This window comes from Miscanthus floridulus, chromosome 3 (assembly GCF_019320115.1).
Source record: "Miscanthus floridulus cultivar M001 chromosome 3, ASM1932011v1, whole genome shotgun sequence".
NCBI lineage: Eukaryota > Viridiplantae > Streptophyta > Magnoliopsida > Poales > Poaceae > Miscanthus > Miscanthus floridulus.
This window is the reverse complement of record NC_089582.1, coordinates 149492308-149562508: the sequence shown is the minus strand read 5'-3', so window position 1 is coordinate 149562508 and position 70201 is coordinate 149492308. Positions and strand designations below refer to the sequence as shown.

General features: G+C 45.7%; 5 protein-coding genes and 1 pseudogene across 6 annotated transcripts in view; 4 read left to right on the top strand and 2 right to left on the bottom strand.

Moving 5' to 3' along the window:
* Window positions 1-735, top strand: part of LOC136547510 (protein ETHYLENE-INSENSITIVE 3-like 2) — a 2365-nt gene extending 1630 nt beyond the window's left edge. The window contains exon 1 of the mRNA XM_066539451.1: window positions 1-735. This exon is cut by the window's left edge and continues 1630 nt beyond it. Coding sequence (XP_066395548.1) covers window positions 1-400 — 400 coding nt within the window. The 3' untranslated portion in view covers window positions 401-735.
* Window positions 736-11130: 10395 nt separating this feature from the next.
* Window positions 11131-12817, bottom strand: LOC136544692 (probable lysophospholipase BODYGUARD 4; annotated as a pseudogene).
* A 6377-nt stretch (window positions 12818-19194) lies between these two features.
* LOC136542810 (nuclear pore complex protein NUP214-like) lies at window positions 19195-32548 on the top strand. The gene is made up of 18 exons (XM_066535419.1): window positions 19195-19583; window positions 19671-19888; window positions 20276-20444; window positions 21231-21380; window positions 22176-22300; window positions 22865-22977; window positions 23910-24049; window positions 24150-24312; window positions 24441-24616; window positions 24725-25491; window positions 25685-25837; window positions 25942-25999; window positions 27458-27591; window positions 27679-27803; window positions 28269-28584; window positions 28891-29098; window positions 29213-31162; window positions 31946-32548. Exons 1-18 carry the CDS (start codon window positions 19373-19375, stop codon window positions 32053-32055), a joined length of 5286 nt encoding a protein of 1761 aa, XP_066391516.1. The 5' UTR covers window positions 19195-19372; the 3' UTR covers window positions 32056-32548.
* Window positions 32549-34075: 1527 nt separating this feature from the next.
* LOC136542809 (myb-related protein 1-like) lies at window positions 34076-38333 on the top strand. Its single transcript, XM_066535418.1, has 7 exons — window positions 34076-35521; window positions 35624-35822; window positions 35938-36014; window positions 36112-36169; window positions 36258-36345; window positions 36426-36492; window positions 37530-38333. The coding sequence occupies exons 2-7, from the start codon at window positions 35624-35626 to the stop codon at window positions 38091-38093; spliced, it is 1053 nt and encodes a 350-aa protein (XP_066391515.1). The 5' UTR covers window positions 34076-35521; the 3' UTR covers window positions 38094-38333.
* An 18809-nt stretch (window positions 38334-57142) lies between these two features.
* Window positions 57143-60680, top strand: LOC136542808 (cyclic dof factor 1-like). Its single transcript, XM_066535417.1, has 2 exons — window positions 57143-57306; window positions 59028-60680. The coding sequence occupies exons 1-2, from the start codon at window positions 57220-57222 to the stop codon at window positions 60387-60389; spliced, it is 1449 nt and encodes a 482-aa protein (XP_066391514.1). The 5' UTR covers window positions 57143-57219; the 3' UTR covers window positions 60390-60680.
* Window positions 60681-64704: 4024 nt separating this feature from the next.
* On the bottom strand, window positions 64705-67405 carry LOC136547509 (WUSCHEL-related homeobox 11-like). Of its 2 annotated transcripts, XM_066539450.1 has the most exons (3): window positions 66575-67405; window positions 65524-65699; window positions 64705-65206 (listed from the first exon to the last, which is right to left on the bottom strand). In XM_066539450.1, exons 1-3 carry the CDS (start codon window positions 67167-67169, stop codon window positions 65192-65194), a joined length of 786 nt encoding a protein of 261 aa, XP_066395547.1. In that variant the 5' UTR covers window positions 67170-67405; the 3' UTR covers window positions 64705-65191. The 2 variants fall into 2 exon arrangements, with proteins under 2 accessions (XP_066395547.1, XP_066395546.1); XM_066539449.1 differs by having other exon boundaries at window positions 64705-65699.
* Between the last annotated feature and the right edge of the window lie 2796 nt (window positions 67406-70201).

The window sequence follows — 70201 nt, the reverse complement described above, 5'->3', positions numbered from 1 at the left end:
GGCGGCGGCGCTGGGCGGCCTGGATTTCGACCTGCCCGTGGACGGCCAGAGGTCGCTCGCGGAGCTGATGGACATGTACGAGGCCAACGTGGGCGGCGCGCCCAGGAGCCTGGTGAGCAACGTGGACACGGCCGCCCCCGGCGTGCAGGTGTCCGGCCCGTTTCCGACGCCGTGCCTATTTGGCGACACCATCAGCAACGTGATACAGCAGAGCGCGGCGTCGTTCTACGTCCGTGACGGCACGCCGTTCGGAGGCGAGATCAACGCCGCGTCGCCGGAGCTGAGGTTCGGCTCAGGCCTGAACGTGGCAGGAGGCGCCGCGCACTACGGCGGCGCGTTGCAGTTGCAACAGCCGCACCCGCACAAGTCCACGGGATCCAACGCCAATTGGTTCTACTGACTGCCGGCAGAATCATGGATGGAATGGAGCTTATTGGTTTAATCTTCAATCTTAGGGCATTAGAATTCACGAGCAGACGACCTCGTGAGTTTTCTTCAGTCTTGTATTTAAGTATTGTATAAGCCTGAAAATGGACAATGGCTCATGCCGCCGTCCAGCCATAAACCAGTTCGGATGTTATCGGATTCACCTCAATGCAAGTGTGCTGAGTGGATTGAGGTGAAATTTACTTCAAGTTTTACTCTAATCCATTCCAACATATGTGGATTAATGTGAATCCGACTACATCCAAATAATATCTTAATGGGAACTTCCATCCTACTCAACCTATTTAGCTTAATCAAATCCTGTCCAGCAGTTTCACTTGAGTATTACGTATGACTGTTGAATGGATATTCCCCATTGGAAATGAGATGGAATGAGCTCAGAAAGCCGAGACATATTTATCAACCGGACCAGTCGAGCTAACTACCCCTTAGTGGATATTCCAACAATTTTAGGACCAAATAAAAAGTCATACAAAATACTAAATTTTTATTACTAATTAGTTAATTCATCGGTTATCAACTAACTTGTTCTTAATAGCCAAAGGCTTTGTGTTAGGTGTTTAACGCACCGCATGCACCCAACCAGCCATGCCCCACCCTTTCTCCTCCCATGTGCGTGCAGTTGTCGTCTTCATCCGACCTCCTTCTTCCTTGCCTCTCACACCCTCAAACCCATGGCGACCAAGGATCCACCAGCGACCCCGAGCCCTCCGACGATGATGAATCGAGCGGATCCAATGCCCCGTGCCAGGTTAGTGGTTAGGGTTTGAGGATTAGAGATTTCGTGTGTTCTCTAGCAGTAAAAGGGGGCTTCGGGAGGCCGACAACTTGCGGCGGTGGCGATCAATGTGCGGGTAGTGGGAGAGGCTGGTTGGGCAGTGCCAACGACGTGGGAATTGACCAGTGCACAAGAAAGATGAGGAGGAGGATATAGTTGTCCAAACGGGCCGCCCAGGCATGGCACAGCACTGGCACGGTGAAGCACGGCACGACGAGACATGGCACGGTCAGGCACGGCGGCGTTGCCGTGCCGTGCCTGATAGTGCCACTGTGCTGACACCTCGGCCCAGGCACGACCATACAGTCGGTTAGCCGTGCCGTGCCGTGCTGTAGGCACGGCAACCCATCATGCCTGTGCCGGCCCAGGAACCACAGCTCGCCACAACGAGCGTCCTTGCCATCGCCATTGTCGCGCCATCGGTATCCGCGCCGCTGCTGTCCGAGCGCCCCCGCATTGCCACTGTCATTGCCCTCCACTGCGCCATGGCTTAGGGAGGCGGCACGCGCCGCCATCTCTTCATACTAGAGAGGGCGAGTGTGAGAGAGAGAGGGAGGGAGGAGTCGAGGAGCAAGGGAGAGGGACCGAACTCCGGACTCCGGAGGAGCGAACGAGCGAGAGGGAGTCGAGGACGCGTTCGAACGCCAGAGGAGCGAGAGGGAGGGAGCCACGGAGAGAGAGACAGTCGCGGTCGGGGCACAGTGAGAGGGAGCGGTGGCCGGCTAGGAGGGAGAGCGCAGAGGGAGAACTGCTTTTATATCTAGGTTTTGCTCACCAAGCTTATCCAACGGCTGGGAAAAGATAGGAGGCATCCAACGGCTAGAACATTAATCGTGTCGTGCCCGTGCCAGCACTGCGGGCCGAACCTGCGGCCCAGACACTGCCCTAGATCGCGCCCGTGCCAGCACTGGCACTGTGGGCTCTGTGTCCGTGCCGTGCTAGTGTCGTGCTTTTTTGGGCTGGGCCCGTGCCAGCCCATCGTGCCTGGCCCAGCTGGACATCTATATAGGAGGAGGGCATTGGTATTAGCGAGGGCGAGGGCGAAGGTGGCGTGGCACCGCCGAAGCCGGACGGGGAGAGGTAGCGACGGGGGAGCGCGAGAACTTGAAGATGCAAGAAAAAAAAGAATCTGTATGTGACGTTCTGCAAGTCTAAGGGGCCGTTTGGTACAGCTCCCTGGGCAGCTCTCGGAGCTATTTTTGCGCTTCTTCAACCAAACGGGGGCAACGCAAACGGCTTCGCGCTCGGAGTCACGGATATTCCGTTGAGAGAAGAGGAGAGAGAGGGTGGGAGCTAGAAAATCGTAGCTTCCACCGGCTCCGCTTGCTCCCGTCGGCCCAGCGAAGGGCGACGGGCGGATTTGCCCTCGCTGGGACGTTCGGGCGTCGCCAAACGTGGAGACGCCGGGGCCGCTGGAGTCGCCGAGGGGCGAGCCCGCGGGGGCAGGAGCCGCGCCGCTAAGCGCAGGGATGCCATGTGGGGCCGCTGGGGTCGCCGTTGTGCGAGCGCTCGTTGGGGGCGCAGGGACGCCGCGTGGAGCCGCCGGGCGCATGCCACCGAGGCCGTCGGGCGTGAGAATGCGGATGCAGGCGGCCGTCTGGCGTCGGTGGTTGAAGAGATGCGGATGGATGGATGCAGATAAGGTCGTGGGGTTGCAGATGGTTGGATGTGTCGGTGGTTTGAACGATGAGATAAGGTTGGGAAAAGAAACGGAAAGGAAAAAGAAAAAAGAAAAGAGAGAGAAAAAAAGAAAAGGGGTATTACGGACATTTCAACCTTTTGAACTACTAGAAGAAGTTATTTTGCCAAACGGTTATAAAAAACTGCTCCAGCTCTCTGATTGAATCTGCTCTACAGGTGCTCCACAGGTGAAGCAATAACTGAAGCTGTTTTGACCGGAGCCGGAGCTCTACCAAACAGGCCCTGGGTCTTTATGCATAGTTTAAAAAGCAGGCCACCTGTGGATGGGTTGTAATCTAGAATACTTTATAATTTGAAGTAGTTTTAAATTTTGTATACTTTATATTAGTATTTTAGGTCTAATGGAGTAGCTAAGGTTCGGGGTTTGGACGATTCAGAAAATCCTTTGGCAATGGCTTAAGTGCCCGGAGCCAAGAGTTGTTTTTAAAAGTATAATTTCTTGACCAGCTTCGAAAGAGACTGAAATAGCGTTATCTTTTTCATTTGTCGTCCTTGTGATTTGTTAAAGGAGAGCCCGGTGCCTTTTCCTGATGTACAAAAGCAAGGCCGCCCTTTCACGAGCACAAAAGGGTTCCCTTGCTATGCTTGGTGCCGGGCCGCGGTGCAGGTGCTCGACGAGACCGATCGGCCGTGTTGGACGCTCGCCGTGTGGCCCCCCTGGCACGGTCGCCGGGGCTAGGAGGACTAGGCGACTAGCCGCCGCCGCCGCCGCCTCGCTTCGCCTCCCCACTATCATGGAACAGCAACAGCATAGCCAGAGGGATGGGCCGATGGGGACGGTGACGAGGAGGACGCTTCACCTGACCTGACTGACACGACACGACAGGCCACCAAACAGTACAGTGCGCCGCAACATGGGATACCTAACTAGTAGATGCTGCTAAGCTTGGGAGGCCTGCTCTGCCGGTCATCCTCGGCGGCTTGGCTGCACTGCACGATCCAGCCACACAACGTCAATCGTCAACACCTGATTGAGTTAGGTCCAGTTTGGCCGAGCTCCCGCGTGTTCCGGCTCCTGCACTGTAGTGACACTGTAGCCACAGCCACGAGGGCCACAAAAACGAGCTTCTCCGGCTCCGTTGGTGTCAGTGAGAGAGGAAAGAAGGAGAGAGAAAAACGGTTTTGATGAATAGTGCAGCTACAGTGATTCGCAGCCGGAGCTGCCAGGAGTTCGGAGACTTCAAGGGAGTTAGGATTAGTTAGAGGTAAAAGCAAAAAAAAAAACAAGAATTGGTACATGGTCGTATTATAGCTTTTCAAAGAAAGCATCAAAAGCTCAAGCCTAGGTTGTTAGGGGTACTTATTACTTGGGCCCGTTCGGCTGACAGAATTTTGACTAAAACTGGCTGAAAAACACTGTGTTTTGCTGAATTGTTGTGAGAGAAAAACACTGTTACGGCTGAAAAAAGAAGTCGAACAAGTCGAATATGGGGTAAGCCAAACGGGGCCCGGTTGATCATAGTATATACTAAAGACCAATTGGTAGGGCTCTGGCTCATTCTAAAAGGGTTCTGACTATTCATGCATAGTAGCTTTTCTGGTAGAGCTAAAGTTGTTTTATAATATGTTTGGCAAAACAACTTTAGTGATAATTTTATAATAATTTATATTAGGTTTATGAGGAAGAGACGAGAGAAGCCACGTTTTCGTGGCTCCAACTCCTCTATGCATAAATGGCTCCGGCTCCTCTGACTTTCTTGCAGTGAGCCATTTTTCATATGGTTGTTTGGCAGGGCTCCTTGCAAGGAGTAGGAGCTGAAGCCCCACCAAACAAGGTCTAAGAAGAAAGGCAGCTACAGAATCCCTGTTTGATGAAATAAAGCAGTTACAAATTCTAACACCCAATCACATCCTCTTCAAATACATGATGATGATGTTGATGATGATGATGATGATGATGATGATGATGATGATGATTACAATGTGCATAGAAAACTCGTGACAAACAGAGCAGCAAAACACTGCATATCTCCTCTACTAGATGCACACTAATAGCAGCTTGACACAGACGATTGCAAATTTGCAATGACCATTAACACGGGCAAACAAAATCCCAAGGAATTAAGGGTGCAACTAGCTGCTTCCTTGCACGAGAATTCTCCTAACACTTAGCTTTCCCCTACCTCTTCCATCTCCCGCGAGATTGGGTTAGGAACTTTGGGCTTTTCAGCGGGTTGAGGTTGGAGATTTGAGATTGAGAATTTAAAGTCTTATAAGGCTTGTTCGGCTATTCGCCTTCCTAAGTTTATTCGGTTGATCTCAGGGGATGAAAAAAAATTAACTTGTAAGGGATCTAATCATCAATCTTTTTCCATCTTTTCCAAACCTAATAAACCCTAAGACCATTGGAGGGGATGAGAGGGATTTTGATTTGGTACTTAGGACAGGTTTGGTTCTACTATAAGCCCTAGTAGACCAAGGAAGTTAGCACTAAGAAATTGTCTGTTATTTGGTTGTAGATCAAAATTTATTGGGCCAAAGAAAATTTGACTAAGAGCCAACAATAGTGAATAGAGGAAGTTAGCACTTGTGTGAGTGGAAGATTTTGTTGCCGCAGCTTGGCATGGCTAACAAGCCACTCCAAGGATGAAGTGTCGTGCCACCGTTAGGTGCATGTGGAGCGAGATCTATGATGAAACTTTAAATGCTAAGAGGTACGTACCTAATTAACAATTTGTTTTTACTATGGTATTTATCTACAAAACAAGATCCGACGTGACTATGTCTTGATGAAGAAAAAATGGCATATGATCCCACACGTCATACTCACTGTTGTGCCAAATTTTTATATTTTTCATTCAAACAACATTTTTCCTGCCTATGTTAGCATGACTATTAACCAAACAAGTTCTTTTGTTGCCATGTTTAACATTGTCCCAGTCTGGTTATGACCAATATTTGGCTTGGTTCCTATAGATCACAAACCAAACATTTTTCATTCCTCTTTGATCTTATCTAGTTCCTTTTAATCCCTCTCTAATCCGCACTACACTGGACAGAACCTTAACGAAAAAAAAATACTCCAAAGAAAAATTGGCACCCATGGTGATAAAGGAAAATGGTGGGTGGGTGGCACGGTGCCCCCACCTCAAGGGATAGTGCCCCCACCTCATATGAAAGCAAGGACGCAGATTCCTAGACAAAAGCTTTTGAAACGAGGCCTCAAAAGTTGAAGAAATGGGTTGATTGGTTGACTGAGTTGCTTAAGTCATAGTGAACTCTGTCAAATCATGTGGTTCCCAACCTTTGTTTCAAAGAAGACTATAGCAACTCAACTTTGTTTTCATGGTTAGAGAAACTATCTCCATGCTCATTTTGGAGGGATGAATTTGTATTTCTCCTCTACTTTATGGTTGCATGAGCATGCAAGAATTTTGTTCCTGCCTCTTCCTCTTTGATCCATTTTATTTTTTCTCATTGCTTCCAATAGAGCCTTTGTTGTTTTAGGAGAAGAATTCACTTGTCACATAGCATGTTCCTAAGATTCCATTCCTTAATAGAGAGGTTCCTAAGTAGTTCCAATGTTTCATGGAATGTTAGTGTTTGTTAGAGGTAAAAGTGAAAAAAAAGAATTGGTACATAGTCATATGTAAAGTTATAAACGAAAAAGCAACTCTAGATGAAAGCTTTTCAAAGGAAGTATCGAAAGCTCAAGTGTAGGGTCCTGGAGACACTTGATTACTTGGTTGATCATACTCCCTCCGTCCACAAACGGGTGCAACTATGGGATTTGTGCCAGCCAAACTAGCTTAATGTTGACCAAGCTTTTAGTTAATAGTATTAACATTTATGTCTCCAACTAGGTTTTCTATGAAAATATATTTTGTAATTAATTTAATGATACTTATTTTATATCATAAATGTTAGTATTTTTATATAACTTTGGTTAAACTTCAAATCGTTTGACTCCTTGATGGATAGAGAGAGTATATAAGAAAGTAAAGGCGGCTACGAAAGTCCTTTTGATGAAACAAGGTAGCTACAAATTCTAAAACTCAAACACATCCTCTTCAAACACATGATGATGATAATTACAGTTGCATGTGCATAGAAAACTCATAACAAATAGAGCGACAAAATACGCAGACGATTGCCAAATTTGCAATAACCATTCACTCATGCACAGAAACTTAAGGAATTTAAGGTGCAGCTAGCTACTTCCACGCACAAGAATTCCTTCTTAACTCATATTGGGTTAGGAACTTTGGGATTTCATCAGGTGGGGGTATGTGATTTTAGATTGAGAATTTAAAGCTTTAAGACTTGTTCGGTTAGCCTCCTTCTTAAGTTTATTTGGTTAAGCTCAGGGGACAAAACAAATTTAACTTGTAAGAGATCACCGAATAAACCATAAGACGATTGGAGGGGACGAGAGGGATTTTGACTTGGGATTTAAGACACGTTTGGTTCTACTATAAGCCCCAGTAGACCAAGAAAATGTTGGTTATCCCTGAACATTTGTCTGATATTTAGTTATAGGCCAAAATTAATCAAGCCAAGCAAAAAAAAATTGACTAAGAACCAACAATAATGTACAGAGAAAGTTAGCGCTTGCATGGGCGAGAGATTTGGCTTGGCATGGCTGGCAAGCCACTCCAAGGATGATGTGTCATGCCACCATTAGGTGCACATGGATCAAGATTCTAAGATGATAAAACTTCAAATGCTAATGGCTACTGAACCGTGTATCTAATTTGCAATTCGTTTTTAGCATGGATTACTTATGATTTTATCTACAAAATAAGATCCCTTGTGACTATATTTTAAAGAAGAAATAATAATGACATGTGAGCCCCACACGTTTTACTCACAGTTATGCCAAATTTTGGCATGTTTTTCATCACAAGCAACAATTTGCCCATCTATGTTAATATTCTGGCAACTTATTTTTTTTTTTGTCATGTTTTGACATTGCACCATTTTGTTTTTGACCAATATCTGGCATGGTTCCTGCAAAGCACAAACCGAACTTCTCCTTAATCCTCTATGATGATCAATTTCAGTCTCTCCTACTCCCTTCGTTCTAAATTATAAGATGTCTTGACTTTTTTAGATTCACAACTTTTGCTACGCATCTAGATATATATTATGTCTAGATTCACAGTAAAAGCTATGAATCTAGAAATGCTAAAATGTTTTATAATTTGGGACGAATGGAGTTTCTATTTTCAATCCCCATCAAACTACCTAGAACCTCAATGAAAGAAGTCTTCAAAGAAACATTGACACCCATAATAACAAAGGAAAATGGTGGGTGCGCGGCGTGTCCCCCCCCCCCCCCCCCCCCCCCCCCACCCACCCCCCCCCCCCCCCACCCACACACCTCAAAGGATAGCACACCCCAGACCGAATCATTACCCCCCCTAATCAAGTCGACGACTCTCTTTACCACGGCATGTTCCTGTTCCTGTTGTCAATGATGAAATGGACCTGGGATAAAACGAAAAGCATTTGGTACAATATGGTCACATGAAAACATAAGGCCGCAGATTCCTGGACTGGACGAAAGCCTTTGAAACGAGGCCTCAAAAGCTGAAGAAAGGGGCCGATGGGTCGGCTATAAGAGGAACAATAGAAAAGCAGAAGCAAAATTCCTCTCGACGACGACGAAACAAAGTGCCTACAAAAGTACACAGTTCTTCCTTTCAATCGATGAGATGAGATGATGAAACACTGTTGAATTAAATTTATCAGCTAAAATCTATAATATCTTTCTCTCACACTAAAACAGTTTCAACCGGCTTTAATACGACTAAGAATCCCAACGCCCAATCACATCGTCCATAATTTACATGACGACCGCTACGTGCTGAAGGGTGAAGGCGCATAGAAAACTCGTGGCACTGGCACGGTACGAGAGGTCGAGAGGTAGCGGAATCTCATTCTCCTATGGGCTCTGGCGTGGCAGCTGCAGCTGCATCTGCATGCATGCACACGCAAGGGCAAGGCTTGGCTAGCTAGTAGCAGCTTGACACGGAGCGTCCCGCAAATTAAAGGACCATTGACTGGCTCGCTCAGCCACTGTGGCCCAACACAACCACGCGGTGTGCGGCAGAGGGCTGCGGCGGGCTGTCCCCTCCCCTGAAAGCGACGGCGGCGCCGCGTGGAGACGCAGGAGGACGTGTGCTTTGCTGAGCTCTGATCCGCCCGCCGGTGGGTGCCTGCCTGCGGACCTTGCAGGCTCACACGTCTCTTGCCTGTGATTGGCCACGACCTACGACTCCACTCGGCACTCTGTATCCACATTCACATCACACGCCTCTAGCCAGGGGTCGTTGCCAAACACAGGCTGCCTTGATTGATCCCGAGAACTGCATGCCTTGCCCCACAAATAACATGTCTGTTTAGTGCTTTTTTATAACTATATCTGTTAGTGTTAGTGCACTCTATATATAAGACACAACTATATATGTCATCAAACAATAAAGAGGTTGGTACCTCATTCCATTATCTAAACATATAAGGCATATTTCGTTTGATGGGTTGGCAGTGTTTGGCTGAGCTACAAGCTAGCTTATTCAGCTTTTTTTTGGCTAAAGCAGTGTTTTTCTCTCACAACATTTCAGTATGAACAGTGTTTTCCAGCATAAACAGTGAAAAACTTGTACCAGTCGATGTTCACACGGCTGCTTTTTTTTATAAAAAAAACTTTTATTGCATCACAAACAGGTTACAGAGACGGGGATCATATACCCCCAATCAAAGTTTCGTAATACATACTTGATACTACACGATGGAGAATGAGCAAGTGCTTGACAAAAGAAAATGTAAACAGCCAGGACGCTTGCTCGTCTTGCCCTTTTAGCAAGAGCATCAGCTATCTTATTTATTTATCTGTATATATAGCTTTATTACCAAGTAGCTTCTTGCTTGCTTAATGTCCTGCACTGTAGTGCGTTGCAATCTAGCAAGCACAACAGAGGCCAACACCCGATTGTCAATTAGCATAGTTGCATCCCGGAAATCGCGTGCAACAACCAGCTTGGCACCGAAAAGGAAGGCGTGAACTTTAGCCTCCAAGGGTTCCAAGACATCAGGAGTAGCTACCTAGAAAAAAGAAGCATTGGAAATACTTCTAATAGGTTGAGTGAGGATGAAAACTTCAGTTCTAGTTTGGGTGCTTGTAGCAGGATTTTGAGAGTCGACAGAGCATCACAAAAAAAATCTAGGACCTTAATGAGTCTGCAAGGTAGCAAAATGAGGAGCACCTACAATGGTAACAGGCTCAGACCTTGTGTCATCTTCGATTGCTAATTGTAAACCCCATCAATGGCCTTAGCGTCATGCAACACTCTTGCAACGACCCTTTAAGTTGTTAACTCTATGATTGTTAAGATTTTTTCATAAATACCACATAACGGAGGAAAACATACCTCTTAGGTTGGCATACAACAAGGGTCTAAGAGTCACCGGATATGCCTAGTGCTCTCCCGAAGAGTCACCGGAGAATAACACTAGTAGCCCTTGGAGCCCCCACACAAAAAAGTTCTAGCATCCAAACTTTCATGATTTATCGCCTAAAGGTAGCGTGAACACATGTGTTTGGCGTTTACACCCGTTTAGTCATCGTTAAATGTCAACATTGAAACTGTTTTTTACCAGTTTGACCGTTTAGACGCATTTAGCGTTTAATTCTGTGACTATGGCCTACATTGTATGTGAACCCACCATTTAACGCTTCGCGTCTAGACGGCAGTTTAGATGCGTTTGGGAGAAACACCGATCCGGAGGATGGTCCATGGTGGAGTTTGAAGTGTCGGAGGCGGGGAGGAGGTGGTGGTGGTGATGGTGGCGGATTTGAACAAAAACACGGTGGTGTCTCTGTGCTGGGGATGAAGGAAGCAAACCGACCAAGGATGACGGTTGATCACAGGGACTCATGGGCTCTGATACTAGTAATTTTGACGTTCCTAGGGTAATTACCGACGAATCGAGAAAAGAGCATATACAGCAGTGGCGCCTGTTCGGAGGACCCTGTTTTTTTAGGAGATTCGTCTAATCTCTTTTGCTCCTATCACATAGCCTTTGGGCTTGGCCCAAGAATGCACTCTGGCCTGCTACTACTTGGCCCGTGGCCTTGCTAACAATCAGCATCCTCGCTGTCGCTGAACCTCTGTATCATGGACGTGTGAACCGGGGACCTTGAACTTGAAGCAGCTTATTGTTTTTGTTTTTAGCAATGGGGGACAATGAGTCCCACCTGATTATATTACCACTGGTTCCACACGTATCTGGTGGGTGGACCTTGGAGCAGCTGACCACCAGAACGCCTTGACCTCCTTGGCGAAGTCCCTCTCCCTGCCGAGAACCACCGTCGAGTGGTCGCGCCTGTCCATGACACGGAGCTTGGCGCGCGGGAGCTTCGCCTTGAGATGGTGGCTGCACTCGACCGAACCACCTGGTCATCGGCGCCGTGGACCACCTGCACCAGGATGCCGGCTGCCGCGATGGCCTCTAGGTTTCGGTCCTGCAGCGCCGCCCCGCCGCAGATGACGTTGTGCATGGTGTGCCACGCCGAGTGGTGGGTGTGCTTCATCAGATCCCTCACCCTAAAATCCACGTCCCTGCATTGCATTGCATGCAACGTTTAGTACTTTTTTTAGATAGTTTTCAGCACTGTTCAGCGTGTCAGAAACTCTGTACCGTGCCTACGAGTGTATGTATGTACCGTACGTGTTTCTCGTGAAGAGGCTGAAGAGCCACTCCCAGAGCAGGTGGTTCTTGCAGACGAGGAAGCAGACGGTCCTCTCGACATGCTCGTACCACGACATCACCGCAGAGCCGAACAGCAGCGGTGGCCACAACTTCTTCTCGGCCAGCCTGTTGAGCGCCACCTGGCTCGCCTTCTGCTCGCACTGGCAAGAAGGTACGGCTGCATGTTGCAAGTGCAACCAACGAACACGGTCAGGTCGTCACTGACTGATGGTGAGTGGCGAAGGAGCTGCCTACCTACTGGTGTGTGCGTGTACTCTACTCACCGGTGCAACCAGCGTGATGGATTTCACGCGGGTCGGGTGCTTGGCAGCCAAGGCGAGGGCGATGATGCAGCCCATGGAGTGGCTGACCAGGTGGAAGGAGGCGCTGCCGCTCATCAGGCCATGCGGCTCGATGAGGCTCCTCTCGATCACCTCCACGTGGTCTCTCACTCTGTACATGCAATTCGCAGGCTTAGGGGCTCTGGCCGAAGCCGAGGAGATCCACCGCGAACAACCTGCAGTCGTCGAGGATGAAGGAGGACTCCCGGAACACCGTCTCTGACCAGAAGGACGACGACGACGTGAAGCCGTGCACGAAGATGGCGTTCTCGGCATCGGGAGTGGTCGTCGTCTCACTCTGTTTTAGCGTGCATGCGTGGACATTACCTTCCCGATCCGGCTCTTTGACGACGATGTGCAGCCGGCCGCTGCCGCCGCCGCCGCCGCCGCCTTCGCCTTCGCCTTCGCCTTCGCCACCCCTCCATGTGACACAAGACTTGCACGCGCAGTCAGACCACCTGGGGCTGCGCCACTTGCAGGGCGCCACCATCTCATCCGGCGGTGTCCCTCTTCTCCTCCCGACGACGTGTCGCAGGAGGTACAGGATCGCGTCCCTGACGGTGCTCCTCCGAACGCACGCGTACAACGTGTCAGAGACCTCGTGGTCGCCGCCATCCACTGCTGCAGCGGTCGCCTCGCTGATGCCACCGTTGTCATAGCTCCTGTGGCAGTAGCAGCACATGGGGCTGTCCTCGAGGACGCCGTCGAGGAGGGCGTACACGAAGCAGAGGATCACGTCGGCGACGTCCAGGACCGCGAAGACGGCGGTGGCTAGCGCCGTGGACGCCGCTCCAGCTGCCCTCCATGGCCATGTGGTGGACGACGACCACCGGCTGGCGCTCGGAAACGTTGGCATGGTAGGTGGTGCCAGAACCCAGAAGGGACGGGACAGGACAGGAGGGAGGCGTGGCGGCGAGCTGAGGGGGCAAGGGAGGACAAAGCGGATGGATGCGATCGATGCGAGCCGTGCACCTACATGCGCTGGCCGTTGCTCCACGTCGTCGGTGTGCGCAGACGATGTAATAATCCGCGCAAGCAAAAGCCGGGACCCTGGGAGGCAAAGGCAACCAGGCAACGCTCTTTAATTTTGACGGGGTCCCGGTTGCTTTGCATGCGTGCTGTTGTGCGTTTCACACCATGTGTTAAGTTTCTCGTACGTGCCATGTCCAGGCCTGCACATGGTTTCGTCTCGCCAAAGTTGTCGCTAGGCAGGTAGGAGTAGCGTCCTTCCGCGCGCGTCTGCTTTTTCTTGACGCGTACATTTCGATTAATTCAACAGCTCATCGTAAGTTCAATTTTTTTTCTTCCGAAAGCAAGCTCATGAGTAGTTTTATTAGACTGTTCCCATGCTGCTCGCCGGAGCCAACTTCGCGTCGGCCGGCGTCGGGATCCTCAACTCCAGGTGCATTTCCGTCCCCCAACTCCCTAAGGGGCAAGTCCCTTAACTCATAGGTATTGATAACCAAATTGAACATATCAGAAAATTTATTTACCATATATTTTTTTTTAGTTTTTTCATTGCTCAACCTGAGGATATTGAAATATCCGCCCATAATCAAGGGGTATTTTGCTTTGGAACATAAACTTGTCAGTTCAGTCATGAATTGGTTTTATCATATACATTAGCTATAATCACAAAATCACCGTCCTCAAAACTTTCTAAATCAAATCTCTTGTTTCAAATATACCCCTCCCTCCCCCTCCCCAAACACACACACACACACACATTTGCCCTTAGACGCCTTTAGGAAGCCAAGCAAAGCTCTTTTGATCATCTAATTTCAGGAAAAAAATTGTTGGTATAAGTTTTCTTTATAGTTTCCTGCAGCCCCCACAAAGTTAGCCTGCTATTCACATACTATGTTTTTTAGAAAGGTACTAAGGAGTTTTTGCTCAACCCCTCTGCAATTCCAAATTATGTCTATCACTTAATAGGTTTTTTGTATATCTCCTTTATTTCTAAGCTTGAATCTAGGGTGAACCTTAAATTCATCTTCCTTCATAGATGGGTTTGCCAACATCAGGTTGGTTTCCGGCAACTCTGGACGTAATTTTACTTTTCTTGGCACCTTTTGAGTTTTCTCTTTTTCTTCTTACTTGACATAATTTTAACAATTTCATCTTCAGATTCACCATTTTGCCAAATTAAGTCCTTATGTTCATCTAGGACAAGTGGTTCATCCTCCTAGCTAATACCAAGTTTGCTTTATCTAAATTAGATCTAGCAAATTTTAAGTCCTTCAAAGTGTCTATTTTCTAAAAGATATGGTCTCAGGATTGACGCCCATTTTAGTCCCTATGGAAATTAGTTTCAGAATTATTAAGAACTGCAAAGGAGTACTTGTTATTTTCTTTCATATCTTCATTGAAGTCTTGATCATTTTTAGCTTTATCTTATCATTTATAGTTGCATAGAAGTTTTTTTTCGAGAATGTGTTCGTTGACACGTGTTTCATTAATGAGGAGGATATGAAGCTTACAACAAGTCAACATAGAAGTGTTCTGCACCTTGATTATCTTGCTTTGTTTGACCTGCTTTCATTCGGCTTTCCCTGGCATATCATTGTATAGAGTATCATTGGTTTTCTCATCCCCTTTCATAGCTCTGCCCATCGTTCTTCTTCCATATAGCCAACTAAAACACGATTCTCCTCACTGTCCTGCATTATAGTTTGGGTAGCTATTTCCTTTTCCCTACCATCTTCATGAGTAGATCCCTCCCTAGGAGGTTGGCTCATTAAAAAAGCTCTTTCCTTTATTGGTTTTGTGTTAATTGATCCATCTTGTTCCTCCATAGTACTTATCTTGCTCTCCTCCACCTCCTTTGCTATAAGGATAGTTCTCTTGGCTTCAACAGCAGCAAGAGAATCAAATTTGGTGTACCCCTCCTGCAGCACCCTCTGGAAGAAGTCATAAAAAAGAAATCCAGGACTCCATCAACAACTGCAGGCACCTTTGTCACATCCCTGCAAGCAATTTTTACCCTGATGTATTCTTGCTTTGTCGAGTTCTCCTGATCGACTTCAAGTAGAACCCCCACTTTTGAGACAACCATGCATACCTTCTCATACGAGACACTTTAATTCTAAACCAAGCTACATCAAGGGGCCCCTTGGAGCCTAGTAGCAGAGTTCCATTTTTCAACCTTGAACACCGCATTTATTTGAAAATAAGCTATATCCTCAATTGGCCTTGGCAGTAGAAAACCTCATTTTATATTTATTTTCTCCTATTTTCTTTGCAAACCATCTCTATGAGGATGTAGGACCAGCTTTGAGTTTAAATTCATTCTGAACCTGTTTAGCAGTTGCTACCCTAACCGTGATAGTTCTAAGGGCTGTATTGGACATGTCTTTGATACCAAAATCAGACACAAAACTCTCGATAAAATGAAATCCCTAACAATACGTAGAAAAACCAAAGAAATAGGAGATATATTCCCATGGCATTTTGGTTGTACAAGTGCTCAGTACATAACCCTCCTTGTTACATCGTCCGATCCACACATTGGTAGATTGGGACAGACTTAAGAAAAGTGGCTTATCTTTCCACACTTATTGCAAATTCCACTCCGCAAGTTGTTATTGCTTTCCTTTATCTCCTTTCCTTCCTCAAATTGTTCATGTTTGTTTTCTTCTACCTTATTGATAGTCCTGAGAGTAGAATTACTTTTGGCAGATTTAGCCTGAAGATGTTGTTGTTAAACATATTTTTTTGATTGGTTGAAGTATGAATTGCATAGCATAAGGTTGAAGAGGGAACTTGAAGCATTCATATGTTTTTTCTTCTTAAGCATATTACTCGAAGAGGAGACATAATTATTCGCATGTCTGATCATAATTGTGACACACATAATTGTATTGATGATAAGAAGATGATAAAAAGGGATTGGTTGAAAAGGCTATTTTCTGTTGAACAAGTAGTTTTATTTGTTAAAATTAATCTTTTATGTTATAAACAATAACTATCAAACTTAAATCCAACCATCATTTTTTGCTGAAATTATTGATCTTCATGCTCTTGGTTTACAGGGGCTTTCTGATGAAGCAAGTGATCATGGGTGCACACTGATAAATAAAAATCACTAGCTTTTTTATGCGAAGAAGATTTATCTCTCCATGAGAAATTTGATGCATATCTGCAAAGAAGAAGGAATTTTTGATAGTGTGTAGTAGTCCCACATAGCTCAGCACAATAGTTTTACTTCAGGACGAATAAACAATTGAAAATAATTGGTGTATGTTTTGATGAGACCCTACATAAGCTTGGCTTTTCTTGTGCGGGCTATTCAGTGCTAAAAATTTTGTCATCAATGAAGCAAAAAATGAAAAGATTGTTCGGTTTTCAAACATACAAAATGATGATTTGAGGACATGCAATTCAGGAAATGCTAGGTGGACATGGAGCGCTTGAATGAAATGATTCATCAAGAAAGTATTCTCTTTGGATATAACACCTCATGAATTAAATGTATGGTTGCTCTCATGATGGAACCAAAATTTGAAGATTTAATGCCAACCCATGTTTCACTCTTAGATGATCTTTATGCGGGAGGAAAACAGATGTCATGGTATGTGTAGAGAGATAGCATAATACCTCACGCCCATTAGGAGGGGTGGTTTTTATATAGTCACAAGGACATTAATATAGTTACAAAAGGACCCATATATATATGTATATATATGTATATATGTATATATATATATGTATATATATATATATATATAACACCCCACTTAGTTATAGCGGGAGGTTCACGGACGCATAGACTGGATAGAAAATCAATAAATAATTATACAGGCAGGCCCTTAGTCATGATATCCACAAACTGATGTGAGGACGACACATGCAGAACACAAACTTCACCAAGCGCGGGCTTCTCACAGACAAAGTGAATGTCGATCTCGATTGCTTGGTCCGGTGGTGATGGACGGGGTTTGCTATCATGTAGACAGCATTGATGTTGTCACATAAGACAACCGCGATGGAGGGTAGCGGTAGATGGAGCTCCTGGAAAAGTTGGTGCAACTAGCGGCACTCGGTGACAGCATGGGCGACGACACGGTACTCTGCTTTAGCACCGGAGCAAGAGACAGTGGTCCGACGCTCGGATGACAAAGACACCAAATTGTCACCTGAGGTAGACGCAGTAGCCTGATGTGGAGCGGCGGGAGTCGGGGCACTCCACCCAGTCCACATCGGAGTATGTTGTGAGAGACTGGATAGGACCGGTGCTAATGTGTAGACCAGTAGAAAGAGTGCCCTTGACATAGCGAAATATCCACTTGACAGGGAGGTGCGCCTCTCAGGGCTTGTGCATTAAGAGGCTAGGCCAGGTCGGGGTGGGTGAGAGTAAGGTACTGTAGCGCCCCGGCGAGGCTTTGGTACTCAGATGGGTCGGCGACTAGGGCACCATCTATAGCTGAGAGCTTGGACTTGAAGTCCACAGGCGTCATGGTGGGATGACACTCGAACATGCTAGCATACTAGAGAAGCTCAACAGCATATAGGCGCTATGAAACGAATAACCCATCAGAGGAGCGTGTGACGAAGATGCTAAGGAAGTGGTGGAGCGTCCTGAGGTCAGTCATCACGAACTCCGAGCTAATGCGACGCAGGAGGTCCAATGTGGAGGCCATAGGATGATGTCGTTGACGTAGAGCAGTAAGTATACGACGTTGCCTCGACATGAAAACGTAGTAACATACAAAAAGATGTTAGTGCCTAGCATGGTACTTTCAATTTGACAACCATGAAAGATAGATAATAGATTTACATGAGTGCTAATATTTATTAACAATTGCACGTGCATTGACAAAAACACTCCAAATTGGGAGATTATTGAGAAGCCTCAAACAATCCTTATTATTCATCTTGTCTTCCATACTTTTGGTACATCATTATGTAGTCAATCCTTTTGTCAATAAATCTACATAATTTCATAGTTCTATCAACCATCTATTTTTTTTTTCAGTTGCTCATTGAATAACACATGTTTTTCTTTCTTGATGATACCTTTCCAGATCAATTGGGACAGGAGTTTTTTTCTCGATCACGCAAACGACTTGCGCCTATTTGTATTAAGTAGGTAGAAATTTGAATACAAGTCTGGGGCAGGCTTATAGATTTTCAATGATATTATGCCCTCCCCGTTGTTACAAGCGGCTAGCCTGCTACTCGCTGTAAAAGACAACCTAGGCTATTTGCGCCGGCTTGCACCACTTGCGACCGGAGTATAAATTGTTGTTGAAGATTCTTTCCATTCTGGTTGCCAACGATAAACCCAATGCCAACAAGGTCCAGAGCTTTTTGATGTCCCGGCGTGTGGTTTAATTGTACATGCGAAATGGACTATATAGTTGTTCATCAGTAGGTAGTAACACTTATGTAACTTGTATACATATTTGCTGAACGAATGAATGATCCTAACACTAAACTACACTCTGGGTGATCGACCTCGTAACCACCAACTATAGCATTTTTGTGGCCTAATTGTAAGCGAAATGACCTATATATACTTAGAAGTTAGAATAATTGTTAAGCAGTAGTACTTCTCTGACTTTTGAAATTACACGTTGCAATGCAAACGCTCGTAACCCATGTACACTCATCCCTACGAATAAACACACGCAAACCCGTACTTCTCTGACTTGTATATATATTTGGCTAATGATTGAATGAATCTGACACTACACTCTTAAGTTATTTTCGCATGTCCCTTTTATAGTTGAAGTATGATTCCAAGTTATTGTGACTTGTTCTTACACTCCGAAGAGCAACGCATTCAGGTTTCAGTCAAGCAACAGTCTTCACATCATGTTCCTGCATCAGTGTATCATGTCATGATGTCATTTTATCTTGTTTTATTTTTTTATCGCAATCTGGTCCTTGTACGCATATGCCTTGTGTCGGTATTCTAATTTCTGGAGCATATAATTAGATAGTTATTAGGTGTTGGTCCTGCCAAACTTTGTCAAATGTGTAGCTAAAAATTTGTTCGCCATGTGTTGCCAAAATTTGCTGAAGTTTGAGGAAATCTAGACTTCGACTGTTATAGTTCAATCAAGAGGGATAAAATACTTTTTTAGCTAATGCGAAGTTGAAGCTGTAATTAGATGGTCCAAATCCGCGGCCCGCGGGCCACTAATCAGAAAGCAGCTCAAAAGGCCCATTGTTTTTCCGTGAATGAATGAAATAAATAAAAATAAAAACTGACGAACCCAGCAGGCCACCACCGTCGCCGCCGGTATCCTTCCGCCTCCGCCCCGCTGCGGCGGTCACTCTGCTTACACACCACGCCAAGCCGCCCGCTAAAAGCGTCGCCGCGAAAAAATCCCAAACTCATTCACCTCCCCTCCCTCCCAAAACCCTACCCCCCCACAGCCACCGCCTCCGCGCGCGCCCGCTGGCCATGGGGGCGCCGCGCGAGCTCGAGCTCTCCGACGAGGTGGAGGGCGAGGAGGACGGCACCGACGACTTCGTATTCCGCCTCGCCGGCGACCCCATCCCGCTACTCCCGACCGACTCCAACCCGCTCCCGCTCTTCGACCTGCTGTCCCCTCCCGCGCGCCCGCTCGCCGTCTCCGACCGCCACGCCACCGTCTTCCTCGCCCACCCCAGCGGTATCACCGAGCCGAATGCTTACTCCGCTCGGCATTCCCGTCTCGATCTCACCGCCTAACTAGGGCGGCTTCTCATTCGGTTTACAGGGTTTCTAGCTGTGAGGACGAAGGAGTTGATCGAAGCTAGCAAGGAGGCGCGCGAGAAGGGCAAGGCGAGCACCCGCTGCGCGCAGGACTGCTGCGTCGCCGATGTGCCCCTCTCCGGTGTATCCCTCATCGCGCTCTCCCATGATGAGTCCGTGTTAGCAGCCTGCACGGATACTGAGATCCAGTTCTTCTCGTTGGCGTCTCTGCTCACACATAAGGTTATCAGTTTTTCTCAGGGTCTCTGCAAAATTTGTGCATGCTGGATTTCTATATAGGCTAGTGCAGTAGTACGTGAAATGAGAGGACTAGTTTCGCCGAGACTGATTAATTCAGTTTCTTCACAAACTTGAGTGACTTTTTCATGTAAGAGCACTATAGTCAGTAATGGACTAGGGGCATATCCATGTATGCTTCTCTCTTAGTAGTAGGACTTGTGGGAGTTCAGCATTGGTTACTCCTTTCGCGCTGTTGCATAAGGCCTGCATTGTGCTGTTTGTTGATCTGGTCTGTTTTCAGTGCCATTAGCTTGTTCACAAGCTTCTGTTAGAGAAGGTGTTATGGCTTTTGTCAAGATTATAACATTTCTTAACAATTGTGCTGCACAGGATGTGGTACCATCCTCATCATGTAGCCTGGGACAAGCTGGCACTGTGAAAGATTTCAAGTGGTTAAATCATGCCTCTGCAGCATATATTGTACTCTCAAATGGTGGGTTGCTGTGTCATGGGAGTTTGGGCGAAGGCCTGAAGGATGTGATGGAAAACGTCGATGCAGGTCCATGTCTTTTCCTAATATTATTCCTACTGCATTTGAATTTGAGGCACATATCATGAACTGCTGCTATGACATTCTTAGTGTGTGAGATATGTCATGTACTTCACTAGAGAAACTAATTAATTCCACTTAATTCAGTGGTACGAATGATGCTTTGGTGTTTACTGGTGAGAATGTTCATTGTTCTATGATGATTCTGTAGTTTCCAAATGTATAGCATAGATGATACAGGCAAATGAAAACATGTCCATTACTTACATGCTACAAGTTTCAAAATAAAGGAAATTGCAGTCACAACCAATAGAGTAATCTCGTGATCTATTTTCTCTAATGGCTACTCTTAACAACATCTCAACAACAACAACAAATCCTTTACCTTAACAAGGCTGACTACATTAAATTTATCAGAGGTCTGTACAAGTGCATCAATAGTAATGCAAAGTATTATATTTATCTTCAGATGCATTGTTTACTCTGAGGTCTTTATGCATTCTGCTTTGAAGCATTGGGTCTGTTCGTTGCATTTTTAAGCCGCAGCCGCTGCAGCTACCTGTAGATATTTTCTCCTGTGCTAAGTACTATTGTATCACCTGAAAGCTTACAGCCACAGTGGCTTGAAGTCATAGCGAACAGACCCATTAGTTATTATTATTATTATTATTTTTTTTTTTTTGTGCAAAGCTAGTTCTTTGCTAACCATCGCTGATGCAATGTTGTAAGCTGAAGTTAACCATCACTGTCTTGGTTCTCAAACTGAAGTAAGCTATCTTTTTGAAATGTATATAGTTGATTGTTGCAAGGAAGGAAATCATATTGCCGTTGCAAGAGGGAACAAACTTACCATATTATCACCAGATTTTAAGGAAACATGCTCCATGTCCCTCTTGTTCCAGTTGTGGTCTGATGAAAGTGATTCAGAGGGCACTGCCATCAAAGGTAACCAACTAACCATACACCTTTCTCTTGTGTAGTCTATATTACAATCCCTAGATACAGAATGAAATGCTCTAATTTTAATCTTATTGTTGTTTTTGTTCATATTTTTTTTCTTCATGGCCTACCCCAGCTTGGCAGATTGCTAGGGACTAAGGCTTTTTTGTTCTATATTTTTCATCAGTCATGTAAGGCTGTCAGTTGATCGAGATGGTCCACTAGTTAGTTGAAACACTAGTAAAATGGAGGTGATCATCACTATATACTATAGTTGATCCTTCTCTATCAAAAAACAGCACCGTGCTTACACTGAGTCACTGATATGTAAAGTTGATTTGTGGTCTATGGTAGATGAAGCTGATAGGTTTGGTTCTCATCAGGCCCTGAATTCACGATTATCACGTGTTTCTTACATGTTTTTACCCTTTGACCAATTGTTTTTACCCTTTGATCAATTCACGAGTATCACGAGTTGGAACAAATTTATGAATCACAGGGGGAAAAACTAGTTGTTGACTTGCTGTACCTTAGTCATCCTGTACAATTATATATTGAAGAACCAATGATAATGATAAAATTGATAGCCCCTTAGAAAACTGTGAGATATCTTGTCATCCAGAACCCTTAGGAAAGTGTTGTTTTTTGACATTTGCTCCATAAACATTGAGATGTATAGAACTATACATTGGACATAGAGTCATCCGTTCGTTTTGTATGTTACTGGTTTACTTGCAGCTGAAATTGCATTTAGTATGTACTTTTATTGTTCATTATTGATGATTTTCTATTTGCGAGCAGTGGATTCCATTGGCTGGGTACATGGTGATAGTATTGTTATTGGGTGTGTTCGATTAAATGAAGATGACAATGAAGAAGGCTATCTTGTTCAAGTTATAAGGACTGAAGAAAGCACATTTTGTGAGGTTAGTTGGTCCTCTAGACTTTTTTTTTCCTTTCGTCGGATACTCGGATTCATATCACATGCGATGTGCTATTTAGCCAAAGTTTCATTTTCATATATTTTTAGCAACATGCTTGTATAAAGTTGCTTCAATAGCTAGATATCTCTTTGGGTACATAGGCAAAGTTTCATTTGCATATATTTTTAGGAACATGTGTGTATAAAGTTGCTTCAATAGCTACATATATCTCTCTGGGCATAGTTAGGCCATGACCACAGCAAATGGCAAATCATGTTTCAAGGATATAATCTGAATGTTTACCAAGATCATGTTCTTGGTTGGGATTTATGCAAGTTAAAATTGTGTCTATGTTTTTGTCTTAATATCCAAGATGTATAGCTGTCCATTGGATTCATACGGAACTCTTGGATGACAAAAAATAAATCCTAAAATTGGTTTATTGTCATATCATTTATTGGCAAGGGTTAATAAAACATATTTATGTAATTTTTGCGTTAACAAATATGAAATATTACAGTACTAATTGGTTGAACTGAATGTGTTACTTTTGCAATGTGCTTATAGAGCCCAGGCAAGCCAGATGTTTATACCTATGTCGATTTTTTCCATGGCATTATGGATGATGTTTTACCATCCGGAGTTGGACCTAATCTGCTTTTGGGTTATCTGCATCGCTGGTATGTGAACCTAAGCCTTTGAGAAGCTCTATTGAGTATTCTCAACATGTATGTTGGCTGGTTATTGGACAGATTTTATGAGTACTGAAATGGAAAATAAATTTTCTGCATGGATTTCACCAAAAATCTTCCGAGAAGGAAATCCTTAATCCATCAACTAACCTGATTTAAAACATGGCACTGTACACAGTTACTAGTCATGCTATAGGTCCCATTTGTTAATTGTGCCCCGCCCCACCCCGCGCGGTTAGCAGTCCAGGTTCGATAGCTAGCAAAAACTTCTTAAACAAAATCAGGGGGACATTTCTCCCCCAGGTCTCGTTTTTTTAATAGTTCCCATTTACCACTTGATTTGTAATCAAGGGAGTATATAGTGACTTAGTGAGTATTTTCCAGGTACTACCCCTATAGCAATACGTATGATACAGGATGGCACAAACCAGTTAATTGTATGCGTCAACAAGGTAGTAACCATGTGTATTTTGTCTTCCCTTACCTTGTTTGCTTGCTAGGTTCTCGTACGGTCTTACCATGCAATGGGGGCCTTTTATATGGAACTTAGGATAACAATCTATTAGTCTTTTATTTATTCTTCTGCTGGTGTTGCTTTGTTGGTTTTCAATATTACTACTCCCTCTGTTCCAAATTATAAGACGTTTTGATTTTTCTAGATACATTGCTTTTACTATGTATCTAGACATAGTGTATATCTAAATACATAGCAAAAGCTATCGAATCTAGAAAAGCCAAAGTATCTTATAATTTGATATTGAGGGATTACATTAGATAAAAAGAGGGATACGGTCAGGTGAGGTCCACCCCTTTTTGCTAGCCCGTCTGCTGTCCACGGTGATATTTATTTGCTTGCTATTGCATTTCTCTTCTCCGGTGGGAACTTTTAAGTGGGGATTTTAAAAAAAAATATTTTTTAGGGATCTCATGGTGGCTTCCAATAAAAAGAGCATTGAAGACCACATTGCCCTTCTGAAGTGGCCATCCGCACATGATGAAAACACTGTAACATATCTTGAAATGTTGGAGGATAAATACAGTCCTAGGATTGACTTGCAAGGTAAATCCTATCCCAGGAAACATCGCTTTTATGATATGCTGTTGCTTCTCTTCGAAAATGAAGTCTAAACAGTTAAGTCTTCTTTTGTGATTTTTCAGAGAATGGCTGATGACAACAGTCATACTAGGGTTTGGTGTTGAGAATGTTTCATTATTTCAAAAGATCACTGTAACAGTTGGACCTGAACAAAAGGAGGTTGCCCCTCAACATATTCTACTCTGTTTGACTGGTGAAGGCAAACTAGCTGTATATTACCTCGCCAGGTAAATATTGTTTGTTGATACTTGTCAGCATAATATTGTGAAAATTTGGTCACTTTAGCTACTTTAACTTCTAAATACTGAACTTTTGTTGGAGAAACATTTTTGTATTGACACTGTATATTGTTTAGGATTTCGGACCCTTCTGATTTACCTCATGCTACTGTGTCTACCAATGAGGACTACGGTGAAAAACATATTTCACCTGCAACTGTATCTGAAAAGGAGCTGACTCCAAGTGTTACAGGCTCGGTATCTAAGATTACTCTCACTGAACATGGTGCTGAGGCCTCTAGTGCACAAACAGGTAAAAGGATGCTAGCCAAGAGCTTCTAAGTTTCACTTTGATGAGCTATCTTTTTGTTTCTCCAAGTGCTTTCGAAAACTAAAGTACCCTTATGTTATATCCTTGCAGGTAGCAACCAGCAGGAATCAATGAATGTGAAAAACAGTAGCTCAGCTTCAAAAGAACAGGAAACAACTGGCAATTCGTTGCTTATCTCTTCCAATAAGAAGCCCATAGACACCAGGCAACTGAATGTGACTGCTCCACCTGCAGCCTTGCCTAGCTTAGAATTAACAGGAAACACAAAACCTACAATATCTTCCAGCTTTTCTACTGTCAATAATGAAGGCATGAATCCAACAGGAGGCAATGCACCTAATGGATTAGCTCCTTCCTTGCAACCAGGCAGCAGAAGTTTTGGAAACAGCCAAACTGCTAAAGAAGGTCTGGATTCAGCTCAATCAGTGGGAATATTTGGTGGATCTCAAAACTCCAATAAAGATGGTGATGTCTATGGTTTCAAGTCTTCAGTGTTCACCTCTAGTGGATCTGTCCCTGCCAAGATCAGAGAAAGGAATGAGGTTGGTTTTGGAGTTCCTTCACCGCAAACCAGCTACACCGCTGATAGAAAAGTTTTTGGTGCTCCAGTTGCCTTAAGTTCTGTACCTTCACCGTCGATATCTCCAGCTAAACCTGCCCCAATTGGATCTTCATCAAGTGGATTTCGGACAGGAAACTCTGAAGCTCCTCAATCATTGCGTGGATCATCTCCGTCACAGCAATCTATGGGCAAATCACATAACAGCAGGACACAAGCACCAGCAGACTATTCTAGAAACTCCAAGATGGGCACAAGATTTGATTCTGAACAAGACTTATCTAAAAAGTTTTATAGTGTAAGACAGCGGAACATGTTTGATTATTATATTATTTTTTCTACCTTTATTTACTTTTCTCAGACCTCTAGGAAATACTATCATCAATGCAAAGAACTTTTAAGTAATATAAGTGCACATCTTATTTGTTGCCTCATGGAGCATCACCTACATACTTATATACTTTGGCATCCTCTTGTCCCCTTCGTTACAGATAAATGAAATGACGAAGGAGTTAGATGCCCTACTAGCATATATAGAAAAGGATGGTGGTTTCAGAGATGCCTGCATAACCTTCCAGCAGCATCCTCTTTCTATGTTTGAGGATGGCTTGCAAAACTTTTTGGAGTTGTTGCAGGTCTTCAAGGTATATCATAATTGCGAGCGCCCCCCAACTCTTCCTCCCTCAACTGTCTGTCTGTGGTGCTGTCCAGTCCTCTCTTATAAAAACTTTACTAAATGTATATGCAGGGCAAAGTAGAAGAACAATGTTCAAAAATTGAAGATCTGAGGAACAAGATGTTTCAAGGTGAGACATTCATATGTTCTTTTGGCTCTCTTTTAGTAAGTAGGTAGAACAGGGTACACCCCCCTTTTTTTTGCTTCCTTACATCAACAACAACAACAACAACAAAGCCTTTAAGTCCCAAACAAGTTGAGGTAGGCTAGAGTTGAAACCCAGCAGAAGCAATCAAGGTTCAGGCACATGAATAGCTGTTTTCCATGCACTTCCTATCTAAGGCTAAGGTCTTTAGGGTATATTCCATCCTTTCAAGTCTCCTTTTATTACCTCTACCCAAGTCAACTTCGGTCTTCCTCTGGCCTCTCTTCACGTTACTATCCTGGCTTAGGATTCCACTACGCACCGGTGCCTCCGGAGGTCTCCGTTGGACATGTCCAAACCATCTCAACCGGTGTTGGACAAGCTTTTCTTCAATTGGCGCTACCCCTAATCTATCACATATATCATCGTTCCGAACTCGATCCCTTCTTGTATGACCGCAAATCCAACGCAACATACGCATTTCCGCGACACTTATCTGTTGAACATGTCGTCTTTTCGTAGGCCAACATTCTGCATCATACAACATAGCAGGTCTAATCGCTGTCCTATAAAACTTGCCTTTTAGCTTCCTGTGGTACCCTTTTGTCACATAGGACACCAGATGCTTGGCGCCATTTCATCCACCCTGCTTTGATTCTATGGCTAACATCTTCATCAATATCCCGTCTCTCTGTAGCATTGATCCTAAATATCGAAAGGTATCCTTCCTAGGCACTACTTTGACCTTCCAAACTAATATCTTCCTCCTCCCGAGTAGTAGTGCCGAAGTCACATCTCATATACTCAGTTTTAGTTCTACTGAGTCTAAAACCTTTGGACTCCAAAGTCTCCCGCCATAACTCTAGTTTCTGATTCACTCCTGTCCGACTTTCATCAACTAGCACTACATCGTCCGCGAAAAGCATACACCAAGGGATGTCCCCTTGTATGTCCCTTGTGACCTCATCCATCACTAAGGCAAACAGATATGGGCTCAAAGCTGACCCTTGATGTAGTCCTATCCTAATCGGGAAGTCATCCGTGTCTCCATCACTTGTTCGAACACTAGTCACAACATTGTTGTACATGTCCTTAATGAGCCCGACGTACTTCGTTGGGACTTTATATTTGTCCAAAGCCCACCACATAACATTCCTTGGTATTTTATCATAAGCCCTGAAAGAAATTATTTGATCAAAATGATATGCTTTTGCAGGATAAATACTTCATGTCATTTTTGCCACTGTTTGTAATGTATATAATCAGGAAAAAACTCATATGCAATTATGCATACCAACATGGTCTGGACATAATTTTGAAGAAACACAAGTGATTATTCTTGATTAATAGCTATGTTTAATTTGCTTTATTGGATCACTTACAAATGAATGAAGCCACCAGAAAACTTGGGCTGATATGTTACATATTTTTTGTTCTCTTCAGTTTCTGCTAGGCAAACTTACATGAAAGGAATTGTTAGCCAGTCTTCAGATAATCAGTACTGGGATATATGGAACCGTCAGAAATTGAGTCCAGAATTCGAAGTGAAGAGACAAAATATTCTCAAAGCTAACCAGGTATCAGTATCTGACATTCTGACTAACTTCATTTGTTTGTATGACATTGGAGGAGAATAATAAGTCCTTTACTCCTTTGTCATACAGAATTTGACAAATCAGTTGGTCGAGCTGGAGAGGCACTTCAATAATCTGGAGATGAACAGATCCAGTGAAACAGGAAGAGTGGCTTCTAATCGAAGAGCTGTTTATTCTAATAAGACAAGGTCGAGGTATTTAACTGTTAGACCATCTTGCTACAAATTTCATATACATTTAGTGATTATCATCAATTGGATGACAAACAACCAAACAAGTGGCCTTTTTATGCTCCGCTCCTTTCAAAGCGACTATGTAGCTCATAAATGCATGTAATCTTTCACTTTAATGTTTGTTCTCATCAGAATATTTTGATGAAAATACTCTTTTGCTTTGTATTTTTTTGTTTGTAACAACAAATTCAAATTCTCTGCACATTGTATGGCTAGCATCATTCATATCGATTAAGCTATATAGTATGCTTTGCTATTTTTTAGATACCCTTTCTGGATAATAACTAAGTTCGTCGTGTATGTAGTTCTATTTCTCAGTGCTATTCTCTATATTTCAATAGTATGTGTGTTTTGTTTTACCTTTTCTTTTGTGGATCTTTTCATGAATACGATGATTTTTAACATATTCTCGCTTTTATTTTTCAGTCAGACACAATTATCCAGTGTATATAATGCACTGAACTCGCAGTTGGCAGCTGCTGAGCAGCTATCTGAATGCCTTTCAAAGCAGATATCTGTGTTAAATATTGGTTCTCCTACTAGGAAGCAGGGGGCGGTGGCCAAAGAGTTGTTTGAGTCAATTGGTTTAGCCCACACAACTGATGCAACCAAATTTTCAGGCAGCACTCCTAAGCCAGTTAAGCGGTTTCCATCAGTGAATGAGCATTCAAAGGGAATATTAGGGCCTTCCAAGAGTGGTGAGCCTGAGACCGCTCGAAGGAGGAGAGAATCACTGGATATGGTAAGTTATTGAGCCTGAGACCCAGAACATCGCATTTTCTCATGTAACATCACATGACTTGGAAAGAAGATGTGGGTCTTTGTTTTCTATTACATACTCGCTCCGTTCCAAATTATAAGACATTTTGCCTTTTCTAGATATATTGTTTTTTCTATATATCTAGACATAGTGTACATCTAGGTGCATAGCAAAAACTACGTATCTAGAAAAACCGAAACGTCTTATAATTTGGAACGGAGGGAGTATTGTTCTTCATGTGGTGGATAAGCAATAAATCTGACTACAAATTATTTGTCAATTTTTTAGAGCCTGGCTAGTTTGGAACCTCAGAAAACAACTGTTAAAAGAATAGCACAGCAACAACGCCTCAAAATCATCAGTGATCTACCATTCAGGTCAAACAAGAATTTTTTTTATTCTCAAATGGCAGCAATATCACAGGAAAAGTCAAGCGATAGCTCCAATTCATCTATAGTAGAATCATATGTAAGCAGACTGCATTCTCTGAGTGAAGGTAAGTTTTTACAAGCCTTAGACATCAATTTTCTGGGGGTTTCTATTAAGATCACGAAGATTCTTATTATATCATCAGTCTTTGTAATTCTTAACTTGGAACATTTTCTGACAGTTTCAGATGTAAAAGAAAAACCCTCAGGGCCCCAACAGAATCCTTTGTTCAAATGGGTAAAGGAATCAACTGGGTCATCTCAAATCTCAGAGCAAAAGCATTTTGAGTTACCAGGGCAAATGAAAAGCACTGCACAATCTTCAAAACTGACACCATCTTCACCACCATCATTCAGTTACACCCGAATGGGTGCGCAAGATAGTATCGACCCATCCAGTGTGCCATCATTTGGAACAAAACATACTGTGTCTAAGCCAAATACTTTAACCTTCAAAACCACTATAACCCCTAAAAGTAATGCCAAGACAGAGCCAAATATATTACCTTCCATAACAGCTGCAAAAACTTCTCAGAGTCCACTGTCTGTGAAAACTACTGGGGAGTCTAGAGATTTGCCTACATTAACTATGAAGAACAGACAGGATAGTCAGTCAATGCCATCTTTGGGGAACATAAAAGGACCGGGTGCTTCTCTGCAGAACAAGGGTGGCATATTTACAGATCTTGGCAAATCGTCTTTTACTTCTGAACATTCCAAGCCGGCTGTATTACATGAGAAGACTGGCCAGCTTAGTGGGGTTGGCGATGCTGTTCAGAACACTGTGAAAGATACCCCCAAGATGGCACCTCAACCTTCTGCATTCTCGCCAGCTCCTGTTACTCAGACTGATTCATACTCCTTAAGGTCGACTGTTTCCTCTTCAGCCACATCAGCCTCATCAGGTGTGAAAACGTCGGATGTTTTATCTAGCTCAATGCAGAAAGTTTCTCCAATAGTACCCGGGGGTACTGTGTCTAGCTCAATCCCTACTCCTGCTAAGGATTCGTCAACTGGCTTGAGTCAAAATGCTTCCAAACCTGAAACGCTAAAATCAGATGTAACTAGTACCATAGCTTCTGCAAGTTCGACTTCAGTCATATCGACCACTGAAAGCAAACCTTCAGTGCCTCCAACAACTGGCGCCAGCTTGCCTTCTGCTCATGTCTCTGCTCCTAAAACAGCGCCAACAACATCAGAATCAGTTGTCACTTCCACAGGAAAAGATGTAGGACCAAACACTGACACCATCGCAACCGATGAAGATGATATGGAAGAGGAGGCGCCTTCTGCAAGTGCCGAACTCAACTTGGGAGCCCTTGGTGGATTCAGCCTCGGGTCCCAGCCTTCTTCAAGTCCTCAAAAGTCTAATCCTTTTGGTGCCTCCTGTGGTACATCTGACAATAAAAGTTCAGGCACACCATTTACTTTGACAACCAGTCCAGGACAGCTTTTCCGACCAGCGTCGCTAAGCATTCCTTCAGCTCAGCCAGCCCAACCATCTCAATCAACTAGTTCTAGTTCTTTTTCTAGTACGTTCTCAAGTGGGCTTACTGGATTTGGACACCCTGCACAAATTGGATCTGGCCAGCAGTCAGCATTTGGGAAGCCTGCACAGATTGGAGCTGGTCAGCAGGCAGGATTTGGGCAGACAGCACAAATTCAATCTGGGTTTGGTCAGCTGGCACAAATTCAATCTGGTTTTGGTCAGTCAGCACAAATTGGATCTGGGCAACAGTCAGGATTTGGGCAGCCTGCACAAATTGGGGCTGTCCAGTCAGGATTTGGGCAGCCTGCACAGTTTGGTGCTCAACAGGCACTTGGATCAGTGCTGGGTTCTTTTGGACAATCGCGCCAGTTAGGAGGCGTAGGTTCTGGAGGATTTGGTGGATTTGCTAGTGCTTCTACATCTGGGGGTTTTGGTTCTTTATCTTCAAGTAATGCTGGATTTGCTGGTGCTGCATCAGGTGGGGGCTTTTCAGCACCCGCTGCTTCTGCAGGTGGTGGTTTTGCTGCTGCTGCTACTGGTGGAGGTTTTGCTGCTCTTGCCTCCAAAAGTGGTGGTTTTGCTGGTGCAGCTTCCTCTGGTGGTGGTTTTGGAGGTGCCGCCCAGGGAGGTGGCTTTGGCACTGGTGAGATCTCTGAAGTTGTGTTCTGTTTTGAACAAATACTTACTTTGGGAGGGAAGTTGTGGATAAATGCTAATGTGTGATAGCGCAGATCACTTATGGTTTGCATAAGTGTTTAATTAATCATCCAACATTCCAACCTGTGGTCATCATTTTAAAGTTTCGCTAGTTGCTGGCAGTTAAATACACCTAGATTGATTTTATTGTTTGGTTAACTATTGGTATTTGGAGTTGGAACTGCTAGGTTGCATTTCTCATTTCTTCTAGATAGAAGATGCTAGCATATAATGCATAGGCTCCGTTAGGCCTACAAAAAAAAAAATTCATGCTCTCCCGTGTCAGCAATTATCACTGATCAGTTTCTAGTAGGTTTACTCATTTCGGCTGTCCTGAAAAAGCCTATATAAAGTATTTGATCTTGAGCTTTAGGAATACTATATATTGATTTTGAGTCTCACAGACAATTTTTTCAAGCAGTAATCCATAAACCCATTTCAATCAGTTTGTAGTCTTAAATGTTAAGTGTACTAATTATTGATCAATCTGCATTGCCATCAGCTGAGACATGCTCTAACTCAAATAGTCAGATATTAGGTTTGTTGTCTGCAAGTACTTGTCATGTCAGATACTCCGTCTATTCCAAATTATAAGTTGTTTTCTAGGTACATAGCCTTTGCTATCTCGGTGCAAAGCACCGAAAGAATTAATTTACAGTGATAAATTTATCTATTTTGTCTGGTGCCAGCAGCCTGTTTTGGCAACTAACAGAATTTGGTTGGTTTGAAGGTGGTGGATTCGGATCCTTCGGTGGTAATCAAGGAGCTGGGTTCTCGGCATTTGGAGCAAGCGGAACTGGAAGACCGCCAGCTGATTTCTTGACACAGGTGCGAAAGTAGGCTCCAGGCAATCCCCAGACAAGTTTATGCATTAGCTATGGCTTAATGCAAGAGGCCTCGGAGATAAGTTCAATTGTGATGTCTGCCCGTGTATCCCTTAAGCGTTGCTATCAGCACAGTTGCAGGCACAGCCATCAGAGCTTGAGGCCTTAGCTTGAAAAAGTGTGGAAACCTTCCTCCTAGGCGGAGCTGTTGCAGACACATTACCGCAGGATGCCCTGGATGAGGCCCTCGCTTCGCTCCATCTATTGATGATGGAGGCTACGATTTGGGCACCTTACTGTTTTCTCTTCTTTTGCAAAACACAGTAGAGATGCCCATAGCATCGACGGTTGGTCTTGGATTCCTGCGGGTCTCTCTCCAGGGCTACCAACTTGCTAAGCTCAGGCTCCATGGCTGCATGAAATGAAAAGAGGTCGTGTAAAGGCCCTTGCTTGAACGTGATTCCTCCTCCAGCTTTGTCAAATACAATTCCCGGCCTCTTTCCCATATTCCCTGTCACGAGCCCGCCCGCGCAGCGCAGCTAAGATGAAACCGCCCACCACACCAAGAGCTAGCGGCAGCTTGCTGCAATTTGCAAAGACATGGAGAAAGGGATCGAGAGAAACAAGAGCATATGATACACAAACGCTTAAACAAGTAACAACCGAATGTATTCACGCAATCTTTCGCCAAGTATATCTATAATAATATAAGAATGGAACAAGGGAAAAGGGAGAACAGTGAAAGTTACGGCCTTGGTCGATGAGCTGATTAATTCCACTGCATGCATATGCTCAACGGCGGCATCAATCAAACTGTAGGCGAACGAACCCCCAACTAATGCCCGGGGAATATACTACATGGTCGCGATCGGTTTCTTCTTATGTTCATCGGCCGGCCGGTCATCTTTGCTGACAACTCATCGGAGCCATTGCTCAGGGAATCATGTACTCCGCAGCTATTTGGAAACGGAACATATGCAGCGCACCACATGCCTCGACCTCGCTTCAATCCAATTCAATTCCTCAACAGTGAAGTACAGGCATGGTATAGATACCATATATATCGATCGATCATCACTCAGGGTCAGGGGCCGGCCTCGTTGCTTATCGTAATATATATATATATACCCTGGTGGTGGCTATATATATCACTTGGTTATTAGTCGCAAGGATTATTCCCTTACCAACTTATTCCAAGAGAGCACATCTATTCTTGCTCCTTGTCAAGCTTTTCCAGTACTTGAATTGAATGCAGTGATGCAATGACCTGGTGGCGTGGGTTATCGTGTTATTGGTGCACGTGTTCTTCACACCTGAAGCAACAGTATCAGTATATACAAGTGAGGCCTTGTTTAGTTGGGTGAAATTTGAGAATTTAGCTACTGTAGCACTTTTATTTTTATTTGACAATTAGTGTTCAATCATGGACTAATTAGGCTCAAAACGTTCGTCTCACGATTTCCAACCAAACTGTGCAATTAGTTTTTTTTTCCGTCTACGTTTAATGCTCAATGCACGTATCGCAAGATTCGATGTGATAGATACTGTAGCACTTTTTGAAAAAACTTTTTGAAACTAAACCAGGCCTGAACACACATCGCTATCCTGCTTCCTCTGTCGCAGATTATAAGTCTGTTTTAGTTTTGCCCAAGTTTGAGGAAAAAAGTTAGCACCTACAATACCAAATAAATGCAAAATATATTTGATGGTGTATCTAATTGATCTTATCCGATATCGTAGATGTCTGTTGATTTTTCTCCCATAAACTTAGTTAAAATTAGAGAAGTTTGACTTATAACAAAGCTAAAACAACTTATAATTTGAAAAGCTACAAAATGAGCCCAACAGAAGACCAAAAAAAAATTCTCTAAAAAAAATAAAAGAAGCAAAGAAGCAAAATTAAATAGTAACAATAAACAGGCCTCCTTTTACTATTATCAGGATAGAAACCGGTCACTCTGCTCCGAGAAACATCAGAGCCTAGAGATGCTGCAGCTGCAACTAACCCTTTTCCTTTTTCTTCTTCATTCACATGCGTGCCCTGGCCAAGGAGATTAGAAATTACGCTGATGCAATCATGCGTGCTCACGACGTATGCATCATAACTAGATAGCTATGTGGGACACACAACCATCTGGAAGGCAAAGGCCAAAGGCCAAAGTCCAGAGGCCATGCTCATGCAGTTACTCATGTAAGAAGAAGCATCTCTACTCTCTGCACGGAGGACAAATCATGGTCAGAACAAGTGCAAGCATAAAGCAAAAGAAGGATGCAGGGCAATCCAAGAACCAGGGCTCCATTTTAAGCTCGCTTTTATGTGCCCTATGTAGAACAGTGAAGTTACGGCACCGGCTTCAAAGTTCACACGGATACAGCCTATGACATTGCCTTACCATCCCTTTGGCCTGGCTGCCTAGTAGCTAAGCTAAACAGGTGCCAAACTTACCAAAGGAGACAAAGGGGAATTCTATGCTTATTCTGTTATTCCATTCGTTGCCTTTGTGCAGTCCCAAGAAGGCATCAAAGAGTTATACAATGGCCACCTTCGCTTTATCTCTATGCAAAGCTTTGTGCAATTCTTCTTCCGGATGCCTGCAGTCAAAAGAAGGAAGTTTCAAGCTTTGTCCACATAGCCGATATTCTTAGGCCGCCGTACTGTGTCCCTCCCTTGCTTCTGAATGCATACAGCCCAACAGTGTAAGAGGATGAAACAATATAACTCATGTGATCACGGACCGCAATGGATCCTAACAACAACTGATCGACCGCCAATGCTGCCCGCCCTTTCATTTCAGCAAACTGGAGGCCAGAAACTCAGTGGAGACTGGAATTGGTTCTCAAACTAAGATATCATTGAGGAATCTGAGAGAGGAGGCTGGCAAGTTCTACGACATCAGATTGCAGACCACAGCCCCCAAAAGGTTCTCATGAGAATAAGGTGCTCCATTCCCTCTAGTTTTTCAAAAGAAAAGAAAAGAGGAGAAAAGATTGTGCTTCGCTTTCGCCCTTCTCATGTGGCAAGTAATTTCAACCAAAAGCTGGTACAAGTGTTTATGATCAGAACACAATGCAAGAGCTAGAGAGGGTTGCTGGAATTGACAAAGAAAAAGACTGGTGGGCGTAGGGTCCACGGGTACCCCAGGGGAATAAGGATAATATCTCTTTTCAGTTGCTGCAAAGATTGGGCAGTCAGGGTTGAGTGCTTCTTCAGATGATTCGACATTCTCCCTCTGCCTTATAAGACGGGACTCTGCGTAAGATCTCGGCAAGAGGAGAGGAGAGGGGAGGAGAGGATAGGAGGTAGGTAGTTTAGTTTGAGAAGCCAAAGGTTGTCTCACTCCCAGAAGACCGCACAACAACTATTTTGGTTACTAGAAATAGAGGCACTGAGGCTGAACACCGGTAAAGCTGCCAAGGATCCCAGCAGTCAGGAATGTGCAGCCTGTAAGCAGACATTTCAGTACATAACAGGAACTGAACAGGTGAGATGTGCTTCTACTCTTTTGTTTACATGACTGAAGGAAGGCATCACCTAGGATGTATTCCGAGTAAGAAACGTACTGACATGGAGTTCTTGGTGACAGATGTATCATCAGCAACAGCTCCACAACCATAACCAGCACCTGTCCTCAAGCCCGGGCTTACCTCCTGAGAAGCAGTTTCTCCTGGAAGGAGGAGATGCAGGACTCGTCCTCTCCACCGATGCTAAGCCTAGATTGAAATGGACACCAGAGCTGCATGAACGTTTTATGGAGGCAGTACATCAGCTAGGAGGGCCAGACAGTGAGTATACATGTGATCAAAACTTATATCTGTCACTCGTACACGGCACATGGCAGGAAGCCTGAATTAACACAATGATGGTACCTTCTAAACTCTGCATGCGGAACTCTTGCAGAAGCTACGCCAAAAACAATCATGAGGCTGATGGGAATCCCTGGACTCACCCTGTACCATCTTAAGAGCCATCTCCAGGTACATCTTGAGTTCTCTGCTACTGCTGTATGGCATGAAAAAATTGGCTTGCCGTCACCGTCACAAACTAAGGTAGATGCTTTTCTGTTTCTCATAGAAATACAGACTCAGCAAGAATCTCCAGGCCCAAGCTAATGCTGTCAACGCAAAGAATGGTAGGCTACTACATGATTCTTAAACCTGAAGTAACTAAAATCCCAACCGTCCAATGGTGGAGATACTAAACTTGCCTTTGTTTCGCAGTGTTAAGCTGCAGGACAGGAACAGACAACCCATGCGAAGGGAGAGGATCACCACCACCACACTTGAACCTAGAGCCCCAGATAAACAGGTGAGAAGCGAGTAAAAATTGTTAATTGCAAACATTCTCCTCCAACTTTCAGAAGCTGACATAATTCAGAAATTTATCAGGTCAATGCACATTGAAGCCCTCCAGATCCAGATCGAAGTTCAGAGACGGCTTCATGAGCAGCTAGAGGTATACAATCAACTCCGTAATTTAATTAAAATCTATTGCATACCCTGCCTAACTCAGTGTCTCCATATTATAAACATATGGAAGTTGCTATATTTGAGTTGCCTGAATTTCCAGGCAACCAACTAATACAATTAAAAGGACAAGACAATTCACATTTTTTTTCTACATAGTTAAACAATAACAAAATTATATGTCGTTGAACAACAACAACAAAATCAGAAGAGAAGTGTGAACGTATAAGCAATGCAAAAGCAATACTTGTGTAGCGTCAGGAACACTAGTAGCTATTAGTGTCAGGAACACTAATAGCTTCCGGTCGTGCAAAATTACAACTGCAGGCGAAAATAAAAAAATGAGAACACTTTGTAAAAATGCTCCCATGTCAAAATCTTTAACTAACATAATACTACTCCTTCCATAGTAGAAAAAAAAAGACCTCTTAGATTTAGTCCAAGTCAAACTATCATAAGTTCGACTGATTTCATAGAGAAAATTAGCAACATTTATGACACTAAATAGTTATACTAGGAAACTATATTAGAGAGCTTAACAAGAAATGCTACACGCAAAAGAGAGCATTAGAGGCTAGAGCCCCATGGGCGTCGAATTCTCACCAGCCAAGGAAAGAAATGGAAGAGCTAAAAGAAAGTAAAAGGGCATGACAAGCCCTCTGGTCGAATCGCGATACCTCAGCCTCCACAGAGTATAGTGCTGTGAGCTGGCCACCGGCGAGAGGCGGCGCCGGCGGCCGGAGTTGGAGCCATCTGCCCTGGCCTGCCACTCCGGCCATCGTGCAGCCGTTGGATCTTACCGAGTACAGACGTACAGTACGTCTCAGATTCATCCAGCAAATGGGGTATTGGGCCCATTCCAGAGGCACGCACGCACCGTAATTTCGGCCTATAAACTGGATCACAGTAGCCCGTCCGCGACTGATTCGAAGCCCAATTTTTCTTGTGCTGCACCTGCACGGCTCAGCTGGGCTCGGCCCATTACCTCCACTTTCGGCCCATTTACATTTTCCATTGATGCCGCAGGTTCAGAGACACCTGCAGCTGCGGATCGAAGCGCAGGGCAAGTACCTGCAGTCCGTGCTGGAGAAGGCGCAGGAGGCGCTGGCCAAGCAGAGCGTCCACCTCGACGGCGGCGAGATGCCGACGCAGCAGCTGTCGGAGCTCATCTCGAGAGCCACGGCGACGAGGCGCGTCCAGGTCCAGCAGGAGCATCTCCACCGTCACCAGCGTCACCTCGGCGGAGATGGGTCGGTGGACAGCTGCCTGACCGCGTGCGAGGGGTCCCAGTGCCAGAGGGAGAGGGAGAGGGACCAGGACCTGCTGTCCATCGGCCTCTCGTCTGCTGCACCGCCTCACACTCCCAGCAGAGGCTACAACAACGACAGAGGCGGCGCCACCGCCAGCGCCATCTGCGAGGAGTTCCTGTTTCTTGACGAGCCCAGTAGGAGAGGAGGAGGAGGAGGAGGAGGAGGGTCCTCGGATGACCATGACCAGCAGGAGCTGGACCTTAGCATCAACGGCAGGAGCAATCTACCAAGGCCTCGCGACAGCCAAAGGATCGACCTGAACGGGTCGAGCTGGAACTGATGATCGTCGTTTAGCAATGAGTTGCAGACAGACAGGTCTTCTTCCTCGTAGCTTAATTAGCTGCAGTAGTGAAAACTGAAAACAGCAAGGTTCACAGATGTGCTGTGCTGTGCATTTCCATGCCCTGCAGCCATTTGCAGTAAGATCTGGGGTACTATCACCGACAGCCTACGCGTTGTCGTCCATGCATCCATGGCGGATGCATGGTGCAGCAAATAACTAAGCAGTGACTGATGAAGATGATGGATTGGCGGTGAAATTCAGTTCCTATGAGGGCATGCGAGAAAGAGAACCCAGATGTTCTCCTCTGCTGTCTGATTAGTTAACTCTGTAGATCGATGTGTATGATATATGCTACGTAGTACTTTTTTTTGGGTCATATTCGCCGCCAAATATTTTTGCTTCAGCTTTACTCTACTTCTCAGCTATCGCTTCACCTGATATGATGGTGCCGAGCAAACCGTTGCTCCTGATGTGGAAGCATAAATGTGTTAATTAATTGCTAAAACATCGACATTTTATACTACCTCCGTCCCAAAATGAGTAATTATAAGTTTATGGTCCTGTTCGCTTTGCTAAAAAGACATGGCTGAAAGTACTGTTCGCCGCTGAAATAGTATGGCTCATAAGACAAGCGAACAGAGCCTATATCGAGTCTAGAATTATAACTCCGAGTAAACATATTGATGATTAATCTAATGATACTAATTCAAATAATTAATGTTAGTTTTTTAATAGATTTGGTCAGACTTAAAACCGTTTGATTTCTGTAAAAACGAGAATTGTATTTTTCTTTAAACCGAGAGATGAATCAGATGGTATTCTTGTTAGGATCAACGGCCAGTTTGAGCACTAGCGGACGATTGAAAAATGGTAATGTTTGGTTGAGGACGTCGGGACGCACAGATAAACCGATCGATCTCACGCATTACGCCCAATAAAAAAAAGAGCGCGTAGTTAAAGTCAGGCGGGGTCCGCACTCTGGGAGCGTGTGTGGCTACTTGTTCGGATGCATGCTACGGTGGGGCCCGTGCATGCGTGTGAGAGCACTGGCTGCCTTCCTGCGTCCGCTGCTGGCTGGACCAGCCGGCCAGGCCTCTAGCCGCATGCGCCCAGGGACGCAGGCCTCCCTGTCGTGCTTGCCCTCTACTACCTAGCGTCCAGGCCTGCTCTACTTGTCGTGCTGCTCTTCCTCTCTCTGTGTGTGTTGTCTGCGCCCAGGCCAAGCTGCCCCTGCCGATTTGCTATTTTGGCCAACCGGCTTAGGCACTTAGCCAGTGGCAGGGCTGGCCAGGCCACTTGCCTGTTTGTGAGAGGAGCATGGGCCCGCATCTGCATGGTAGCTGAGTGTTGGCCCAAATTTTTCCATCACTCCATATCATCTAGCTCCGTATGTTTTATGCGTTTCAGATGTATGTTTAACTAGATGTTGCATGCGTTTTATCTAGATGTTATATATGTTGTAATAGTTATACACGTATGTTGCAAGTGTATGTTTTAAATGTTTCAGCTGTTTCAAACGTATGTTGCAAGTGTTTTTATCTTGATGTTGCATATGTTGTAATGGCTATACACGTTTGTTGTAAGTGTATGTTTCAAAATATTCCAGCTATTTCAAATGTATATTGTAAGTGTTTTATCTAGATGTTGCATATGTTGCACTGGATATGCACGTATGTTGCAAACGTATGTTTATAAATGTTTCATTTGTTTTGGACGTACGTTGCAGGAAATACTTTTATGTTGCAAGTGTTGCATGACCAGGAGCGGGAAGTGGGCACAGACGAAGGTTGTCCTCTCGTGCGTGCGGGAAGCGAAGCGGGTGTAGTGGCCCCCACATGCATGCGTACTGCAGCAGCAGGCGGAGCCGAGTCGGTAGGCGCGACAGCAGTAGCGTGGGGCGACAACAACAGCGCGCGGACAGGTGCGGCAACAGTGTGCAGGCGTGTGGGCAAGAGTTGCATGCATGCGCTATGGAGCCCGGCTAGGCAAAGTAGGAAGCGGAGGCATGGTGCATGTGTCCCTTCCGTTGGTCGCATGCATCCAGGGAAGCGCGTCTGCACCGTTTCCTTCCGCATGTAGAGGGAACACATCAAGCGCGTGGGTGGGTAGTAGACGTGGGTGTTCAAATGGTACGTCCAGACGCTGGTCTTTCCCATTGGAAAAGGAAGCGTGACGGGCTGTCGCCGCAGTTGCATGCAGCTCCTCAGTTGCACCGTCTTGTAGCACACTGAGCTGTTGTAGCTGTAGGCTCTGTTCGCTTCGCTGAAAAAACAAGTCAACATTGTTTCCGTTGATTTGTTGCGAGAGAAATACACTGTTTCGACTAAAAAAACCAGCTGAAAAATACGGATGATAAGACAAGCGAACATGGCCGCGGTAGCTGCAGCTGCAAACCGCAGCGAATGGAGCCACGAAGCTTGCAGGATTCGCCGTTGTCGCTGGGGTATAGAGAATATGTTACCTTTCATGCAATGGACCTTCGGCCAGTAGCTGTAACGTAGACAATATGACGATATATAGTTTAAAAATAGTGCTAGGAGGGCTGTCGAAAAGCATTTAAATCTGAGCCCCCTCGCAGCAGCAACGGGGCACAAAAGGCTCCAAGATATGGACACCTGTAATACTCGAAAACAATTGTTTGGCCTGGAAAAACTGCATAATCCAAAAATGGCATTGTCAAATTAGTAGTCATTGCAGAACTATCTCTTTCTAGAAGGATTGGCTAATTAATTATGGAGCAACAATTTATTTTGGACTAAAAATTGAGTGGAAAGCATCTAATTGCATAACTCAAACAATTGTTTCACCATTTGAGGAGGTTTGATGAACTAAGTATGGACTAACAATCCATAGCGTAAGAAGAAAAATTGTAGTTTCAAGAATCCAACATATATGCAGCACAATATTTTAGGAAATAGTACTTGGCATGCGTGGACAAAAAAAATCTTGAACCCTAATTTTAGTAGGTTGATCTGCTTACCGGTAAGGAAATCCAAACTGACAACCGTAGAAGATTTAACATAGAACTGAAGCGAAGAGGAGAGGAGCGAGGCAGCACCTGCGTAGGTACTGCCTGGATCTGAGAAGCTGGGCTGGAGACCCGTGGCCTGGAGCATGCTGCGCTAGGGGCACCCGCATCGCCGGCCACTGGGAGAGAGAGGGAGAGATAGAGTGAGAGGGGGGGGGGGGGAGAGATGCACGCGGAGCGTGGCGGAGGGGGCAGCGTCCGCCGGTCCGCCATTGCGGGCACTGCCTGAGCGTGGCTGCACCGGCGTGCAGCCACGCGGGGGGCGGGCACCGCGAGGATGCTGCCGATGCGGCGCCAGATCTGGAGAGAGAGAGAGAGAGAGAGAGAGAGAGAGAGAGAGAGAGAGAGAGAGAGAGAGAGAGAGAGAGAGAGAGGAAGAGGAGAGTGGACAGAGTGGGCGAGACAATGCAGATATTTTGGCTGGGTGGATTGGTCGGGCGAAGCAGCAGGAACGTATGGTTGTGGTTTATCGGGCGACGTGGATAGGCTGGGTGAATTCGGGGTGACGTAGCCGGTGCAGCCGATCGCGGAGCAACGTCGGATTATAGGGGGAAATTGACACATGATTTTGCAAGAGGAAGGGTAGTGGAACAGTAGTGTCACCCTGTTCAGAGTCCAGGCTTCTTCTCTGCTTTTCTTTTCCTTTTATAAGTTCATTCCAGACTTCAGATAGATGACGATGATTATGATTATCCAGAGGAAGCCCCTTTGGCAGGGTCTGCGATTCTCAACCAAAAAAAAAAAAAGATGAAGCCAGGAAAAAAAACATGTTCTTATCGATTTCTGGCCAAAAATAGCTTTTGATTCACCCTTTTTTGTTTGCTTGATTTTAGGTTCAGATGCCATTCTTGTGTCTCCAAGTTTTAAAGGACTTTTGATTAAATCAGTGAAGTCCTAACAAAAATCCTGCCAAAGAAACCCTAGGTATAGTGAGTGAGTGAGTGAGTGAGTACTTACTGACGGCTACTAGCTGTGTGTGTCTTGTACTGAGATGGATTCATCTTGGCCGTGCTCAAATCTAACTACTCCCACTAGAGTGGATTAGTTTATCTCACGCAGGCAGTAGACCAGTAGTACAAACCCCAAGACCACTCTTTTTTGCTCTCATTTTCAGGAATGGACAAAGCTCGCGGCGGATGCACACGAATCCATGCTGCAACTCGCAGTTTTCCAAATCCGTGCTGCTGCCTTGGCCAGCTAGCTGTTGGCCCACCGGTCAGTACGCTGTTCCTCGGGCACCAGACGACGTGTTCGTTGGTTGATTTCTAGGTTTGTTTGAACTGGCTGGTGTTGATTTGTTGTGAAAGAAAAATATTGTTAACTAGTTGAATAAGCCTGGCTCTAGCCAGCGAACATGGTGAGAACTGATGAAAATATCCAGCTCGCCTGGCTCTAACCAGCGAACATGGTGAGAACTGATGAAAATATCCAGCTCGCTGCCACTGTTGCTCCTGCTACCATAGCTAGCATGCTTCTTGTTGTTTCTGGCGGAATTGTTTTGTTTGTCCATGGTCATCTTACCCTCATTAGTCGCTTTCTTATCACGTGTATTATCCCCCGCCCCTTTTTAGGCAGCAGTGTGTACACCCTACGTGCAAGAAAAAAAAATGCAATTCTTAGTATATATCAAGTTTGACTAATTATATATAAAAAATTATAAGTATTTATAATATTAAATAAATATCATTAGATTAATTATAAAATGTATTTTATAATAAATTAATTTAAAACCATAAATATGAATACTATTTAGTAGAAACTTGGTTAAACATGATCTACTTTATCTAACACGTAATCGCTAGTTATATCCTTTGTTGGACAGAGGGAAGGTACTTTGCATGCATCCGATCAAATATAATTGCTATCTTTATGCAAACATGAGGTCGAAGCATGATATTTCAACAGCACCCTCTTCTTTTCCTGTCTACGTAGCGCAATTAATTAACTGTTCTATTCTTGGTCACATTTCATCCACTGGTCTCTTTCTCACCCTTGTCATTCTGGGCATTCTTTCCCTGACACTTACAGTATAACTGTTCTATCTGAATTGATACTGGGCGTGACGGAAATAGTGACATTCTTACCAGCTGAGCTGGCTCTAATAAGTAATAAGGCACAAGCACAAATACTGCTCCTATCTAAATTTCGTTTTGCTATGCAAGTTTCTTTCGGCTTCAAGTGGCAACTATACTTACTTACATAAAAGTGGTGGGCCCTCGGGGGGAAAAATTTCTTATCTACGACGAAAAGTGTAAGATGGACCATAGTCCATGTGAGAGTGTGTGGTCAGTACATTTGCAAGTGGCGCATGATCTTTAGGCTTTGTTTAGTTCCTAAAAAGTTTTTCAAAAAATGCTACAGTAGTCATCATATCGAATCTTGCGATATGTGCATGGAGCATTAAATGTAGGCGAAAAAAAATTAATTGTACAGTTTGGTTGGAAATCGCGAGACGAACGTTTTGAGCCTAATTAGTCTATGATTGAACACTAATTGATAAATAAAAACGAAAGTGCTACAGTAGCTAAATTCCCAAATTTCGTGAACTAAACACAGGAGTAGTCTGACAAATGGCAGCACAGCAAAAGATCTTTATTGTGTGGCTGCAAGGCCAGCCAGGGTGGATTGTGGATAGATATCATATCATGCCTACACGCAGCGAGTTGTGCCAAAAAGTTCTCAAAATGATATATTTTGCATGGATCGATCGAGCAGGCTAAAGCCCGTCTGCTTTGAACATCTGAGACAAGCGTGGCCATGTCGCCTGCTCCCTACACAACATAGGTTGGCTTAGTTGGGGCTCTCGGTCTCAGGGTCATCAGCATTCAGCAAGCTGGAGATGTGCTTCCTTTTCAGCCAGCTTGGGGCTTGCCGTGCATTCTATCACGACCATAATGTCCAAGGTTTACAAACAGTCTTGCCGCAACATTCTTGAGCACGTGCCTCGCTTGTTTCAAGTAAAAAAAAAAAGTTTGTTTGGTTGTAGGATGAGGGTTGCATTATATACTCACGATGAGTGGATGCAGGCTGTGGACGTCCGTAGTTAAAAAAGATGAGTGTTTGGTTAGTTGCAGCCGTAGATGCAAGTTAAGCTGAGTCTATGTTTGGTGGGCTAAATCTGAGGCTGCATGAGCGGATACAAGATGTTCAGACCGTGTCTGATTGTATGTATTAGAATGGACATGTGCCTATGACGCGTGGGTCCCTTGCACGATGCGGTTGAACGCGCCGAGCCAAGCCTGGCGGGTACGCTCGATCTGGGCGGACCGCTCGATGCGGCAAGTAGCCATATGTAAGAAAAATGGACCCTAAGTCCATTTAATTTGGATTTTGATGTTTGATGACCAACACAACTAAATTAGACTAATAAATTTGTAAGTAATTGTTTTATAGTTTAATAGGATGCAAGACGTGACTTGGACGAATGCGACATGATAATCTCACGATCAACACTATAAGCAAAACCCTAAAACACAAGACAAGACCTAAGATATCAAACAAAGTTCAAGCACGAAGATAGAAACCAAGCCGGGCGCAAGATCGCGAAGAAACGAGCTCGGCAGAGGTGATCGGACACGGCCTTTATAGGGACCGGACACGTCCGATCAGTTGCTCGTCAATAGCAGGCGTCAACAGCTGTGACCGGACGCTGAGCGAAGCAGTGACCGGACGCACTGATGACACTGTTCTTCGTCACGGTAATGTTTTCAACGTGACCGGACGCAGTGGCACTGGACGACCGGACGCACAAAATACAGCGTCCGATCGAGTCAAGAGAGGTTCCAGAGCGGCGCCAGCGTGACCAGGCGTGTCCGAACGAGTGAGACCGAACTCGGCCTAGAGTCCAATCAACACGCACGCTCTAACGGTCAGGACGACCGGACGTGTCCGGTCAGGACGACAGCAGTGTCCGGTCAGTAGCAGAAAGCTGGGTTTCACCCCCAACGGCTACTTTCTCTATGGGGCTTATAAATAGACCCCCAACCGGCTATTTGAGAAGTGGAGAGCCGAGAAAACATACCAAGGATGTTGATACACCATTTTAGTGATCTTCACTTCGCATAGTTCTTAGTGATTCATTAGTTGATTAGCGTAGGTGCTTTGCGAAGTGCTTAGGTTGATTAGACCATCGCTTATGCGTTTGCTCTAGGTTTAGGCCTAGTGTTTAGTGAGGTTTGCACATCTCTTATCACTTGGTGCTTGCGCGCACCATTGTTGTACATTGGTGGAGTCTGTAGTCTTGCGAGATCACACCAACCGCGTTTATGGTGTGACCGCTACCGTGTACCGGAGGGAACAAGGCCCATGGCGTTTTGGCCAGAAGCTTAATAGTGAAGACGACGGGGAGCATCCGGGAGAGGCTTATCAGAAGGCACGTCGGAGACCCACTTGCGCGTGGGGAAGACCCGAGGGTATCCATGGAGTTACCCGATCGAGAGCTTGACCCTTGCGAGGGATTCCTTCAAAGGGGCTCCAACGATTAGGGAGAAGCTTACGCGCTTCTCGATACCTCGGTAAAAATACCAGAGTCGTCGACGGGAGTTTGCATATCTCTATCTTACTCTTTAGCTTCCGCATTTACATTGCAATCTTGGTGTGTGCTTTACTTTCCTAGCTTAGTGATAGGCTAGTTGATAGTTTTGGAACCTAGGTTGCATAACTCTTTTTACGGTAGAGATAGCAACACACTAGTAAAACCATAGTTGCACATTTAAATAGTTTATTGTTTGCGTAGATTTTTGCTAAGGATTGAAAAAGAGACCATAGTTTAGAGTTAGAGTTTTAAGTTGCTTAATTCACCCCCCTCTTCTTAGGCGTCACGGTCCCTTACAAGTGGTATCATAGCTGGTTGGCTCAATTTGGACCTTTGGTTTTACCGTCGTTGAGCTGACGCTATTTAGAGTGGTTGAGATGAATACCTCCAGACCTCCGTACTTTGACGATACTAACTTCTCCTACTATAAAGCTAAAATAGCTTGTCACCTTGAGGTGGTAGATTGGGTGTTTGAAGAGTCACTCGTGACGGGATGAAACCTATTAAGAATCCCAATAAATCCACAAAGAGTGAAGAAAAATAAATCCATTTCAATGCTAGAGCTAAAAATTATTTGTTTGAATCTTTTAGCATAGATGTGTTTAACCGAGTGTTCACTTTAAATACAGCACATGAAATTTGGTTAAAACTCCAAGAACTCTATGATGGCACAACTAATGTCCGTGAGCAAAAATATTGTCTAGCTAAATAAAATTATGATTCATTTACAATGAATGATAATGAGCTTGTTCGTGATATGTATTCTTGTTTGAATCTAATTATCAATGAGCTCCATTTAATAGGATTAACGAAGCTAGATGATGTGGATATCGTGAGGAAGATCATCTCCGTGCTACCACAAAAGAAATATGCAAGCATCATCACCATCCTTTACAACATGGAGGATTTGAGCACTATGACCCCATCATAGTCATTGGTAAGATAGTGACATTTGAAAAGTCACGGAAGATGGGTCAAGAAGAAGCCTCGTCATCAAGCAAAGGCAGAACTTTCACATGTAGTGAGGAAAAGAAGATGAAGGGCAAGCAAGTTGAGACAAGCTTAAGCTCAAGCTCCTCAAGTGAAGAAGAAGATGATGAGGATGAGGATGATGAAGAATCAAGTGATGATAATCAATCTTCCTCCTCCACCTCCGACCTTGATAAAGAATCAATCAAACTTATCAACAAGATGGAAAAGATGATCCAAAGGCTTAATATCAAGGGTGTGCCCATCCAAATTTAAGATTTCATCTTCACCAATCAAAGAAATGAGCAAAGAAAGAAAGGATGCTATGGATGCGGCGAGTTAGGGCACTTTGTGGAAGTTTATCCAAACAAGCTCACACCCAAGACAAAGAAGAAGACGTGCAAGGACAAAGCCCTCACATCAATAAGGTCATGGGATGATTCTTCAAGTGAAGAAGAAGACCATCACAAGAGGTGAGGCCACAAACACTCATCGTCAAGCTCTTCTCGTGTGTGCCTTATAGCATGAGGTAACAAAAAGCCTATCCCTAGTGATAGCAACAGTGATAGTGATGATAAGCTACCTTCTTATGATGAAATTATGCAACAAAATCTTAACTTTGCTAAAGTTTGCACTAGTCAACAAAAGAAGATTGAAAAATTAAAAGAAAAACTAGATAGCTCACAACAAGCTTATGCTACTTTGCTTGAACAATATGAAACTTTTACCAATCTTAATATAGAGCTATCTACTAAAATTGAGCAACTTGAGACTAGTGCAAACATAAATGATTGCACAATCAATGATGAGCAACTTGTAAAGAAAAATGAAAAATTAAAGAAAAAGTTAGCTAGCTCACAAGATGATTATAAAAGTTTGCTCGCTAAAATAGAAACCATGTGCAAACATTGTGATGAGCTAACCAATAAAGTTGCTAATTTTGAAACCGTTGGTACAACCCCCACCGAGGCACCTAAAAATAAAGGTTCATTTTTTGACATGTCTAAAAAGGATGCCTATACTTTTTATAATGATTTATGTTTAGACTCACCCTTGTGCAACCAAGTTTGTATTAAGAAAGTTGTTGTAGATACATGCACACAAGAGGTTGCAATGGAGAATGAGCAACTCAAGCAAGAGGTGGCTCGCCTTACCAAGGACTTGACTCAAGTAAAAGGCAAAATAGAGCAAGCCTAACTTTATCAAGATAACACTATCAAGGGAGTGAAGAAGCTTGATGAAGGACAAATCGTGGTTTACTATGTATGCTATAAGGAAGGCCACAAGTTCTATGAGTGCAAGGTGAAGAATGGGAGAGGATCTAAGAAGAAAGAGAAAAACAAAAATGAAATAAGGAAGCTCTCCAACACCAACACCAATAAGGTGGACAAAAAGGCCTCCACACCTTATCTCTTAAAGAAGAAGAAAAATGACAAGGTGGTGGCCATCAAGGTGAACAAGCAAAAAACAATGGGGCCAAACATATTTGGGTGCCAAAGGAGATCATTTCCAACATGAAGAGCACCAAGAAGGTTTGGATCCCAAAAGGGAAGTGAGAACTCCGATGGACTTCAGAAAATTTAGAGACTTGGTAAAGTATGGGTGCATTTCATGGGGTGCATCATTATGGATAAGGTAATTGCCAAGTGGGTTAGTGAATACTATGGACCCAAATTTCCCTTCCCATGTTAGGTAACTAGATTTAATTTCTTGTAATCTTAATTAGCATCTAGTTCTTTTTTATGCCTAGGTTTGCATTTGCATGTTTAATCTTTTATCTTGCATACACTAGGTATATCTTATGGTAGGCTTGCTCGGTTTCACTCAACCCTTGGAGCAAACCTACATGATTTAAATTGTTTAGGAGCACGACACATAGTTTGTTTTACAATTGTTCATCTAATATGTGCCAAAGTCCAAATTGTAGATAATTTCTCCTGAATATCACTTTCAAAAATGATTCTCACATTCATGTGATGTCATCTTTCAAGTGGTATTTTTTATTCTAAAATCAATGTGCATGTCTCCTACAAGTATTCCATGCTTGTGTGCACAAAATTAGGGAGAGGTTACTCTACAAGTTGGATACTTTGAGACTAACACATTTTCAAACTTATCATGTGTGTAGTAGTCTTATTGCAAGGAAAATAGAGTCCCCGGAGTTAAGCATCATACTTCAAATATCCACCACCTATTGCAAGTGGTATAAATCAAATTGGTTTCCACATGTGATATTTCTAAACCAATATCATCATGTTGATTTCACTTTGGTATTTATATATTGTCGGTGCAGAAAGTGACCAACACGTAAATATTTGTAGTTTTGCTGTATGTTGTGATCGTATATGACCTAGCACTCAATGACATAGGGTTTATACTGGTTTAGGCAACGTGCCCTACATCAAGTTTGAGTTGGTCGGTGACTTTATTCCTGAGTACAGGTGCTCGAAGTTTGCTGTGGGGTTACAAACGAAAGAGAGAAAGCTGGGGGTTACAAGAGGTTCGGTCGAACTCTGGTCTAAAAAGCCGAGAGTGACGGGAGCTCCGCTATGTGCTAAGTGTTTGAGCGTATGCTCGAGGTTTGAACCTAGTGGTTCTCCTGTCGTGTGTGTTATTTGAGTTGTTGTGTCCTGATCGATCTATCTATTGGGAGAGAGCACATCCCCTTTTATAGATGAAGGGGATGGCCTTACAAGTGAGAGGGAGAGAGTGTATGTATGCTAAGTCTTGTTGCCCATGCCGTCAGGTACAAGATGATTGTAGGCGCCTATAACACTGTTAATGTCAAATGCCTGTGGGAGGTCGCGTCGTCTTCTTCTGGTATGGCAGACGTTGGTGCCTGCCATATTGTTGATGCCCAGAGGCATGCAAGGGGTTTTACCATGCTCATCCAGTATGGCAGTTGTTGCGGGTGCCCACAACACTATAGGGGAAATGTCGGCGCCCACAACACTGTTCTGATATGCCTGAAAGGTTGCATGACACTCTTCTGACATGTCCTGTCGGTACTGTCCTGTAGGTGTACAGGGTATGGTCCTCGATCTTGCGGTTGACTTGAGTGCCCTACCTTACTTGCTCCGTGCGTTTCCTAGTCCTCACCAAGCGAGTATCCTTGATCGGTTGGTCCCAGTTGGCTTCGACTGCACCGATCGGAGAAGAGCTATAAGTAGGGGGTTTGGTGCGTCCTGGGTTGGAGACATAGTTCAGAGTTTTTGGAAGTAGTGTTTGGTCAGGCCTTCCGGTCGGAGAGGCGAGCCAGAGTTGGAAGCGAGTGCTATTCCTCTTTGGTCAGGCCTTTTGGTCAAAGAGGCACGTCGGAGTTAGAAGCGAGCATTGTTCCTCTTTGGCTAGGCCTTTCGGTCGGAGAGGTGGGCCTTCCGGTCGGAGATTGGATCGCCCTTCTAGTCTATCGTTTTTAGGTGTTTGGGCCAGCCCATGAGTTGTCCATTATTTGCAACGTCGTTTGTAGGGCCGAGCCTTTGTTGGAAAGCCGGTCCATGAGGGACCCTGGGTTTATAAACCCTACAGGAGCCCCTGAGCCCCTGGACAATTCGGGTAGAATCGTCTGGGGTTTTTTTCGTGTTGCCAGCAGGGAAGTTTTGTTTCATCAGCGGGTGCACACGAGCGCACCCACGGGTTTAGCCCCCGAGCCTCAGGTGGTTCGGTCAGAATCGCCTGGGGGATTTTGTCAGTGAAGCCGAGGTAGTTTTAGGGATCGAGCAAGATGGAGTCACGGATCCTGGGGTCGAGCGTGCCGAGGTAGTTTAGGGATCGGGTGAGATAGAGTTCACGGATCCTGGCGTCGGGCGTAGCCACGGCAGTTTAGGGATCGGGCGAGACGGAGTTCGTGGATCCTTGCATCGGACGCAGCCGATGCAGTTTAGGGATCGGGCAAGATGGAGTCGTGGATTCTGGCATCGGATGTGCTGAGGCAGTTTAGGGATCGAGCGAGACAGAGTTTGTGGATCCTAGCGTTGGGCGTAGCTAAGGCAGTTTAGGGATCAGGTCAGATGAAGTTCGTGGATGATGGCGTCGAACATAGCTGAGGCAGTTTAGGGATCAGGCTTGACGGAGTTCGTGGATCCTAGCATCGGGCGCAGCTGAGGTAGTTTAGGGATCAGGCAAGATGGAGTTTGTGGATCCTAGCGTCGGGCACAGCCGATGCAGTTTAGGGATCAGGGAGACGGAGTTCACGGATCCTAGCGTCGGACGTGCCAAGGTAGTTTAGGGATTGGACGAGACAGAGTTCGTGGATCTTAGCATCAGGCACAGCCGAGGCAGTTTTAGGGATCGGGCGAGACGGAGTCATGGATCCTAGAGTCAGGTGTGTCGAGGCAGTTGAGGGATCGGGCGAGACGGAGTCATGGATCCTGGCATCGGATGTGCCGAGGCAGTTTTTAGGTGTCTTGAGCCCCTTAGCCCTGTCGGGCTTGGTAGGGGTCAGTTGAGTTTTGTGCGTTACCCCATCCATGGTTTCTTGCAATCGGAGGGGCTGAGCTAATATCACTTGCCTCGATGGCTCGAGTGACACGCTCGGTGAGCTCGCTAATGGGTATGATCGAGTGAAATCTAGGTCCATCGTTCATAATAGGGTCGTCATAACCCTCGTGTGATATTACACTGCTCCTTAACCTACAACCCGGTAGATGTCTGGGTCATTCCAAAGACCGACCTTGGTGCCCCGCTGGCCTCCCCTCGATGGAGATTCTATGAGTTTGGCAGTGGTTAGGATCGAACAAGAATGTTGAGATGACCCTGTCTGCTTCAGAGCAGATAAGGCAAGGGCCGCTCGGGGCTCATCTGCATTTTCTCACCTGGCTCTGTTTGATGCGAGGTAGCCTTGAGCCCTTCGTGGGCCAGCCTTTGAACCACGGTCGGTCGTTGCTCATGTTGAATGAGGCAACTGCTGCTTCGTGACGCAACACGGAGTGTTGTGATGCATTTAACTGCATATACAATGCCTCATATGTATGGAATGAATGAATTCATGTATAGATGAATGAAATGATTATATAAAGAAATAGTGAGGGTTGGTAATGTTACCTTGATGACTCGAGTGATGGGGTTTGAAGAGCTCCAATCAGAAATGTCAATCGAGATCCGCGCTCGTTGTTTGTGACAAAGTTGGCATGGCCCACATGGGTCATCCCTTTGCTCCTTACCTATCTCTCATCATTTTCCTTAGCCGTTTGATTGACTCAGGAAGCCTGATGGTCTCTCCTAGGTGGAGATCCCATAGTTGGGCCTTTTCAAGTCTTGCCTGGGAAGGCGGAGGGCTGCTTGCGTGTGGTGGTGCTTTGTTTCTCGTGCCCAGCCGTGCGGTAGTGGTGGGCCATACCTAGGCCATGTCCTGTCTAACTGGGCGTCGTTCTATCGGGTAGGGTGTGTCCCATCGGTCAGGGTACGTCCCATCAGTCAAGGGGTGTCCCGTCGTTTCCCATCTGCATTGAATGAGGAAAGGAAGAGGGTTTTTTGCCCCAATCCTTTGCCCTTCTTCAACTGCTGCATCTCCTCCTTAAATAGGGGAAGGGAGAGGGAAAGAAGAACTCATAGACCCGTTCATGATTTTGGAGCGCAATGTTGAGCTGGAGGTCATCCAGCGTAGATGAGGTGGTCTTGGCCACCTTCACCAAGAAGGGGTTGCTTTTGTTGAAGGAGGTGGTGCACTGGAGGGTACTGCACGTCGTCGGCTTCATCACCGTCTATGACACTTTCATTGGGATGGAGACGCACGTGGACTCCTTCCGATGAGTCTTTTCTGGGCAAGCCTTGTTGGAGAGGAAGACGCTCGGGACTGCGCTGGTGGAAGGTTTTGCCCTTGTAGCTGCTCAGGTTGGCCAGTTCGTAAAGTTTGATGAGACATCTTCCAGCTACGGCAGCCATACCTCGGCGGGCAGCGTCCCTACCTTGGAGCTGCCTCGACTACATGAGAAGGTTAGGAGCTCCATGCTCTTTTGTTGAGCATCTATGGGTACGACGCCCTCAAGGTACCTATTGTGCTCGCTGAAGTCGAGGGAGCAGAACCGGGCGAGGCCCTTGCGGCGGTGGTTATGTCCGGTGACATGTGCCGTGGCCTCTCCTTTGGCATCAGCCGATGCCACCGAGCAGCCATAGTAGTATTTGGAGTAGAAGTAGTTAGCAAATGTAATCATTAAGTTCATGGGGGAGCCCCCATGTGAATAGTTTTTGTATCAATGAATACATCAGTTCTGTTTTGTGATAGAATCACTATTCGTTTTTTGTTTTTTATCCTAGCATAGCTTTATTTTTATACTTTCTTTTTCGCACCTACCCGTTCGTTCCGTAGGCTGCAACTTTTAAGAACCTAGGCATGGCCCATGAGGCTCGACTGCTCGTAGCCGTAGGTCGTGGCGGGGTGCGCTCGGTCGGGATTAAAAACAAAGTCACGTAGGGTAATCAAATGAATGGAATGCGCTTTTATTTAGGCAAAAAGTTTTTACCATGTGATAGTAATAAAAGAGAGGTAGTATTTAGTATTGTACCCTCATGGAGCCCCCGAGTGACTCGGGCTAAAAGCGTTCAGGCTAGGGTGCTTTATAGGAGCAAGTGTTGAATAAAAGCAATAAGACTAAATTTAGGGGGAAATGATGTAGCTGTTTAATGTTCCAAGTGTTGGTGAGAACGCTATTGTTGTTGTCCTTCAGTTGGTAGGCTCCTGGTTGGATCACCTCGGTCACCGTATAGGGTCCTTCCCATGGTGGAGAGAGTTTGTGTTTCTCCTTCGTTGATTGGGTCCTTCGCAGTACGAGATCACCGACTTCAAGGATCCTTCCCCTGATCTTCCTTGCATGGTACTTGCAGAGAGTTTGCTGGTAGCGAGCGGAGCGGATGATGGTCATCTCGCGGGCCTCCTCAAGTAGGTCGACTGCGTCTTGCTGAGCCTCCACGGCTCGGTCGTGGTCGAAAACCTTCACTCTTGGGGCATTGTGGTCGAGGTCGGAGGGCAGCACTGCTTTAGCTCCATAGGCCAGGAAAAAGGGTGTGAACCCTATGGATCGGTTCGGGGTCATTCTTAGGCTCTAGAGGATCACTAGGACCTCTACAACCCATCATTCGACATACTTGTTGAGTCGGTCAAAGATACATGGCTAAGTCCTTGGAGGACCATGCCATTAGCATGCTCGACCTGACCGTTAGTACATGGATGTCCAACCGAGTCCCAGTCAATCCTAATGCCGTATCCATCACTGAAGTCTAGGAACTTCTTCCCAGTGAAGTTAATCCCATGGTCAGTGATGATGCAGTTAGGAACGCCAAACCGATAGATGATGTCGAGGAAGAATTTGACCGCCTGTTCTGAGCGGATGTTGGTGATGGGCTTGGCCTCTATCCACTTGGTAAACTTATCGACTGCTACAAGCAGGTGACTGAAGCTACCCAGGCCTTTTTTGAGGGGTCCTACCATGTCGAGGCCCCAGACCACAAATGGCCAGGTGATGGGGAGGGTTTGAAGCTCCTGTGTCGACAAATGAGTTTGCCGAGCATAAAATTAGCATCCCTCACACCTACGAACAACCTTATCTGCATCTCATAGTGCGATGGGCCAGTAAAAACCTTAGCGAAAGGCTTTTTTGACCAACAACCTTAGGGTCGCATGATGTCTAGAGATTCTAGCATGGACCACGAGGAGGAGCTGCTTCCCCTAGTTGGTAGGGATGCACTTCATGAGCACCCCCGATGGACTCTGTTTGTAGAGTTCATCACTGAGCGCGACGAAGGTCTTGGCACATCGAGCGATCCATCATGCTTCAGTCCTTTCGTATGGGAGAACCTCCTCGAGGAGGTAGGTGAGTAGCGACGCTCGCCAGTCGGTTTGATTGAGTGCCAACATGATGATGTCCGTGGATGGCGTCGTCATGGAGGCACTGGGGTTAGAGCCCCTGAGCGCCGGCTTGGCGTTGATGTCAGAGCCCCCGTGTGCCGGCTTGGCGTCAGGGTGTGTCTGGGTTGGACCTTCCAGGATGTGGGCGGATGGCTCATGGAGATCATTGATGAAGATCTCGCTCAGAGATGGATCCCGCCTGGCGACCAATTTTGCGAGAAAATCGGTGGCATCGTTGTTCTTTTGGGGGACGTGATGCAACTCGATCCCCTGGAATTTGTCCTCAAGCTTGTGCACCTCCTAGCAGTATGCTGCCATGAGGGGACTTTTGTAGGAGGACTCCTTCATGACTTGGTCAACGACCAAGGCCACGTCGCCACGGACGTAGAGTCGCGTAGCGCCGAGCTCAATGGTGATGCACAGCCCATTGATGAGGGCCTCATATTCCACAGCATTGTTTGAGACTGAGAAATGAAGGTGGATGGCGTAGCGGAGTCTACTCCTGTCTGGGGAGATCAGAACCACTCCATCCCCTGAGCAGGGTACGCCTGTGCTCCTGGGATCATGCCACGGAAGGGAGAGCCCGCTGGGCGGAGTTCCGACTCGGGGATGCGCATGGCATCGTGGGCGTCGACATAGAGGATGTTGAGGCCACTCCCTCCGTCCATCAACACCATGGTGAGGCACTTCTTACGGATGATGGGGTCGATGATGAGTGGGTAGCGTCCTGGTCTAGTGACGTGGAAGGGATGATCCCTCTGATCGAAGGTGATCGGAGATTCCGATCAGCTAAGGAAGGAGGGGATGGCTATCTCGAGGACGCATGCCTCTCTGTAGTGTACTTTGTGCTGGCGCTTGGAGCAGATGGTGTCGGATCCCTCAAAGACCATGATGCAGTTTGTGAGCCTGCGACGTCGCACTCTTCGTGACTGTGTTAATTTCACGAACTTTGCTTTTTAAATTAAATGTCACTTTGACGTCGGTATTTAATTTAACAGTATTGTTATCTTATCGTGCGATCCGTATATTTTTAGTATAAAAAATTTAATTATCCCGTAGTAACATACGGACACGCTACCTAGTAAATTCTAAGGAGAGGAAGAGGATGAGGATAAGAGTGGCCCATGTGTAGGTCCATAACCAAAAGCACTAATAAAAGCAGAAAGCTCCTTTTGCCGGCCTCCATTGCTTTTCTAGCCCAAACCTGTCCACCTCCACAGGGGCATCAATCCACCTCCTGCTCACCGACATGTGGGTCACCAACACCACCGGGCCCACGTGACATCGACACGTGCTTTCCCGTGGATGCGCACGGCTTTATTTAGCGAAAGGGGAAATCTCTCCAGCCGGAGGGGTTACGTGCACCCGGGCCCGCCTGAACCACCGGGTGATTTGGCGCGCGTAGTCCCCACGCCGCGTGAACTCGTGGCTCAGGAGCGCCCTCCGCGCGCTGACTTGGACCCGACCGGCCGGGCCGGTCGCGGGGAACCGGCCGAGCCCGGTAAAGTAAACCACTGGCGCCTCTTTTGTTAAAAACACCCCTTGGCTGTTCCATAACTACAGCACCTTGGATGGTGGACTGGGGGCTATTTCTATGTCAAGCGCTAGGTATCAACTCTGGGTAGTTTTAGTCGAAAGCTAAATTTCGAGGCCAAAGGATAAATTATAGCGTAGCATGAATTTTAAATCAAGAATTCAATGGATATTTATATTTATCATGCTAAATGTACATAGTTTCTAGTGTAAATATCTAATGATTTGGTTCTGGGGGTTTAATATAAAAATGGGGAAACGACGTTAATATATGCTATACCACTATGCTAATTCAACACATCTTTAGATCCATACTACTACCGAGTCAACGAGCTTGTTCTTTAGGGCATGTTTGGTTACCCTACTCAACTTTACTCACTTTAGCTACTAAACTACCAAATAAACTGGCTAAAAAGGAACTAAAGTAGTTTAGTCACATTAGTCATCCGAGAGTAGTTAAAAGTGGATTGAAGTACCCAGTGGATAAGGGCTGCCTCTCATTATTGCTGATACATCACCCTGATTTGGGCATTCATTAGGGGTAGTTTGACCTTTGTTGAACTGTTTTAATAGCCTTTAGTCACTTTTAGGCCTCGTTCGGCTGGTCTGAAATTTGGCTTGTTCGGCTTCTTTTTTCAGTCGAAACCGTATTTTTCTCTCACAATATTTCAATCAGAATAGTGTTTTTCAACCAGTTTCAGCCAAGTTTCAGACCAGCGAACGGGACCTTAGTCACTAAAACCAAACATGGGTGACTAAAGTTTAGTCATTGGTTTTAGTAGCTAAATTTTAGTTAATGAGAACCAAACATACCCTTATTATAAAAATAGCATTAGGGACCAACAATAAGCGGTAGGCAACACACTCGTCGATAATGATGTGTTTATGGTAACTTTGTTATAATCTTAATATTGTTGGCTCGGTCTTTCAAACGTGCTTATGAACAGAGTGTATGTGTGTGCAAGTTTATGAGCCTCTGCGCTTGAACTGCAATTCGTAAGATTTTTTTTAAAAAAAATAAATAAAAAAGAACAAAAAAAAAACATTTGGATCGCAGCCATTGGTACTTGGTACTGTAGTACACTAGACAGGACCAGTATGCAATTTGAGAAATAGTGCGTGGGCGTGGTTGCACGAACGCGTGACACAAATTGGGCAAATCTTTTTACCCTTTCTGGCGTCGCCAACTCCACTTGTCGGATCTTGCCCGTATGGTATGGAGCTCGCCGGAGCCGCGTCCCCTCGCCCGCCGCCGGAATCCCACGTGGCGCCGCCCCGCCCACCTCCGCAGCCGCCGGAAGAGGTGAGCTCGCACCCTCTTCTCTCTCTCGTCAAAACCTGATCTTGCCCTTCCCCTCCTGCTTCCTCGGGACCCTCGGCCCCCGCTGGCCGCGTCTCCTCGTTGCCGGGGTGTGTCCGGAACCTCTTCTTCATCAACCCGCCGCCACCCATCGACTTGTCCCTCCCAGCCCATATCCTCCTCTGCACCGAGCTCGGCCGCCTCTACCTCAGATTCTGTGAGGAGTTCCAGGACAACTGCAGCACCCCCAAACGGTGCTGCTGTCTTCAGTCTTCCCCATCAGTTCTTCATCAGTTCATGATGTTCTTTATTGTTCCTTTCGATTGTTTGATTTGAGAAAAAAGTTACGGGTTTCATGATCCAAGCCTATCTTTCTTTCCCCTTTTCCAATACTTGCAACTGCTCTGTGCTGCTGCCCCTGTTCTCGTTAGAAAGTCTGCAGATAGTCCTAGTAGTACTGCAAGTGCAAGATATGGCCTGATTCTCCCTCTAGCTGCCGATTGTTGTTTCTTTTCTATGGAGACTAGGTTAGGTTAGATAGACATCATGGCAACCTACTTTTCCGTTAAGCTGGTTGGTGCAATTGCAGAAAGTTGATTTTGGGGTTGTGTTTTGCAATAACTCCATAAGACTTTCAATTTGTCTCTGAACAACTGATGCTTCAGTTTTTATGAGAATATGCAGACAGAGCTACTCGTGTGGATAGGCTCGTTAGTGATTTCCTACCCCCACCCTCCACCCCTAAGCACTCATTCTTGATGTGGCTACCCATCCGGTTCTGTAGAAGGAGAGTGTTTCTAAACAGCCTGAATTATGAAGGTCTCTATTCTATCCCTTGTCACTACTGTGATGCAAAGTTGCAGTTGCTCTTCTGCTGTAAGTTTGTATGTTGTGGTTTCTTGATTTTGGTGTTTGTAGCCGTCTTGGGTAGGCTGATACAGGGATCCTCTATAAAGTTTTAACTTGATGCTACTGCTTCTCTGAGCCAGAAAATTTGAGACCATAGGGTTAAGCTACTGTGAAATCTTGGTTTGGATCCACATGCAGTTATGGTGCCTTGGACACAGTTGTTCCTGAGCGCCGATTTGATTGAGCTCGAATTTCCCAAAATACTGAAACAAAATGGGCCTACCCACTATGTTGTTACTAGAGGTAATGATCCTATGCCACAGGATAACAACCATATAAGATGTAACACTGTCAAAGTACTAACGTCAAAAGTACACTGTAACCAAGCAGAAGTTTTGTCAATGATACCATACCGGAGAGATTAGTTGATTGCAATAAGTACAGTAACACCGTCATCACCCAGATCTTGATGGAATATGATACACCAGTGAAGTACATCTGCTTTCACCATCTTAGCAAACTAGTTTGTTTTCTGAGAACAGCCTATTAAGGCATTCCTCTTTTACAAAATAAGATGTTAAGGCTTTGCTTAGCTGCCAAGAATTTTAGTTTGTGCAAGGAAGGAATCAAAGATAATCACTGGATATAGTGAAGAGGATATATAATCATGTGTCTTCTAAGCAAACACTGAGTAAATGTCTTAGATATAATCATATAACTATATAAGCATCGAGTACTTGTTTGAGTCCTTGGATTTCTAAAGTTTTGTTATTTGACCTATTTTTCTTACGTAAACAGACTTTAGAGCATCTTGCAGAACATAGTTGCTGCTATCTCAATGCATTTATTTTACTTAGTCTTAATTTATTTGTCAGGATTTATGTGAAGATACAGGGGACATGAGGGTCACTGGGGAAAAGCCATGCACACATCAGGAATTAGACGTTGATCAGACGAATAGTTCTAGCCTTAACAATTCCAGTGAGTGTGAGAATCAGACACCCAGCAATGACGAAATATCGGGATCAGAGTCCAATTTGGAGATAGCCAAGACCGAGGGTGATGTACCGAGTGGAGAGAAGGTCCTGAAGAAGCCAGACAAAATCCTGCCATGCCCTCGTTGCAATAGCATGGATACAAAGTTCTGTTACTATAACAACTACAACATTAAGCAACCAAGGCATTTTTGCAAGAGTTGTCAGAGGTACTGGACTGCAGGTGGAAGCATGAGAAACATCCCTGTCGGTGCTGGAAGACGCAAGAGCAAGAGCTCCAGTGTGAATTGCCGCAGCATATTGATTCCAGGCAGCAGTATAGGTACTCCTGGGGGAGAGGCTTCCCTCTTTCCGTTGTCCATAAAAGGAAATCAAGCAGCAGTTAGCTTCGGACCTGATTCCCCTCTCTGCAACTCTATGGCCTCTGTGCTGAAGATTGGAGAAGAGCAGATTAAGAGTGCCAACCCTGCCTCAGCAGCACAGGCCAGAAATGGAGAAAACCAGACGTGCCCACCTTCTACATCATCAGATGGTCCAGGGAATGAATCACAAAAAGGAGCAGCGAGTGCACATCAAAATGGAATTATTGGGCAAAGTAATGGAGTCACTTCTGTGCATCCTATACCATTCTTCCCTGGTCTGCCTTTTGTGTACCCATGGAGTCCAGCATGGAATGGCATTCCCACCATGGCAGCAGCGGTGTGCCCAGCCCCAGCCGAAGCAGCAAATTCTTCAGAAAATGGCACCACAAGCAGTAATGTTCAATGGAATGTGCCACCAATTGTGCCTGTACTGCCACCGGGATTCTGCGGTCCAATTCCAGTTCCGATCATGCCACCTTCGGTTTGGCCATTCATTACTCCTTGGCCTAACGGAGCATGGAACGCACCATGGCTCGGACCTAGCTCTACTGTGTCAGCATCGTCTCCAATAAGCAGCAGCACATGTTCCAACAGCGGCTCTCCTGTCCTAGGAAAGCACTCCAGGGACTCCAAACCTCAAGGAGATGAGAAGGCAGAAAGATGCTTATGGATCCCCAAAACGCTTCGGATCGATGACCCTGTTGAAGCTGCAAAGAGCTCAATTTGGACCACCCTTGGGATCGAGCCTGGTGATCGAGGCATGTTCAGACCATTCCAGTCGAAACCTGAAAGGCAGGAGCAGATATCCGGTGCCGCTCGAGCCCTGCAAGCAAATCCAGCAGCTCTGTCACGCTCGCGATCTTTTCAGGAGACAACATAATAGAGTATTACTGAACCTGTGTGATATTATTCAAAGACGATGCTATATTAAGAAAAAAAAAGTTCTATATTCTGTACAATGATTGGCAACGTAGGTGCTGCTGCTGTCCAAGGCAGCAGGCACCCTTACTGTACCATTGGAAGATTACATCCTGAAATTTTCTGTTGTTTCCTTGTAGAGCATGCACCAACATATTGGGTTCATGGTCAGGTTTCCAGCGTGTGCTTGGTTGTACAAGAATAATTGTTAATAGCTTCCCTTGAGTATTGTATTACGTTGATCATTCAGCTATGGCATCCCCTGTTTACTACACGCTGTTCAGCAACAAGTATACCCCCCTGACGGGAGGATCAGTCTGAAGAAATGATTAGCAGTTCTGTACTTGATGTGCAAAATCCAATACTGCTCGGGTTTTTTTTTCTCTCTTGCTTTTGTTATTGGGCCTATGTGTACTGAAGGCTGTTAGTTCTTAGTTCTCATCCATAGGCCCGTATTGAGTGATGAGCACTGAAGACTGAAGTACAGTAGTACTGAGTAGGATTAAGAACATGCTGCCTTGGGCTTCCTTTTCTTTTTTCTTTTTTCTTTTTTTTAAGCAGAAGCCGGCAGGTTACACTGCCGGCCAATGTATGGTATGAATAACAGAACTACGAAGAGTGCTTCCGTTGCCTTTTTAAGGAGACTCTACTCTGCGCTGCGATTAGTTGGGATGCCCCCTGTGCCTTTTGCTCCATTGTCGTTGTGCTGCCTGCCTTTATACCATCAGCATCCCTCTACTGAAGTCTCACAAGTCGTAAAGCTAGAACTAACCCTCTTTGCAGATGTGACAGGTGGCTGGGTGCAGCGAATTGAACCGCGTGCTCTGAACTCCGACCCTTCTTCTTGTATGCGTGCTGAGTCATGCGGCACCCAGTTTTAACGTTTCACTGAAATTTGACTTATGTCGACGCTGATGCTGATTGCTGTGAGAGAAAATATTGTTCTTTCGCTAAAAAATACTGCTGGAGCACCGAAGAGCAGAGCGTTTGGGTCACACACAATGACACGACACAACATAAGCCGCTAGTTCTGCCACTGATCCCGCAGAGCTCGAACTGGGTCGTTAGTTAGGCCTTGAGAGCACCTAAAACTACTTGGTCTGCTCTGCGGTCTCATGCGCTGAAGGCCAGTCGTTGGCGTCTTTAACCAGAGACAGCAAAGAGTGGTCTTTGCGTCAGACACAGTGGTTGTCGTCAAAGACATGAGACTGCACCTAAAACTACTTGGTTGGTAGAGAACTCAAACTCCACTTGAATCGTCTGATTCCTCTTTACCGAAGAAGCGAACTCTGTCCAAGCTTGTTTCGTTCATCCCAGAGCCAGAGCAGAGCTTTAGGTCGCATCGTCAGCACTCCGTTTTTTTTAAACATTGTACGTACGTAGTAGTGTTACAAGGGATCACGCAACAGTGAACTTATGATAGTATATACCATATGCCTATATGGTCACACATGTGTTTGGCAGAAAGGATAAAAAAGAGGACGTACCCAATGCAGAGAGCTCCCGCTCTATATGGGGTCTGGGGAAAGGTGTTAGTGGCAAGCCTTACTGTCGGTGTTTTGGACCGGCGGGCCCTCAACCAACTAGTGAAAATGTGCTGCGTGCCCTTAATCCCGGATGGTGATGCAAAGAGACACAAGGTTTATACTGGTTCAGGCAATAGGTGCCCTACGTCCAGTCTGAGAGATCGATCTTGTATTCCTTTCACCAAAGTGCTTGTAGTAGGGGGTTACAAGCTGGACGAGAGAGAGAGATAGTCCCAGGTCTCTGCGTGGAGCGGTGTGGGCTGCTTGAGATGTTGATCTCAGGCAGCGAGGAAGCGTGCGTATTACATAGTGTTGCACGTTGCTTGCGCGTGTGTGTGTTTGAATCTCCGTCTGTTTGTGCGTGCGTCTATGCGTGAGTTCGTGAACCCGTGAGCTTGTGAGTGTCTGTGTTCGTCCGTCCCCCTAGAAATGGCCCCGGTCACTCCCTTTTATAGTTGAAGGGGGGAGGGGGGACAGGGGCGATACATATGTTTGCTACGCGGCGGTTCGTGAGCGGAGGCGGTATGCCCAGCCCTGTGGCTTGTCACTATGGCGGCATGGTCGACGGAGCGGTCTTGTCCTTGATGCACTGGAGCGACGCGCCGGTCATGCTCGATCCTGTGCGACGTGGGAGCTCCAGTGATAGCTTGACGCAGGGCATGGCACATGCTGTGGACGATGTGTCGATCGCTGTATGTCGACAGCGTAGAGAGCCGAGGCTCAGTCGGTGCAGAGGCCGAACCATCGGGGGGCTCGACGGTCGCGAATCCCGAGGCTGCCGAGACCCTGAAGCGGATTGCCGAGGCTCGGAGGGGGCAGTTGGTCCTGTACACTGATTCTGAGGCTATAGGGACCCGGACATGACTCCCCACGCCGCGCTGTCCTCGGAGCAGGGGTTAGGTAGCACAGTGCAGTACGGGTGTCAGTCGTGGGCACAGTGCCGAGCACAGCGGCCGGTAACCCCTGCCCCGTCCTGTCTCGGACGGCATGGTATTGAGGCGACTCCCATCTCGTCGGTCACTCCGCTGTGTCGAGCCGTCGTTCGGCTAACGTCGCGGGAGTGGTTGGCCGCGTTAGTTAGGCGTGACGTCCCGGTCGAGGCGGCGGTGACGGGGTGGCTGCCGAGCCAGCCTCGAGCGAGGCGGAGAATCGGTACCTCATCCGAGGCCTGGCGGGAGGGGCCTCGGGCGAGTCGGAGAATCGGAACCTCATCCGAGGCCTTACGTGCGGGGCCTCGAGCGAGACGGAGAATCGGTACCCCGTCCGAGGCCTTACGGAGAATCGGTACCCCGTCCGAGGCCTTACGTGCGGGGCCTCGAGCGGGGTGGAGAATCGGTACCCCGTCCGAGGCCTTACGTGCGGGGCCTCGAGCGAGACGGAGAATCGGTACCCCGTCCGAGGCCTTACGTGGGGGGCCTCGAGCGAGGCGGAGAATCTGTTTGAGGTGGGCCGGGTGGTCCAGCCGAGCCTCGGACAAGGTGGGGGTTGGCCAGTAGTTGTCTCTTGGCTTCGATTTTTACAGGGTCTAAGCGATTTTTTCGGTTCTTACTTAGGGGACCCCTTTTTATGGTACCCGACACTTACCCTTGCCTGTGCAATGCGAGGAGACAGCGACTCGAACCCAGGGCCTTCCGGTCACAGGCATATATATATATATATATGGATATGGGTACAGTCGTGCAGAAGCAGCGCAAAGGGGCTAGTGGTAGAGTATGTTCTTAGGGTCTCTTTGGCATGGCATCTATTTTGCGCAAATCGAGACACTGTAGCGTGACGCCGTTTTGTAAGGCGGGGTTAAAATAAACTAGAAGCCGAGAAAAGCCAGTTTTTCTGGCTTTTCACCGGCTTTGGCTTCACCGGTGAAGCCGTTTTGGATGAGCCGTGCCAAAGGGGACTTTAGTAACTTGTAATTTCTTTGAGAGCTTGACTTTGCAGCAAATCTTTGCACTAATTAAGGATCTGTTTGGCACCACTCCACGCCTAGGTTCTTGACAGCCAAAAATAGTGGATTCACCTAGCTCATTCGTCCAAGTGTGTAGTTCCTTCTTGAACACTCCATCCTCCGAGCGGAGGCAGCGTGGGATGGCCATAGGTAAAAAAGAGAAAAAATAATATTATGATCATTTTATCCTTTTATCTTGTACGAAGAATTTTATCAAGCATTCTTTTTATATAGGAGGTGCCTCGAGTAAAAAGTAAAAGCTACTAAAAAATAAAAACCGCTTTTTTTAGAGGAACTAAAGAAGAGCAGATTTAGCTGGAGCTGAAACTTTTAACATTGTAGTGTACTACTACTGTTGTACTATGCCAAGAAGAATTTAGAAGGCACACTTTCGTTTGACTGTCATCGGTCTATGACAACCACCGTGAAAAGATTAAAAGAATGAAGAGCCAAAGAGGGTAGCTGCTGCCACTCTGTTGTAGTGTTGTCTGCTTGTGCGCTAGCTGATTGGTGAAGCTGGCGGCCGGTCGGCAAAGATTCATTCCAAGCAAGACCGGAAGGAAACGCGGGACACGCGGTGGCCTCCTTTTGGTCGGCGGGGGCGGTGAGCTCGCCACTTGCGGCTGAGTGCGCTCGACACGCATCGACGTCGTCGTCGTCGTCCCTGACTGACCCTAACGACGTCGTTGGATGGTTACGGTTACCTGATGTGTGACCACACCAGAGTGGCAGAGCAGCATTGCATTCAGATTTCGATTCAGAATTGAACAGAACTGGGCAGTACAGACAGTGAAGAATGACCTCGATAATGGCCATAAACCAACTGCAAATGGTTGCAATATGATTGATCTGAGTACACATAGATCGATGTGGATGCGTAGTACTATTGGGTACACTCTTTTTAACTGTATATATCATGTTGCTTGATGCTATATTTATACTATATATACTGCCCATATCATGCATGCATGCATGCTGCTCCAATTCTCTGCATTGCCTCTCTTGTCTATCACACACTGCACGTTTGGATTCCATTCCATGTCATCAGGGACGACCGGACGGACGGCAATGCTAGCTGCAGCCTGCTCGACGAGCACACACATATGTAACTCCAGCTAGCAGCAAGCTTCTGGCGGCGTAGCACGTCCACGGTTCACTGACGACATGTACACTGCTTAGCTTGCAGTATGCATGCATGCATCTCCGACCCGAATAACAGCCAATTCCAAGGTAATACTACACTACAGCTAGCTAGCTCCCGGTCGACGTCGATCGGCAATGCAATGTGCTAGCTAGTTAGCCCCTCGTGACCTGTCCAACATTAGGGAACAAAACAACAAAAACTGTCGGATCAATACATGCAGCATGTTATGCTAAGCTGAAAATTGCATGCATATGAAATGTCATCGTTGTAGTGTTGGTTCTTCATCATGGGATCACCCGGTTCGCTTGATCGTATCAGCCATGCTTATCAGCTATGATATAGTGTTTTTCTCTCACAATAAAATAGCATCAGCCAGCTTATAAGCCACAGAAACGAAGCGAATAAGATGGATCATCATCATCATTCAGCTAGCATTCGAGAAAGTAATTAGCAGCCTACTACTGATCGAAGTCGTAGGACTGACCAGGAAGTAGCTCTCGCCCATCTGCAGGCTCTGCGTGAGGACGCCGTACTCATTGACGGGGAGGAGGCCGGCGGTGGAGTGCACTAGCATCACGTCCTGCCCGAACATGGACCGCAGGTCGATCGGCCCCCGCGGCACCTCCGTCGGCACGCCATTGATGAACACCGTCATGCTCGCTGACCAAAGTTAATTATATGTCAGTTCGTTCGTTCCACTTCCACTCCATGGTCCATGCATGCAAGGATCGACGACGACAGGCGACTTAAAATATAACTACAGATTGCCAACAACTATATTGGTACTCCTTAATTTTGACACTGTATAGTTGTTTGCCGAATTATATTGTTATATCTTCTGATCATGCAGGCTGTACTGATGAACTAGGATATTGGAATTGGGTCTCTTAATAAGTATTCAGCACAGCATGAGGGAAACATGTTATTTGTTTGCATGCGCAGCAGCTCTAGCATATCGCATGCATGTGTGTTAAGGTATAGTACTAGCTAGCATTGTATAATACTACTGCATAAGCATAATAGAGCAGTACAGCAAGCAGTCTTGTCTTGATTAGCAGATATGACATGGCGATGATGAGCTCTCGGTCAAACAAAAATGAACATCCGTCATCAAGAACTGTCCCTCTTCCAGTTAAGTTCCTGTGCATGCTATGATTGATCTACCCATTATATGGATCTAATTGTTGTCATGGGTATGGCACAGCTAATTAGCCAAAGAGAACAAGTAGTCATCGAGCTAGAGTCGATCGGAAAGAAGTCAAGGATGAACTCTGTGCATGCGTATAGCAAATAAATTATGGATCAGATCCACTGGCTGGTATTGATGAATTGATGATCTTGTGCCTTGCATGCCAGTATGGATATGACCCAAAAGGAGGGCTAGGAGTGAAAGGATTTCATTCCCTCAACTTGAAAGTGAAGAAGAGCCCACGACGACCAAGGAATTAAACTCGATGAAAACCAAGCATCGAGGATCGATCCATGGATCCAGAGCATGAAGCATGCATGCATGGCGTGGTTTTTGGCGCGCTCACCTGGCTGGCACGACGAGTAGTAAAGTTGCTGCTGCTGCTCGTGGGGGGCGACGGCCACCGAGGACGCCGAGCCGGAGCCACCACCGTTGGCGTAGCCCATCTGCCGCGAGATGGCGAACAGGTCGTCGCCGCCGCCGTAGTCCAGGTCGCCAATCATCCCCGCGCACGACCACGGCGGCGGCGAGGGTGGCCACGACGCGGACGCGGACGAGCCGCAGGCGGCCCCGCCGTGCGCTAACATCCCCATCGTCGACGAAGCCTCCGCGTGTCCCGGCGCGAGGCCGGTCGTGGGGGGCGATCCCGAGGAGGACGAGGAGCCTGCGGCTGCCGCGGCCGCCGCCTGCGCCTGCAGCTGGCGCTGGCGCCGGCGCGAGCGGGAGCGGCGGTTCTGGAACCAGTAGAAGACGTTGGCGTCGCCGACGGCGCCGAAGCGCTCCAGCAGCTTGCGGATGCGGACGGTCTCGTCCTTGGGCGGGTTCACCATGCCGCTGTTGAAGATGGACTCGAGGATGAGTATCTGCTCCGGCTTGGGCGTCCACCGCGACCGCACCGGCTCCGCCGCCGCGTGCCGCTCCGAGCTCAGGCCGCCCTCCATGTCGATGGCCGGATGGATCGCTGGGCACCGCGCGGCTACTGCAGTCTGCAGGCTGGAATTAATAGGATCGGGTGATGCTCTGATCTGATGTGATGAGATGTTGTTTCGTCTGCCTGAAGTGAGCTGCTGCTTGCCTGCTTTAGTCTCTGTCTGGCCAGTGAACTGCGGCACTAATATATGCTATTCAAACGAGATGGATCGAGCTGGAGCTGGAACTGGAAGAGGAGAGGAGACAGTGTTGCTTGCTGCTTCCACACACTAATGTGAGTGCTGCCTGCGCAAATTTATAGGGAGATCCAAGGGGCTACCTTGCTTAGGGGTGCAATGGAATGTGCCCCCTTTTGAGTGCAATTTTTATTTTCTGAACATGCTAAGGTGTGTAGCATGTGCATATATATGCATATGCTAGTTTTTCCTTGTTTTAGTGAAAGAAGAACAGGAACAGTGATCATATACCTCCTGATGCTGTACTTGACATGGTGCGATAGCTTGTCCTAACTTGCTCTTAGCACAGTGTGTGCATTTTGCACGTTCTAGGAAAGGAAATTCGACATGGAGAGTGTCCAGATATAAGTGAATTGTTCATCTTTTCTTCATTAGTTTAGGCTTTGTCTTGAGTTTGAATTCTAGCTAGCATAATCTCAATAAAAAAAACTATGCTTCTTACTATTGCTCCACCTTTAAGATCTAAGGTCACCTGTAGTGTGAAATCGATTTTGCTCTGCACACGCAGCAATACGTCAGAACGTTCTAGCTCCACAATGTGAGCATCGATTTACAGGGGCTATCTCTCACCACGCGTCAGCTCTTGATTCCTCTGTGAATCTACCACTGCTGCCTTGGTACTGCTATCCTACTGCTCTATCTGTCTCAAAATAAGTGTCGTTTTGAATTTCGTGTCAGTCTACCATTCTTAACATTGACTAGATTTATAGAAAAAATATTAGCAATATTTATATATCCAAATAAGTTTATTATGAAAATAGATTCAATGATCTATCTAATGATACTAATTATGTACCATAAATATTAATATTTTTTTGTATATATTCGATTAAAGTTAAAACAGTTTAACCTCTCAGGAAGCGAGAATGACACTTATTTTGGGACGAAGGGAGTATGAGTTAAAGGTCGTTGCTGCCTCGGTCTGCAACATGCGATTTTATATTTGACGCCCATGGTTTGATAGCCACAACGTGCTTGTTTCAATTTTTCCATCCCCTTGTTCGATTCTCACATATACTGGAGGTGCTCTAAGGCAAGTAGGCAACCTCCACATGAGGGGAAGTGTTGAAATAAAAGTAAATTGACCATATTTTCTCATTAGTAGGGATGGTGGCTGTTCGAGTAAGGCACGGGTGGAGTACATACCCGCCCATGATAAATTACCTAAAAGGTAAAATTTTATACTTACAGATGACATTGTACACTTCTGCCTGCACCTATCAAATATGGTACCCATGGGTACAATTTTATACCCATATCTGCACGCAGGGTGGAATTTTATAACTACATTCACGCCCATTGGGTACAATACCTATGGGTACCTGTACATGCAGGTAAGATTGCCATCCGTACTTATCGTTTATACTTTTTTCATATAAGTTGAATTGGTCTATGGATGTAAAAATTAATAGCATCTATCATGCTTGTCCATGTTGCATGTTATGTAATGTATGGTTTTAGATGTTACTAATTGTCGATGTTTCACCACCGATAGCCTGCCACAGGGGTATCCGGGGCAGTTTGTTCGGGCTTCAGCGTATACAGAACTCGACGGTAAACGCAAGAGATAGTCGATTTATCCTGGTTCGGACCCTCGATCGTAATCTAGTAATAGCCCTACGTCCAGTCGGCGTTAGCCTTTGCGTTGGATTGATTGTTAAGTGTTGTCTCTAACTCCCCCTCCGACCTCCCCATCTAAGGAGCCCTGCCCTCCTTTATATAGTTAGGAGGCCAGAGTCCTAGTCGGTTTATAATGTAGAGTCCTAGTAGGATTACAGGGTAATATTACTACTAGGATTACATGGGAAGAATCCTAATCAAACTAGATCTCCTCTCTTCCTTACGGTGTATCCCGTGGGTCCCGCATCGACAAGCCCCCGAGCATTTCATGGTTGAACTCCGGAAGCCTTGTCTTGTTCCTCCAGGTCTTGCCGAGCAGGAACAAGCGTCACCCGAGTGCTTTCTTGAGTGAAACCATGTAGCGCTTCTTGGGATCTTCGAGTGGTGTGTGCTTTTTTGAAGAAAAAGTACTCCCATTTTGGTGTAGCCCCCGAGCCTCTTGCTATTTGGAACAAGGAGCTGGAGGGTCTTGTCTTGAAATTGCTCTGATTCTTTATCGAAAGGCTCCCGAGCATATACCCAGGTTCTTTATCAAAAAGAACTCGGATATAGATCGATCCGAGTTCTTTTTGTCATGAGGCCTTGAAATGGTGTGTCTTGAAGAAGTCTTCTTGGTGACGTGCGCTTTTTCGAAGAAAAAAGTGCACTCACTGAGTGTAGCCCCCGAGCCTCTTGCTATTTGAAACAAAAAGTTGGAGGGTCTTGAATCTTATGTTGTTTGAAAACTCCTGTCTTGAAGAAGTCTTCTGAGTGATGTGCGCTTTTAAAAAAAAAAGTGCACTCATTGAGTGTAGCCCCCGAGCCTCTTGCTATTTGAAACAAAAAGTTGAAGGGTCTTGAATCTGAGTTGTTCAAAGAACTGAAAACCTCTTCTGAGGATATGTAGGATCTTGTAGACATTCTCAAGGGTGTATCCAAGTAACCCGCGAACTGCAGTAGGCTATCCATATATCATTGCAAGTCAACACAGTTGCGCCACCGAGTACTTTCCATAATTAGCTTGCGTGTTTGATGTCTTCTTGCATGCTGCTGTATGTCATGCCTCTTCCTTTGTTTTGCTTGAGTAATGAAAGTATATATAAATATGCACGTGCATCCTCATATTCGTGCTCATCTTGCTGACGCAAAAATCTTCTCATTCGACCATGATCCGATCCGATTAAGGCAACCTAGATAATCCGTCAAAA

Bases quoted from the DNA above. Each gene is read 5' to 3' on its own strand.
- LOC136547509 (XM_066539449.1), bottom strand. From the start codon at position 67,169: ATGGAGGGCGGCCTGAGCTCGGAGCGGCACGCGGCGGCGGAGCCGGTG. The intron at 65,700-66,574 runs GTGAGCGCGCCA...AACTTTGGTCAG, and splicing joins CTACTCGTCGTGCCAGCCAG to CGAGCATGACGGTGTTCATC.
- LOC136542808 (XM_066535417.1), top strand. From the start codon at position 57,220: ATGGAGCTCGCCGGAGCCGCGTCCCCTCGCCCGCCGCCGGAATCCCAC. The intron at 57,307-59,027 runs GTGAGCTCGCAC...TTTATTTGTCAG, and splicing joins CTCCGCAGCCGCCGGAAGAG to GATTTATGTGAAGATACAGG.
- LOC136542809 (XM_066535418.1), top strand. From the start codon at position 35,624: ATGTATCATCAGCAACAGCTCCACAACCATAACCAGCACCTGTCCTCA. The intron at 35,823-35,937 runs GTGAGTATACAT...GAACTCTTGCAG, and splicing joins TCAGCTAGGAGGGCCAGACA to AAGCTACGCCAAAAACAATC. The intron at 36,346-36,425 runs GTGAGAAGCGAG...GAAATTTATCAG, and splicing joins CTAGAGCCCCAGATAAACAG to GTCAATGCACATTGAAGCCC.
- LOC136542810 (XM_066535419.1), top strand. From the start codon at position 19,373: ATGGGGGCGCCGCGCGAGCTCGAGCTCTCCGACGAGGTGGAGGGCGAG. The intron at 24,313-24,440 runs GTAAATATTGTT...TATATTGTTTAG, and splicing joins GCTGTATATTACCTCGCCAG to GATTTCGGACCCTTCTGATT. The intron at 31,163-31,945 runs GTGAGATCTCTG...GTTGGTTTGAAG, and splicing joins GGGAGGTGGCTTTGGCACTG to GTGGTGGATTCGGATCCTTC.